Source organism: Prosopis cineraria, unplaced genomic scaffold, assembly GCF_029017545.1.
Source record: "Prosopis cineraria cultivar Desert tree isolate PC_DT_omini unplaced genomic scaffold, ASM2901754v1 PC9, whole genome shotgun sequence".
Lineage (NCBI taxonomy): Eukaryota > Viridiplantae > Streptophyta > Magnoliopsida > Fabales > Fabaceae > Prosopis > Prosopis cineraria.
The window spans coordinates 16,009,431-16,081,519 of NW_026555340.1; the positions used below are offsets into that span (position 1 = coordinate 16,009,431).

The window sequence follows — 72,089 nt, forward strand, 5'->3', positions numbered from 1 at the left end:
TTCGTGAGAACAGTTACCTAAAGTTTGTTGTGCTAAATTAATATGATTTTAAATTTATTTTAATTATCCTTTTCTTATTCATGTATTTGATATAAAAATGATAATATTTAAGTAAAAATATTTATTTATTTACGAGGAAGGATTTGACTCAGAATTCGACTCTAAAGCCTATATATCCTATGATGGAGATCAAAGTCTATATAGATCAGGCTTTGAAAGTTGTTGGTAAAAATATTTTTTAAAGAGAAATTAATTAAAAATAATTCATCATTTTACAAGTAAAACAATTTATGAAATTTTGATGTATGTGTTTTAAATTGCAATTTTAATTTTAACTATTTTCTCAATTTTTTAAATTTTTGCAATAAAGAAAATAAAAGGGTTTAAAAATTATTTCCATTTCTATTTTTTATATTTTATGATGGAAATTTAATCGCAATACCTGCAGAGCCTTATTGGCTTATACGGTAATACAATTATTTTATATATTTGCGGAGATTTCAAAATGTCACACAATAAAAGAATTTAGCAACTTAATTTATTTATTTATTTATATTCTTATGGATATTTTTAAGTATTAATAATAATTTTTTAAGCATGTATGTACATATATACTTTTTTTAAAAAACTCTTAACCATCATATCTGTAAAGTCTTATTGAGTTTTACGGTAATACGATTATCTTAAATATATGTGGCGATTCAAAATCCTCACACAATAAAAGATTGAATAATGTATATATTTTAAATATATTTTAAATGCGTAATTATATAATTTATATTTTTAAACATAGAAATTTTAATCGCTATACCTGCGAAGTCTTATTGACTTTCACAGTAAGATGATTATTCTAGAGGTCTATAAATATTCAAAAATCTCATATAATCAAAATATTTAATACATTAATTTAATTAATTAATTTTATTAAAAAACATTTATAATTTTATTTACAAAAATTATTTATTTATTTATTGTATACAAAGTGATAATCACATCATCTACAAAGATTTATTATCTCACATGATGATGTACTTAATTAAATCTCAATGAAAATTCTTGAAATCTCTCATTAGACTTAAATACTTTATTGATTTAAATTATATATAAACAAGAGTTAATTTTAATGATGGGCCTTTGAAACCTATATTATTATATATAAAATTAATCCTCATACCTGCAAAATCTTATTGATTTTCACGATATATGATCATTTTAAATGCCCATGGAGATTCTTAAAATCTTACACAATAAATAGATAATCAAAATATTTACATTTACAATCAGTAAATAATATTATGGTTGGCTAAATAATTCATACAATAAAGACAATGGAAAGAAGAGAGAAATAAACTATTTGACATTTCACTCCCTCTTTAACTTAAGAATGTATTCTTTAAGTTTTTTTTTTCAAATAGGATTAATGCTTAGATAACACTTTTGAAAGAAAATAATGAGAGTTGTGGTAATAGCATCCAACAATTAAAATTAACAAGATCCACATATCATCATTACCATCAATCACCCAATTTATCTCCCATAGAAATCAAAATCAAGCTAATATCTCGACTTTAAGAAATAAAGAGATAAAAAATCAGATTCAATTCATATGCTCTTTTATGCTATAAAAAATATATTTAACCTTAGTTTGATAAGCATATGAATTCTTTCAATTCTTCTTTTATAATATTTTAACAAACATCCTACAGGAACAATATTCACTCAATAATATAAAGTTATTTCTTCTTTAAATATTTTTTTAAATATCCATTATCAATATTTAAACTTTCGAAGCTTTCAAATCTCTTGGTTTCAACATGAGTGAATTCCTCTAAAGAATCAGTCCCTTAATAGCATAATCAACGCAAAAACTCATGCACATATCTAGTGCAAGAAAAGAAGGGAGGAGGGGTTCAGCTCACCAGAAAAAAAAAAAAAAACCCAAATAGGCAAATGAAGGATAAGGACTGAAGCCTCTTCACGCACTCCATAGATGATCCGACAGAAGGAAGAAAAATCCTCTCCACCCAGGTTTGAGGTAGTTCGTCCATCTTTTTAAGCAGGATTTGGCATCCCTATTAAGGGGTGTGTTCATGCGCTGAGACACAAGATTCTATTCCCTTAGACCATACTGTTTGACATAAGCACGTAATAATACATCCTCCTCAGCTCTCCAACGTTGCCTCTCCCTCACTTCCAATCTCTAACATCTTGGCAACAACTCGGTCCGTCTCTGATGCATCTCCTGCTCTGTTTTCTCTCTGTTTTCTCGTCCCTAATTCTCCCTCACGGTCTCTCTCTTCTCTTCCTCATTTTTCTTCTCCTTTTCCATTGTTCTCTTGTCCATTTTTTTCGCGCTCGTTCCTTCAGTGCTCTGTTTTCTGCTGCGTTTTCTCATCCCTGTTTCTCCCTCTCGGTCTCTCTCTTTCTTTCTCCTTCCTCCTCTTCTCGATGCTCTGTTTCTCGTGCTCTTTATCTCTGTTCAAGCTTCTCGTGCTCTTTCCTCGTTCTCAGTCTCTCTTCTAATCTCGGCCTCTTCTGCTACTTCTTCACCGTTTTCATCTGGTCTTTTTTTGTCCTTCTCAGTTCTCTACTATCTCTTTGTGCACGTCTCTCTCTTTCTTGTTATGTTCTGTGCATATAGATGGGAGAGAGAGTCTCACGCCTGAAAGTCCTCCCTTTTGTTCTTCGTGCATGCATTTTTAGAGGGAAGGCCTCATGCCTACGTACTCATGCTTCCCTTCCCTTTTGGTCTCTCTTTTCTTCCTTTTATCTCCGTCTCACTCTCATTCCTTTTGTGCTCTGTTTTGCTCCTCCTTTTTCGTACGTCACTGTGCTCTTATTTTTTCTCTTTTCTGCTACTTGCATCGTAGCTGCAGCTTCTCTGCATGTGTTTTGTGTCTGCATGCTGTTGCATCTGGCTATGTGTTTTTTCTGCTCTCTAGCTTTTCTGCTCGTGTGAGTGTGTCTGCTCTGCTTTCTGCTCTCCTTATGTGTTTCGTGTGTGCTGTTTCTGTTTCTTTTTTTTTATTTTGTTTGAGCTATAACGTGTGCACGAACAAAGGACTAAACTTACTTTCTATATTTTAATTTTTAATAACTTTTTTTTAATCATGTTTATTAATTTTAAAAATTAGATTAAGGAACTTAAAAATCTGATTTTGAATTAAATAAATATATTTTTTAAAAAATATAATCTAAAAAGATTAAATTTTGTTTTTTGTATTTTTATATTTTTTTGATTATTTTAATAAATTAAAAAAATAAAATTTTAATCAATAAAAAATTATATAGGATAAAATAAAATTAAACTCTATTAATTATTTTTTTTTAAAATATATTCTTAAAAATGATTAAATTTTGTTTTTATATTTTTATATTTTTAGTTATTTATTATTATCTTTATTAAATTTAAAAAAAATCCAAATAAAATACGGTATCGAATAAAATGAAATAAAATGAAAGGTTAAGCTTTCTTGCTATCACTCCTCTCTGCGTTGAAGGGAACCTTACCCGAAAGATCCTCCTAAGCTTGCAATTAACACAGTAGATTTTCTCCCACCATAGGTTGAAGATGATTCTACAAGAACCACCTTCAATCCTCAAGATATACACAATAGACAACAGGTATAAGGCAGAACCTATCCCTTGTCTACTCCTTCCTAACAGAGAGATGTTAAATGAAAGTGAAGAGCGATATCTGGAAAAGCTGAGCACCGTTAACTTCCACTTTTTGAATTGTATCTTTTACTCAAAGTACCAAAAATTAACTCAAATCAGTGGCCCATACAAGTCTAGGGCCAATGCTTTTGTCCAGTGGACATAAAAGAGAATTTATGAATAGCCTAATTTTAACCAAGAAACATAAGGATAACCTATGAAGCGCCTAATTTTAAGCGATGGGCATAAAAAAAATCCATGGATCGCCTAATTCAAGCTTTTAACCAGAGTACAAAAAATTAACCCTATCAGTGGCCCACACAACTCAAGGGCCCAATACTTTGGTCCAGTTGTTATAAAAGACAATATATGAATAGCCCAATTTTAACCGGTGGGCATAAAAGATCATATATGGAGAGCCTACTTTTAACCAGTGGGCATAAAAAATAGTGTATGGAGAGCCTAATTTTAACCATTGGGCAAAAGATTAATAAGACATATAAGTGGCCGATTCTACAGTGTTCTCAAGTGTGGATGCCCAAAGGAAGCCAAGGTAGAAAGCTAAGCTGCAACTGTAGACTATAACAGTGAAATGAGTCAAGAGTTGGTAATGTTATGACTTGGCTTGAACAGAATTAGAGGAGATATTGATTTGTCCTTCTAGGACTTCTAGGAGATTTGTTTATGCATGAATGTATGTCTAAGTAAGCGAAGACACTGTGCTGCTCGAAAATATGTCTTTTGATTCCCATTTTTTCCCTTGGCAAATTATCTTGGTTAACATGTCTTGCATTGAATTGAATATGTTGATCTATAATCTGTGAGCACTGTTCAGGGAGATGTTGTATCCCCAAAATTAAGAGACATGTTAAATGGGAAATTGGCAAAAAGGATTGACTAAATTGGCTGGAAAATAGACAGGAGTATATAATGATTGTGAATGAGGAACTTGTAGAGGCCAGAGAATTTATAGAAGAAGATTGGTTAGGCTAGTAAAAATAAATGGGAGCGAGGCCAGACTAATACTTCTCAAGGGTGTCAATTTGAATTCTTTTGTTAATATAAACATCTTATTGGTGGGTTACTATATGTACTGTAAGTGCTATTTGAGCCATTAAGCCTATTTTGGTTAGTAGGCTTTAAATTAAATTTTAACTTACCTTAACTTTTGTTAAAATATTGGAGTGAGGGCAAAGGGAGATTGGTGGTATTTAGGAATATGTTAGGGACATTATAGGCTCTCAACTTTTCTGTGTCCCATTTTCTCATAGTGAATTCTTCTGTATTTGTAGTACATAATTGTCCATAACAAATTGATATCTTCTCAATTCTTTCCAAAACAATAAATTTTCATTGTATAAAGCAAATGGGGAATTAGTTGGAAATGATGAAGATATGTGAGATAGTTGATGTCACCTACTGAAATAAGTGGCCAAAAAAAAAATTTATTGAAATAAGACTTCTTGTTTTAATGAAGATACGAGAGAAGGAGAATAAGACTGAGAAATAAAGCATGAATAAATATATTTTCTGATAGGAAAATTATATTTTTATTCAATGAAAGTGTTCTAATGTATAGCCTCTTTCACATTCATGAAATAGGAAAAGAAAGTTACAAATCACATTAACCTCTTATAAGCTAGCCCTGGCAAAATTTGATAGAGCTAGCTGGTTTTATAGGAAAGTTGTTAAACTTATTTATTTATGTATTCTAAAAATACAAATCAAGTCGTTGGCTCATTTCTGTCACTTTTTTTTTTCAATTAACTTTATTTTTTTCTTCCATCGTTGCACAAGAAAAAAAATAATTACATTAATTTGGTAGAACCATAAAACTGGAAAATTAAAAAAGGAAGAAAGGAAGAAAGGGAGAGATCAAAACCCAATAATTTTATCCAAAACAAAACGAAGTGTCATCTTATGAGGGGTGTGCAATCTTGAAATTTCATCCCTCTCAACTCAGCCATTGATCTGAGTGTTCTCCTGTAACTTGATTCATTGGCAATATCATCTGTTTCTTGTGTAAAAATTAAGAATGATAAACTTTTTAGAAAAAAAAAATATAATTTATGATCCTTGAATTTGTTCTTAATTATTGATTTAGTCTTAGAATTTTAACTATCAAAATGAGCCCATCCTTGTGTATTATCTCAACTTTTAAAAGTAACCTACTAATTTTTCTATCTTATAAAGAATTTACTTGGAAAAAGATTGAAGGATCTAAATTTCTTTTTCACGAGTACTTCCATTTCTATCTTCTCGCTCCAAAGTCAACTGTCTCAACTAATTTCTTAAATTGAGATTTAGATTGGTATATATAATTTTGAATAATGTAAGTTATTAGAAATTTTATACTCCCTCCATCTCAAATTATATGACACTTTTTAAGGAGCTTTTTTATTCTAAAATATAAGATATTTTGGATAGATTAAAGTTTCATTAAATGTGCCAGTTTTAATATTGTTTCTCTATAATTAATTTTGTTCATTTTCTTTTCAATATATTAAATGATCGGTATTTTTAAAAGTTTATATTCTTATTTTAAAAAATAAAGTTGTTAGGTGTATTAAATAAGGTTTATTAGTATATAAAATTTTATATAAAACGTGTCCTATAATTTAGAATTAAAGAAATATCATATTTAGATTTATGTTTTCCACTCTTAACCTCTATTGATTGCATTGCAAAATTTTGTACCATGAATCAATAAATGTTGGTTTAGTTACTAAAAATTTAGCTTGTAATCTATAAGATAATAGATCAAATCTCGCTATCAATGTAAGGACTTTGTTATTAAGTAATCTGTAAATTCTTTTATAAGCATTTTTTAAATATGGAGAAATATCGTCACCTTGGTAAGTTTTTGGAAACCAACTCTCTAAATTTGCTAGGGTAAAAAAAAATTGTGCGATGAGATATTCTATATATGTCTCTCATTGTAAACACCATTTGAGAAGAATCTATTCAAAATTTGATCTTCGATTACTATTAACTAGCGATGGACCCAAAAAACAAATGAATTAGTAGGACATAATTTATACTTAAAATAAATAGTTATATTTTTTATAAAATTAAATTTAAATATTTATGAAATTATATTACGAGTATAATTTAATAAAATTAAATACTAAGAAATTGAAAAAAATAAAATTATAATAAAATAAAAAATTGTCATAAATTTTACAGTGAGATAAATGAAACTTTTAAAGGGACAAGTGAATGATTTTCTCTTAAATCACCAGATAAATGATTTTTTTTTTGAGGTGGTGGGAGCAATTGAAATTTTTTTGAGAGGCAACTTAATTCAAAAAGAAAAAAACATCACCTTGCATGATTTTGTCTTGACTTATGAGAGCAATTGTAAATGTGAGTGCATCTGGGATTGGTTTCTACACTCATCACAGTGATAAGCATTATGGTGCTTTTCATTGTGATAAAATTTAGACTATCCAATTTAGACGGTCCAAATTTAAAGTAATATTATACATTTTTATTTTATATTTATTACAATAAAAATTATAAAATAATTTTAATATTCTTTTATTTTTAATATGATCTAAATTAATTTGGAGGATTCAATTTAATATTAAGAGTTTTATAATTTATCTATATTAACTATCTAGATGTATTTTGTACAGTTCATATAAACACCAAATTAGATTTAGATAGTGCAGAGTACATCTTATAGTCAATATAGATAATTAATGTACATCAAGTATAAAAATTTTAATATCAAATTGAGCTCTCCAAATTAAATCTAGATTATATTAAAAATAAAAAATTTATTAAAATTATTTTATAATTTTTATAAAATTTTATTTTAATAAATATAAAATATAATAGTATTTTAAATCTGAACAATTCAGATCAATATTTGAATGGCTCAAATCTCAATGCAGTGTTCATCACTGCACTGAGCACTAAAACCAATCCCAAGTGCATCCTCCTTTTGGTCTTGTAATAGAACTACCCCCCTCAACTGGAGCCTTCACTTTGAATTTGACAAGATGTTAAACTCTTCTTAATTTTTTGTTTTTTAGGTATTATGTTGTTTTATTAATTTTTATTTGATACATTAAAAAAAAAAAGTGAGTATCAACTATTCCTTGTTGCTAGCCAGCTTCTATGACCATCAAGCACCATTTTCCATGGCCAAACACCAGCCATTATTGTCAAATGAGAGAATGATCAATAAGAATTTTATAAAAAATATTAATGTTAAATTAAAATTATTTAACACTGAAGTTCTCAAATTTTAATACTCATATTGTATTTCAATATTAAAATTTTTAATTTGACATTGACATTTTATAAAGTCATTACTCATCATTCTCCCTTATCAAATATTGACATCATCCAATTGTACTAATCCCACCGTCCTTTATTACTAGCCACCATACTCCGCATGAGCGACCATGAATTGTTCTTTAGTGCCGATCACCATCCTTCAGCACCGGCCACTTTCATCTACTATCAGTCACCATCTCGCTTTGTTGATCATCATACTCCAGTACCATCAATTATCAACCCCTGCTGTACCACTAACCACAATCAACCATCCTCCTCCACCAATCTCTTTTGCCACTTGGCCGTTGATCTCATTTGCCACCTTTTGTAAAGAGTGTTTACTCTCAATCTTTTAATCTTATTTTTGTTTACTATAAAAATGAAAATAAATTATATTTTAAGACATGCCCATTTATTTAATATTAAAAAATAAGTGATTTTTTTAAATAGTTTATAGATTTTATAAAATAATATTTATTTTGTAGAGATTTTATAAAAGGAAATAAGCATTATTTTATGCTTGGTTACAGAAATAAAAAGGTAATTATTAATTAGTTATTTTTAAATTTTACAATATTTTTTTTATTTTTGTTTTATGAAAATGATATATTATTATATTATTTTTAAAATTTTATTATATTTTTTTGTATTTCATCTTGTTAAAATACATTTTTTCATTTATTATATTAGATTATTAAAAAACTGACAGTAAAATCTTTTCAAATCAATATATCCCATAAAGTAATTTCACCAAGCCATTGAAGTGGGGCCAGCTACTCTCACAAAGTTACTGTTCATTGAGCCATTTAGTTTCAAATGGCTCTGTGAACAGTACCAGCTCTTTGTGCGATTGCTTTTAGTTCATTTTCTAACATTGGGCAGCATGTAGAAGAAGATAATGGTTATAAAATAATATAAGTTTTTGAGTTATGCATGTGAGATAAAATCGGGCATGGGGTGTCTCCACTTTCCAAATGTGCTTTTCTCCTCCACTTCTTTAAAACGACTGCGTTTGGTTTATTTAAAAAACAAAAAAACAAAAAGAAAACAACTGGGAAGAGGGACCCTCTCCTCGTCCGCCTTCATTCGATCATTCCCCTTCTCAGCAGCTGGCACCGCCGCTGTTCTTGGGTTCTTCTTCCATCACCATGCATGGACTCATTTAATTAATCTAAGAAGGATGTTTGCCTCAGCAAAAAAAAAAAACTAAAAAATTGAGGATATGTTTGAAAATCTGTTTTAAAAATGGTTTTCTATTTTTTAAAATAAAAGAATAAAAAATTTTATTTGATAACGTGTTTTTAAAAAATATCTTGGAGAATAAAAAAATAAAATATTATTTTGGAGAACAGAAAAATAAAAATAATTTTTAAGTATTTTGTGATTATTATTCTGAAAAATAAAAGAAAATAAAAAAATATCTATTTTTATTATTATTTTTTAAATATGTTCTACAAAACATCAATTTTTAAAATAATAAAATAAAAATAATTTTAAACAGTTCCTAAATCTTTCCCACCTCAGAAGACTAGTATGCTCCTCTCTTCACCTTTTTTTTTCTTCCCAACCTTGTCAGCTCCGTTGGCAGTAATAACAATGAACAACGAGAGCCAGGGCTCAGGTGCCCGGAAAAGCACCTTGGTGGCGGCGATGCAGGTAAAGAGGGGTGGTACTAACAAGGAGAGGGTCCCTCCTCCCAATTGCTTTCTTTTTTTTTTCCCTGTATTTTTTTTTTAATGAGTCAAACGCTGTCGTTTTGAAGGAATGGAGGAGAAAAAAAGAATTAGAAAATGGAGACATCCATGCCCAGACTCTATCCTTACTTTTTACATGTTAACTTGTGTGAGTCGCTACTTCTATCTCCATGCACCGTGAGTTTTGGATAAAGTAAGCAAGGTGTCAAACTACTTGGGATCGTACACAATGCCATGAAAGAGTCAAAAGGGCGTCAACTTATTTGAGTTGATAATAAAATGATATAGGCAACTCTGTTTTAAATGTCCCATTTTGAAAGGAAAAGTAAAGGAAGTGAGAGGAAATTAATTCATTGAATAACATGATTCATGAATCATGATGAGGCTAAGAATTAATAATTAATTTAATTATCATATATTGTTTTTATTATGGCCAAAACAAAAAAAAAACCATATGACTTAACATCAGACGAATTATTCATTTTAATCTTGAAAAAAAATATAAAAAAATTTCATAATGTAGCAATTGAAACATTGAAGTTAAAGTAAAAATAGAAGGTTATAAATTATTTGAATTTTTCATTTTAGTAATGGCCGGCAATAATCATGCATACTGAGGTGCCAAAATAATGAGGTAAGTTTATGATGAAGCAAAAAAAAAAAAAAGGTTAAAAAATAAAAGAAATAAAGATAAAAAAAGAGAAACTTTTGATGATTTTTAAGTTGAATTTAAAAAATAAAAAAAATAAAGATAAAAAGAAAAATTTTTGATGATTACTGAGTTGAATGAGTGAAGGAATAAAATTATATCATATAAATAAAAGAAATAGAATAATAAACGGCAGGTGAGCAAAAAAATAGTATCATACATTGAGTTGAAATATCAAGTACCTTACACTATTCAAGTCCACGTTAGGTGACAAGGACAAGTGAAAATGAGCGGGTAAATTTTACTTTTTTTTTTACATTGAACTTTTTGAAGGAAGACAAATGAAATTTTTTTATGTAATGTGAACCGTATAATTTATTTAGGGTAGTTCTATTCTTATTAGCTTACCAAAAATAATGTCCTGGAAGATGTACATGTAGCAAATCCCTCTCTGTTTTTTTCCATGGGAGGATGATGAGCAAACATGATTTCAAAATTTAGTGGTACAAAAGTATAATATTATTACATCTCAAATATTCATCTAATTTATGACAGCAAAATTATTTTCTCATATCATTTGTATCAAGTATAGAGATAATTCATATGCAATAATAGCATATGTTAATTCATTTTGAGAATATTACCTCTTTTATGGTTATAGTTATTGTTATTCATTATGTATTTTTAATTGATCATGATATAAATCATGATGTTTAATGACTATTTAAATATATTTTTCCTGAGTAAAAGATGCTAAACAACCATCTTCATGTATAGATTCATGAAACTTAAGTTGCACTTAAATATTTTCAAATATGAAAGTAATATAATGTTTTATTGTTAAAATCATAATGTAAAGGCTCCCATGCCACATGCAAGGAAGTAAATGAATGATTAATTAACATTATCAACAGTGGTAGAGGGAGGGAGACTAGCAAGGCCCGCAGCCCCTCTAATTTTTTTAAATTTTTTTATATTATATAAATATTATACTTTTGACCTCCTAAAAATTTATGAATATATGTTTTTTAATCTTGATTTTTTTATTTTTAAATCTTAGCTTCCCCTTTTATTATCAAGCCCAAATGGCAATCATGAATGTGTAATTCTAAAGGCGTTTCATTGATAGTTAGCATTTAACGCAATAAACTATTGTTAGCCCACATGAGTTATTCAAATAATTCATAATGATTTTATTTTGTATATTCTGAATGCTCATCTAATTTATTGATAGTACTATTATTTTCATATTTCACTTGTATCAAACGCAAAAGTCAATCAAATGCAATGTTCTCATATTATTGTTTAAAAGAATTACATGTAAGGAAATGCTTAAATTACAAGAAATAAGTCCAAAAAATTATTTTAACTCTAAGTAATTTAAAATAATATCTTAAAAGTATTAGATATAAGGAAATGCTCCTGTGCAACGCATGGGAAGTAATTGCCAGTTATATAAATAACAATATAATTCTTCAAAATGTTATAATTTTTATAAAATTTTTAAAGACTTCTTTATTGATAAATTTTAAAATGAAAATATCATTTTACTTTTACTAAAAATAACAAATCTCAATCATAATTTTTACTTCAGGAATAATAATTTTTATTTTATGAATCACAAGATTTGAATAAAAAATTACAACTTATAAAGTGTAATTTCTATTGTTGAAAATCAAGTTCTCAAAATAACAAATCTCAATTACAATTTTTGTTTAAGGAATAACAATTTTTATTCAAAAAAGGTAAAAATTGAATAAAAGGTCACAATTTATTAATAAAGGTAAAATGATCTTTTTATTTTAAAATTTGTTAACACAAAATTTTTTAAAAAATTCAATGAAATTATAGCATTTCAAATAATTAGATTGTTATTTATATAATTTAAAAATATTTTATTATCATTTTTTATAGATTATTTTCATAAGTTACTTTACGTAACTTTTAAAAATAACCCAAAAAATATGCTTTTTTTTATCTCAGTTGTTTTTAAAATTTTAAACAAACATAATAAAAATTTACAAAATAAATTTTTGTCTGAAAAATAAGTTATTTTTTTTATAAAATAGGCTAAAACAAACGGACCTCATATCACGTAAGCATATTTTATACGAGTAACCAAAGGGGCCCGCTCTCAATTTTTTGGGGCCACCCTAAATGTTGAGCTTTAAGCATATCCACAACATCAGGAGCAGTCCGCACATTGTCATTGACCTTGGAATTTGCGGGCCGGAGAGTGTTACTCTCACCAGTCAAGTCCCGAGATCGAATCTGTGACACTACTCTGATCTTCTCCGTACATCGTGGTTATTGATTTTGTTCTCTCCCATAAGAAAAAGCAAAGTTTTTCTTTCTTTCTTGTAAATCTCAATAACAACCAAGTTTACCTTACTAAGCAAGATCCGCTGCAGAGATTACATAATATCATTATAATCTATCATTAACTAATCTCAAAAATTTTTTATAAATGCAGGATTGATGTTATCCTAATAAAAACGTTTTATTTTTTATGTATAAAATTCATTTATTAATTAGCTTTTTACCTTCGATTATATACATATAAAAATAAATGGAAGAACAACAAAAGTTGAGTTTAACAGGATCATCCAGTGCTTTCCCTCAAAAGAAAGCATGGAATCATAGTTCTTATATCTTACAAGTATCACGCAAATAGAACACAGATATGCCGAGTAGCACCTCTTCTATAATTTCTTGGCGTCTTAAAGCTACATATACAATTTCGACTTCCAGGAGACTTCAAGGTTTTGGATTTTAATGTACATAAATACTTTTACTAAGGAAAAAATTATACTCACAGAGCACATCCCCATTTCCAAGATTTTCTTCAGTGAATATTCAAGCTAATGTAATCAACAATTAGAAACCCAAAACATAACATGGAGCTCAACTCATAAATAAATAGTGCCGTGGGGAAATAGAAATTATCTTAATTGCTTCCAGAATAGAACATGATTCATGAAACCACAATATATCTTTCTAAGGAAGGTTTTGATAAAAGACAAGAATCAATGCATGATATAGCAGGCGAATTGAACAGAAGATTCACTTTGTATAAATAAGCAAAGTTGCATCAGACAAAAAAATAATAATAATAATAATGATAATAAGTGCAAAGTTGCAGGCATACCAATAGCAACTTATATGCAATTCTTTAGCTGATCTCCTACTCCTTGGAAGAAGAAACAAGAAAGAGCAAAATCAGCAATAAATATGCCCACAAGAGAGAGAACCACAGCTGATGTTGTTGATTCTCCAACACCTTTAGCACCACCTAGAGTGGTGACTCCCCATGCACAACTCACTATCGATATGATGGCACCAAAAACTTGCGACTTGATCATTGCACTAATGATATCCCATGATCTGAGAGCTTTCCGAGCAGAATCCATGATAATGTTAATGCTCACACCATAAACACCTTCAGCAAGGACGCAACTAGAGGCCAATCCTAGTGTAAAACATAGTAGAGTCAAAAGAGGTAGGGCAATACATGTGGCAACCACTCTTGGAGTTATCAGGTAATCAACAGGGTCAGAACCAAGAACTCTCAATGTGTCAGTTTGTTCAGAAACCTGCATAGTGCCTAATTCTGCTGCAAAAGCACTTCCGATTCGACCAGCAACCACGATTGATGTAATTACTGGACTTAGCTCCCTTGAGAAAGCCAGAGCTAAAACACCACCAACTGATCTGTTTAATCCTAACCTAGTGAATTCTCTGACAAATTGCACTGCAAATGCCATGCCAACAAATGCAGAAGTTAAGAGACAGACCCCAACTGATTTCGGACCAACTCTCTCCAATTGTTGAAGAGTATTCACCCAATGAATCTTTCCCTTCAAAATCTTCATGATTACCTGTCCTGCAATGATAGGAACTGATAATCCCCTCCACAAGTACCTTGGAGGAGACCAATTGCTGAGAATTGTGTCTGATCTTCCATTAGGAGCATGGTTTGAGTTTATTTCATCATCTGTTGCAGAAGCAGATGGGTAGCCATCGCTTGTGTTTGGAAGAACCAACAGCCTGGTCTGTTTCAAGGGAGTGGGAAATGTATGATTCTGTGTTCTCCTATTGAATGCAAATTCGGGAAAAAGTTGAGAGTGATTTGATGCATGAAAGCTTAATGAACTAGTCTTCACATTTGAGAAGTTTCTGCAATATGTTTCATATGTAAGCCAATTACTATAAATTGAACAAAACAAACATCATTGGAAATGACAAAGAACTACGGAATGAGACTGAACACCTGCAAGTGATATAGAATAAAGGATGGCTATATGATGCTGTTTGCATGGTTGGATTCTTGATTTACAGAATCTAATTGAATTTGGAGGATAGTCCAATGTCCTACATTGAAGAAATGAATAAAAACCCACTGACAAGATCAAAGGTCTATAATCTGTAGAGCACACTTTAGTGACATTAATAAACAGGTAAAATCAGAAAAAGGGACGTGTAATAAGAGAAATAGCAATTAAGGCTGGTTCCAATTATTTTTCATAAACTATTTTTATCCAATCAAAGCAGGCAAAATGTGCATGCATGGACATACTGTTTGCAGAATACAATCTGACCTAGGAAAGTTATGAATCGTGAGTGTCTTGACACATTAGAATGCTCTGCATCCTACATCCCACCTGAAAAGATAAATCATGAGACAGGTTTTGATGTTGTCTTTACATGGATATAAACTAAGGCGATGTCAGTCTTTCATGGGAAATGGAATCATTTAATAGATTTTTTTCATAAAAATTTTCATGAAGAATTTATTTTGACAAGCTTTCTGTTCCATTCTTTTGATTAAAAAGGGAAAAAAGAAGTAGAAAAAGGAGGGCGACAACACTACTAACACAGAAATATAAGAAAGAAAATACACAGAAAAACATAAAGGAAAACATAATGTCTACCAATAGCAATATACATTGATAGAATAGATTAAAAAAAAAAAACCGAGAGGGAAAAGCTGAACTGAAGGAGAAGCCAAACAAAGCAAATGGATTCTCTTATTTTACATCCAATAATGGGCAATGCTGTGGTTCTGAAATCCAGCAGTTGTTGCTATTATTAACCATCTTCAAAAAAAAATTTTATCAGCCTGGTTTCTCCAGCCCCATCCCTTTAAAAAATCCATCACCAAAAGTCCTTTTGAGTGTCCAAACAAATACACGATACATGTAACCTCTAATAAAAAATAATCTGCCCTATATATTCAAACCACTAAAATGCAATAAAAAATGACAATTAGTTTGAAAACTATAAACAGATTATCAGTAATGATTCTATAGAAATGAATAAAACATGTCAAACAAAAGCTTTGACCAGTAACAGACCCAGGGCACAACCATTTGCGAAACAGATTTATTCAGTGAAATTATTTCTTAAAGTTCCTTTATATTGTTTGTTTGATTGAATTCAGAGACAATTTCAATGATACTTGCGACCTGTTGTTTAATGACTCCATTATAGCCATGGCATGAAATACAAGAAATTGATGACTTGAACCTGAACCATTGGATTCAAGATCCCACAGTAGCAACTCGTCAGAGATGCTGCCAAAACCAAAGAAAAAAACAAAAAAGAACAAAAGAACAAAAAATGCATCATAGATAAGAATTTTACTACTTCTATCGAATAAATGTCCATATTGCACCAGTAATTCCTCAATAGTATTATTTTCTAACCATCTTTTCTCTCAGCCTTTAAGTTTATACAGAACGAGCAGTAGACTAGCCTAGATATTGAAGGTAGGAAAAATGATAATCAATTTTGAAAGTCAATGACTTCAATTAATGATGCTCATGAAATTATGATCATGATGGTATCATTGTAAGTCCTTCAAAACTAACTGGACCAGCAATTACTCTAATCAAACATTTAAAAAAAAAACATAAAATCATGTAAAACTAAAAAAAAAAAAATTATTTCAATGATCAAATTTGTCTGAATCCTATATACTATATCCCATTGAATGAATTAAAGAGCTCACTATTTCCCAATATTCCAAGAAATATGGAAACATGTAATGAAAATCATCAAGTCTCAAATTTCAGCATCTCAGGTATAATCATCTTATGGGCCAACACATTGAACACTGCAGTTTCTACAACTGTTACCATTTTAAAGAGAAGATCACTACATCACTCTAAAAGGTTATCTTCATTGACCTGCCTGTTCTGTCAGGTCAATACTGAAAACTAAGTATAGCAAAGAAGCCTCTTATATGAGGTTATCATCCAGTTATTAGCTCCATAACTTCAAATCTACGCATCTCTTGCCTTTTATGACCTTTCAATCACAGCTCTCAAGTATTATATAAATAACATGGAAAAAATTCAATAAAATACAGAAGAAAAAATTTGTATGGAAACGTGACAAATCAGAATTTTTATGGTACAGACTTTTAAAGAATTCACCCTATCATTCACTTCATAATGCTTACATAAGTATTAAAGCCCATTTATAGAGCCCCAATGGGCAGTATAGAAGCTTTAACAGCTACTAACCTAACTAGCAACCTCACAAACTACTAAACCCACCCCCCCAATCCTTGCATGCAAATCATCTGTACATCTAAATACTACTATATTATGTTCAGAAGATTATCTGGGAGCAATTAGGACATTCAAATTTAAAGCAATAGTTGAGGTACCATATTAGTTAGATGAATAAAAAATGAAAATAAATGAAGAAATTCACTCTGTCAAAAAAAGTACAAAACCATAAACCTAGAAACCTTTTCAGTTTCCTTAATTTATCCATTACGGATGAATTACTGTCAAAATTCCAAATCTTCATCAAATGATAAAAAAATTATGACTGGTAACTCCAACAACATCTGAAACGTAGTATAATTAACAGGCGAAGAAGAAAGAAAGAAAGAAAAAGTAGAAGCCTATGAAACCGCCCCAAACCCATAAAACGTAGAGTTTGGGAACCCCGAATAAACTTTTCCAGAACTGAACAATAATCTAACTGCAAATTGCAAACAAACATATTAATTAGCTAGTTTAATCAAACAAAAACATCAACGAAAATAAGAAAAGAGCAAAAGACAAAGGCCAGAAGGGAAATTAAATCATGGGTATTTCTAATAATTCTAATTCGCAAGTCCCTAAACTGCACCCTTCCATTAAACCCGTCCTACAAGTGAAAATTAATATATATATATATATATATAAATAACAAAAGAACTTTACCAATTTGCTCCAACAAGAACCAACCAAATTGCAAACTCAAAAGCAACACTTCAGTGAATTGCATAAAACAGTGAGGGATTCGTCTTGGAATAGACTGCATTACCTGAAAAGGCATATCACGGAGATTAATAAGAGTTTACAAGTTATCTTCGACCTCCACAGTATCGACCATGAATTGATGAAAGGAAGAGTGTGGAAGCACAAAAGGAAAACAGTGAAAAGAAGAATAAAGAGATGCTTTGGTTTCTTCTCGCCTGACAAAGACGATTGAAAACAGCGAAGGGCTTTTTTGCAGCTTGCACCTCAGGATGTAAGCAGCACGAAGATGCGCACCGCGTGATTATTTAAAAAACATCACAGCCGTCAATTAACAATGAATCTGCACCGTCCATTGAAAAACAACAAAAGAAAAATCACACACTTAGCAGCCTCGAACTTTCTCCAATTCTATTGTGCGGGCACTGGCGGACCTACCTAGATAAGCAATTGATGGCTTCATGGATGAAAATTTGAGTCTTCATTTTGGAGAGAGGGATAGTTATTTATCTGAGAATGAAAACTTGAAAGCCATATTTAGAGAAAACAAAAGGAGAAGTAGAAGAAAGAAAGACACGATAAATTGGAAGCCTATCAGGTTGCATAAGACTGGACCGCCTATCTCTCATTTATTCTTTACAGATGATATTATACTCTTTGAAGAAGCTTCATCGGAGCAAGTAGGGATCATAAATAATGGCCCGAAGATCTTCTGCGAGGCATCAGGTATGAAGATCAACTCTTCTAAGACAAGGGTATTTTCCTCTAGTAATATTAATCATAACAGGCGCAGCGAGCTTAACACTTCCTTGGCATTCGTTCAAACCGCAGACTTGGGTAAGTACCTCCTAGGCGTGCCTGTACTACATGCTCCTTCCGTCCCTGTATGGACCTCTTTGTCCGAAAATATAAAACATTTTATAAAAAATAAATGTTTAAAAATATAAGATATTTTAAATATTTTAAGATATAATTTTTTTTTTCAAGACTGCTGCTATTAATAATAACTTTATATTTATTATAAAATATTTAATAAGAGTAAATATGAAAAAATAAGGTTAATTTAAAAGTAAGTAACTACTTTATTGGGGTAAGATTTGATTAAAAATGCTTTACATTTTTTAATAGAGGGAGTAAGATATTTTTAAGCGAATCACACAATAAATCAATAAAAGTTAGTTATTTAATTGAAAGCATAACAATATTCTAATTTTGTCCCTAATTATTATAAATAAAAAATGAATCTCTTTTTTTAAAGTAAATTAACGAGAGTATTTATTTTTTTTCAATTTAATAAGGGTATAAAAAATGCTAACAATCTTTTATATTTATGAACAAAAAATGGTTCTAGAAGTTATACATGAAGACAGAGAGAAGGATTTGAATTCAATAACTGTACTTAATACAGGTATTGAATGTTTGTATCATCTGAATCATTAAAATTCAGATCAACAATTAAAATAAATTTACTCATTTATTAATATTAAGTGAAGTATCAATTCATGACTATTGATCTGAATTTTAATGGTTCAGATGATACAAACATTCAATACATGTATTAAATACAGTGATTGAATCCAAATCTACAAATAGAGTAAATAAGTGACCAAGGAAACATTTCTAAATACGCTTAACAAGGTGAAGTCTAGATTGAATAAATGGAACCCGAGTAGCTTGTCCTTGGCTGGTTCTCAGTTACCTCTGCCATACTTGAACGCATCATGCAGACTTCTCTACTTCCCGTGAACATATACAATGCTCCCAGAATCGTAATTTTATTTGGGCTAGTGCTAGTGAACGGAAGAAAATACATTTGGTGACTTGGGATGAAATCTGTAAAGCAAAGGAGAGGAGGTCTGGGGCTTAGACATGCACAAAATCAAAATCATGCTCTGCTAATGAAAGTTGGGTGGGGTCTTGTGAAACGACGAGATGAATCTTGGGCAAAGGTTGTTCGATCTAAATATCATTGTGGGGATGACGTCATTCCTAAAATTAATTATGACCGTGCAGGCTCTAATTTCTGGAGTGGGATTAAAACAACCTGGGAAAATGTCCAAAATGGGGTTTTAATTTAAATGTGATGGAGTTTTCAGCGTTAAATCTGCCTACGAGAAGATTAATCAGAATGAGTCACAGAGAGATGGATGTTGAGAGAAGATTTGGAAGATACAGGCTACTCAATGTTGTAAGACTTTATTATGGGTGGCCTATAAAAATTACTCCTTTATAAATTATTTCTATCAATTTTATCAATATTAATACAATATAAATACAAAAAATAATTATAATTAAAATTTTAAAAGTAACTCTCAATAAAAAGGACAAAAAGTACAATCAATATAATATCACTTTTTAATATTTCTCTCTCCCTTACTTTACATATATTTTAACCAAAAAAATTGCTAAATTTTTTGGTGAGAGTTAAAAACACTAGCAGGTGAATTTTGCATAAGTTAGCTCCCTTTAAGAGGGAGTCAAACCATAAAATTAAAAAGAAAAAAAGAAAAGCACAAAATGTTCAGTCTCCACTATGGAAAAGTGATTTCTCTCTCTTTTAATTTAAATGCCCCAGCCAATGAAAAAGATAGTAGAAATAGCAGCATCATTTACTTGGACTTAAATGCTCTCCCTATGTGTGAGAATGTCAAGCTAGACAACAATAAAAATGAAGCTCAACATATTATAGTCAATGAAGAAAGAAATGGTAAGAATATCTCTTTTTATGAAACTTATAAGTATCTCCAAAAACTTATAAAAAAAAATGAATAATAAAAATATGAAACTTAATACCTTTAAAATCACCAACAAAGAAAATCTTCAACTCAAGCAACATAAAGTCAGAAACCATTCTACTCCTAAAATTAGCACTTTGACCTCCAACTTTAAACTAACCTATATGAGATGTTCACAATTCATATAGAGCTGGATTTGAGTCTATTAGGAGTCTTTTAGCCACATGCAAATAGGTAAGCTGTTTGACATACAAAACTCATTATCACACTGAAATGAGGTGTAACAAAATTTTTTTTTTTTGAAAGATGTACTCAAACATTTGAATTATAGTAGTAAAGATATATTGATGCAGATGTGGAAAATATATTTTTTTAATGTGATTAATTTTTTATCAAAAAAGTTTAGCCTCTTTAATCATTATGGATATGTTTGATTGTCTAAAATAAATTATATAAAACCACATAAGTGAATACTCATCTTGCTAACTCATAATATAGTTAAAAATAGGAAAGTGAACATGTATGTATTCTTCTTGTCCCTTATAGTCAATTGTTACAAGTTGTTATTGTACAGAGTCATAGATATATAACTAAATGGATTATTGAATTTCACTCTAACTTATTTCTTTTGTACAATGGATTTCATTAGAAGAAATAAATATGAAACTAGAGATGGAAGTTTCAAAATGATTTCTTTCTTTGTAGTGAAAGATCATTGGTGGAAAAAATTGACCTTGGAATGCAAATTTTATTGAGACAGGTTAGTTGTATTAACCCTACCATCTTTAGATCATTGAGATAGATTGGTTGCATTAACCCTACCATCTCTTGTTAAGAATGGATAATCAATTGCTCACTTGTTATAATCATTGGTAACATTTAATTGTATGACCACACTCAAAATCTCAAGAATTCAACGCCTAAACTAGTTCTATGTAGGCTTGTGCTTTCCACTAAAAACATTGATTTTCCAAATTTCAATGAAGACATTGCCCCATCCCACATCCTGCCAAGCATCTCAATTGTAATTCAAAAAGTTTTGCAAAAAATATGGTGAATCTTAACTTAGGTTAGAACAGTCACTTTGGTTGGATGTCAAATATGCATGGTACTTAAAGTTATAAAAATATGTTTTTGGGTAAAATATGAGGAGAAAATACTATTAGAAAGTAAATAGTAATGGTAGAAAATAAATTATTCTAAACATGCAAAAGTAACCAAATAGAACCAAGCAAAGAGAAAATAATACATCCATGCATAAAATCAACTTAACCCTTTAAAACAGAGCAATTGGAAGTTTTCCAAAAGAGCCATGAGCCTTGACCACAATCCCATATAGATTAGATACATAGAACAAAAGTCTATTATTGAGAAAACCACACAGCTGAAAGCATTGATAAAAATCCTTGCCTTGTGCTCCAATTACAAATCCCTTATTCCTTAACACGGTATTTAAGAATCCCAATAAGTTTTCACAATTTATTTAAATCAAGTAAGACCCCAATATACATCCATAGCACTATGCCAATAACAACTCTCAATCTGAATGTGTAATTAAATTTAATAACTTAACAAGTAGAATACCTTGTTGTAGTTTGCATCTTTTTCATCTCCTATAAGCTTGCTTAATTTGAAATATAGTCTAGCCTTCATTGAGCATTTTTTCTGTAGAAAAAAGTTCACTAGATTATATGGTTTGCCAAAAAATCTAACATCTATAAACTTTTAAAATAGAGACAAATATAGGGGGTAATACACTTGAATCACTAAGGCAACTATCGTGTAAAAGAAGAAGGTTCTTATGAAATGAAAAGTGAGTATCCATTTATAAGATTTTGTTAAACTCAAGCTATCAAGGTAAATTGAACGATATTACAATAAGAGAGATAGCTTTAGCATATTCAGTTTCAATGAGAGTCATTCAATGCATTTGGACGTCAAGTTAAGGAAACAGGGCATGCAAATATAAAAAAACAAACAGATATAGAAGAAAGGAACCTGATGTGAACATGCAACAACTTATAAAAATTCCTGTACATCAACGAACTACTTATAGATCTCTTGCAAGTGCATTGGGGTTAACAAGACATCATTGACCAGACTTAAAAAAAAAGAGTTATATGGCACCACACAAGTACAATCAAACCACATTTGAATGAGCAAAACATGCTTGCTCAATTGAGGTAGTGCTTGTTTATGCTAGAACAAGAAAGTATATCAGATGGCCCAAATTTTCAATCTATGCACAACATAATTCATATTGATAAAAAATGATTTTACATGTCAGAGAAATCCCAAACTTACTACTTGGCAATAGGGGAGGAGCCACCATATCGAACATGTAAAAACAATAATTATATTGCTAAGATAATGTTCTTAGTTGCTGTGACTAGACCTAGATTTGATGCACAAGGAAATGAAATTTTCTCTAGAAAGATTGGGTTGTTTTCATTTGTTATAAAAGAGGTGATAAGGAGAAGCAGTGTGAATAGGAACAGAGCATAATGGAAACAAAACCAATCACTTCTATTGCAAAAGAAGTGATGAAATCTTTTATAATTGACAAAGTATTACCAACAATCAAAGCCAAATGGCCGCCAAGTCATGTAAGTAAAACTATTTTTGTTCAACAAGATAATGCTCTTTGTCACATTAATGACAATGATGTGGATTTTCGTATGGCACAAGTGATGGTGGATTTAACATTCGCTTGATTTCTCAACCCTCAAATTCCCTTGATTTAAGCATTTTGAATCTTGGTTATTTTAGAGCAATTCAAGAACTACAATACCAAGAAGTACCTAAAATTATAAATAACCTTGTCAATGCTGTGGGGAAGTCATTTGAAGTTTACACATCCAAGGAATTGAATAGAATCTTCCTAACATTACAAGCTACTATGATCGACATTATGAAGAACAAAGGTCCAAACAAGTATAAGCAAAGCCATTTGAAGAAGGATGTTATAGAAAGAATGGGAGAGTTGCCTAATCAACTTAAGTGTGATCCCTACCTAGTTAAAGAAGTGTTAGAGCACTTAGCACAAGTGGATAGATAATTGAGATTAAGGGGTGGATATTTTTATGGATCCCCTATATTTTGGTCATTAATATTTTGTGTTACAATTTATCATGTAAATTGCAACACATAATATTAACAGTCAATATTTTGTAATAGATGCTATTGAAAATGAAGTATTTATTTTGTAATAGATATTAAACAAAGAAGATAAAGGAAGAAACTAATTAAAGTGACACAAATTTGAACCAAGTGATGCAAGAAAAATTAATTCATGCATGGAATGAAGTTGATTTAAAAATAGGAGAAAATCTGAATAAATTGTATTAATTAGCTATAAGTTTAAAAAAGAATTGAGATTCAAGAGCTAAAGGAAGCATTTTATATATTATTCTTCAGTGCTTATATTATTGCAGAAGCTAGAAGCAATACTTCAAACTTGTCTAAAGTAAGCAATGCAGTAAATTAACTATTATTGCTCTTACTGAAAGGTTTTACAAACCAGTAAATAGAATGGTATGCATAGACTGGACATCAAATCCTATAACTTGAGAAAGTTAAGGTTACATATTGCCCTTGTAAGTTAGGAGCCAACCTTTTTTGCTAGGACCATTCGAGAAAACATTGCCTATAGGAAAGAGAATGCAAGTAAAGCTGAGATAAGCAAGGATGTAGCTTTGGCTAATGCTTATGAATTTACAAGGTACAAGAACCATACTAGGAAAAATTTATCACTTGGTATTTCTAAATTTTAATCAATATTTGAAGACACCAAATGTTATTTCCTAGTTCAAGTTGTCTTCTAATAGGGAAACCAAAAGTAGTAATGAAGCTCACTTAGAAGGGCCACATCTTAACCTAATCTCTCTCTTATAAGATCCCAAAACAAGATCCATTTCCCATTAAAACAGAACATACGCATTGTAACATAACAGAATAGACATGCATACAGAATATAAGTGGATTAACATAATAGAATATCATCATCTGTCAGACTAACAAACCATAAGCTTAACATTCATCATTGATCAGAATAAGCTTAAATTCTAGACTAACCAAAGTTACACAAAAGGCATAGGATTTTGAGACTAATCAAAGCATATAATGCAAAGTCATACACAAACCGCTTACAGTCCTTCTTTTTCTTAATCAGATGTGCATAGTCTTTCCCTAAAAATAGAAATTTGTTCAGGTCAAATAGGTAGACAATCTTCTCCTTTTCACCTGCTTTCTAGAACCTTAGAACTGAGTTGTTGTTACTGTTGCCGCCACTGCCACTTACTTTTTCACCATCCTCGATTGCCTCTTTATTCAAATCAAATGAGTGGACCTTCTTCTCATGCATGACCTTGACCATGTAAGAAGACACAAGGGAAGAATCATTTAAATGAGGTGCCCTCAAAATCTTTCAATCCAGAGAGGTTACCTTTTTAGAGAAGTTGAGCAGCCATAAATCTTCTTTCCTATCAAGAGAATCTTTAATTACGCACCCCATTAGTTGATCCCTTGACAGACCCTCAAAACACTCTTCCATCAAACTTGAACGGTGAGAATCTAGTGATATCTCAAACCACAAATTGATTGCCAAGACTTGCACGAGCTACAACAAAAGAGGAACTGCAATAAAGGAATGATGAGCTTGATGATAGATAGGCAATTGACAAAGAGAGACTAAAGACGATGAGAGAACAAGCAAAAGAGAGAGTGAGAGAGATCAAGCAAACACATCAAGAAAGAGAAAGTGAGAAAGAGAAAGAGATGGGTGTTTTGGAAATTTCGTTTTAAAATATAGAGCCTTGACCTCAATGACTAATATGTGGACCAAGTTTTCCTTCTAGAAGGCTACTTATAATCTAGATCGAAGGGAGTATTTGCTAACAAATGTGGCTAGAAAATGAAGGGGATTATGTATAAAAGAATAGTGTGTGCTGTGTACGAGTAGTAAGGAGGATATACGTATGAATTGTGTGATTGTCATCATATAAAGAGCCTCTAGAAGTAGTTTGTTCAACCTATAAATTGGACTAAATTTTTTCAACTCAATCTTAAAGATTAGATCAAATGGAATATTTCTAAAAAGATAAATGAGGGTAATAAGTCACAGGAAATAATCTTTACTGTGAACACCGTATTTTGTGACCGTATTTTGTCCGGGCATTTTTTAAAAAATAATAATAATAAATAACCCAAAAAAATATAAAAATACAAAAATGAAATTTAATCTTTTTTTTAGGATTATATTTAAAAATAATAATTTTAATAAAATAAAAAAAATTTTGTTTGAATCTTTTAAAATCTCTCCTAAATTATCCCGACCATTCAAAATATTAGGAATTAATTTTTTTTAGACTCAACTATTTTTAAATTTTCTTTCCTTAAATCGTTTTATTTTCCATTTAAATATATATATATATATATATTAAAATTAGACTTTTCTTTCTCTCCCTTAATCTAATTGATAAAAAAAAAGAAAAAAACATTAAAAAAAAGAATGGCTAAAAAAAAAAAGGACATGCACGTACGAAAGCTTGAGCATAGAGCAAGCAAACACAGTAGCAGACTAGGGAGAAGCAAACGTGCACAGCAAACACACGAAACCAGAGTCACAGACAGCTAAAAGAAAGAAACCTTTCTCGGTCAGGCGCTGCATGAGGGAAAGGAAGAAGAAAGCCAAAAATACACAGAGAAAAGAAACAGAAACATGCAACAACAACACACACACGAAAGCAGAAGCACACGAAGACCAGACACTATAGAAAGAAAAAGAAAGGAAGCAGACGCATGCAGGAAAAGACAGAACAGAAAAAAAAGAAAGGAAGCATACACATACAGCCAAAAGACTCAAACCTTTTCAGTAAGATCAGAGGAGACGTGAAAAAAAAGGTAAGCACACACACACAGCCACAGCCGGACAAGAGAAGTGCTGGAAAAGGCAGAGCCTGCCAGACACATAAAAGAACGAAGAGCAGAGCATGTTTTCAGCCACATAAAAGGTAAGTCATTTTGTTTTTCCTTCTTTTGGTTTTGAATATAAGAGAGAGCACGAGAGACAGGGGAGTGGGAGCTGATTCTGGGCAAAGAGATTTTTTTCTTCAAAAGAGAGGGAGAGACAAAAAAAATGAGACGGAGAGTAGAAAGAGAGAAGATAGAAACTGATTGAGAAACAGAGAGAAAAGAAAAGAGAGACTATAAGAAGAGGGAAGTATGCATACGCATGCATGAAGTCTTAGAGCAGAAGAGGTCGAGATCAGAGCAGGAGACTGAGAACGAGGGGGACCGAGTGAGATATACATGAGAAAACAGAGATGGAGAAAAAGAAGAGAGAGACTGAGAGGGAGAAACTAAAAACAAAAACAGAGCATAGAGGGAGAAACCGATAGCAATAAAGAGCACTGAAACAAGACGAAAAAAAGAGAAAAACTGGAGGAAGGGAAGAAGAAGAAAACTGGAGGAAGAAGAGAAGAGGAAGACTGAGGAAGGGAAGGAAAAAACAGAGCAGACGCATAAAACTGAGGAAGGAAAAGGAAGGAGAAAAAACAGGAAGGAAAGGGGGACGAGAAAAGACGGAGGAGAATAGAGAATGCCAGACGCATACACGGAGAGTACCGAGAATGAGAGAGAGCAAGAGTAGCAAAAAAAAACAAAAGAAAAGAAAACAGGGCATGAGGATGGATGGAAAAGAAGAACACGCATGAACAGTAGCATGCATGCACATGTGGGTTTTTGGACTGAATGAGATCATCATTTTCCTCTTCCCCCAGTCACACGAGATCTGGATGGTTTACAAGAAATCAAGAACCAGAAACATGTTCAAAACTTAAGGTTGAGGTGATGAAATCGTTATCTTGAGAGGAAGAAGAAGGCAAACCTTCTGCTATGGCTTCATCCTCAAGTGAGATTCTACTATTTGTGAAGGTTTAGGCTAACTTGTTATTGTTTCACTTTTATTTTAGTAATTGAATATGAAAATTAAAAGTGGCTTCGTGTTAATTTCATGGTTTAATAAACTGTGATTGATTATTCATGATGGTTCAGATTAATGGTTTCTCAGTGCCATTTTGTTTTGAAGTTCTCAAATAATACACTTTATGATTATGGGTCACAAATTATTATTTTTAACTTTGCTGTCTCTGCAATTGTAAATTTGTTTTATGTCCTATTGATTGTGATGAAATGATTATAATTGCAGTGATAATTTTTACTACCTGTGGCCTTGGAGTTTTATTTTGTTATAGTCATAATTTCCATTGTGACTATTTACATTTATCATATTGCAGTGTTCTGATTTCTTGTTTTACATGCCTTGCATAATTTCTTCTTGGTTGTTATAGTAGATGTCATGATTATTAATTTATATATATTGCCCATTATTGAAATCAATTTTCTTTTTATACTAAATATTTAAGTTTCGTGAGAGATTTCAAAATCTTCGTAGAGACTTAAATTAATCACATTATTGTGTAGGATAATAAATCCATGCAGATATCGTGATTCACAATTTATATGGTAAATAAATAAATAAATTTTGTAAATAAAATAAAAAAATATTTTTATAATTTTAATTAATTAAATTAATGAATTTAGATTATAATTATATTTACAATTATATCTTTTAGTCATATAAGATTTTTGAATGTCTATAGACCTTTAGAATAATTATCTTACCGTGAAAGTCAATAAGACTTTGTAGGTATAGCAATTAAGATTTCTATATTTAAATATGAATTATACAATTACGTATTAAAATACATTTAAAATATATAATATTTAATCCTTTATGGTGTGAGGATTTTGAATCTTCACAGATATTTAGGATAATTATATTACCGTAAAAGTCAATAAGACTTTACAGGTATTATGATTAAAATTCTCTAAAAACATATATATGCATGCTTGAATAAATTATTACTAACATATAAATAAATTTAATTTTTTTATTGTGAGAGATTTTGAAATCTCCGTAGATATTTAGAATGATTGCATCATCGTATGAGCCAATAAGGCCCTACAGAAACTGCGATTAAATTCCCAATCATAAAATATAAAAAAATAATTCTTAAACTCTTTTCTTTTCTTTATTCCAAAAAATTTAAAAATTGAGAAAATAATTGAAATTAAATCACTTTTTGCAATTTAAAACACACATATCAAAATTTCAAAAATTGTTTTATTTGCAAAATGGTGAATTATTTCTAATTAATTTCTCTTCAAAAAAATATTTTCACCAACAATTACCAAGCTCGAACTACGTGGACTTTGACTCCCATCATAGGGTGCGTAGGCCTCAGAGTCAAATTCTAAGTCAAGTCCTCCCTGTAAATAAATAAATATTTCTCACTTAATTCTTATCATTTTATATCAAACACATGAATATAAAAGGGATAATTAGAATAATTTTAAAACCATATTAATATAGCACAACAAACTTCAGGTAATCGTTCTCACGAACGGATGTTGTGGGGTGCCTAACACCTTCCCCACACTCAACCGACTCCTAAACCTATTCTCTGATTTCGCAGACTACCCTTATCCTCCTTTAAATAGTTTTTTAAGATTTTCCTCAAAATCTTGGTGGTGACTCCTATTTCTCCTGTCTTCTTTCCAAAGGCTGGAACCTCCGCTCTTGCGCTGTCCGCGTCACATTTCCGGGTGCGACATTTACTATCACTTGTTGGTGGCTTCAGAAATGTAGGAATCTCTTTATTTTTAAAGGTAAAGAGATGAAACCTAAGATGATCTCCATGCATGTGATGGCAATGTGTAACAGTATGCAGGAAGCACATAATAAGCTTGAGAAAAGTAGATCAAAAGGCATGATGCATGATCATGGCTGACAAGGGTGGAAATCTCCACCAAAGCATTGGGTGAAGGTGGACATCACATGTGAATGGAATGGAGTGATGGCATGTGATGGACTGATATTCAAAATCATCAAGGTAGTTTTGTGTTAGGTTTTATAGCCAGAATGCATGAAGGAGAGCCTTTTTACTAGAGATTTGGGGATGTGTGCATGGTCTAAAATTGGTACGGGAAACAAGAGCAAGGAATTAAGATAATTTTGGAATCGAATTCTTTATAAGTAATTGATTTTATTAATAGTGAAGTGAAACCTATACACCAAGACTATGAGATTATTTCCATGGTAAAGGAGCTGCTCTAAAGAGAGTGGGAAGTTAACTTACATTATATACCTCGAAGCAGGAATAGAACTGCAGACTTTCTTGCTAAAAGAGGTTTTAACGTGATGCTGGGTTTCCATAGGATGCTGCATGCTTCGCCTGAACTTGAGCCTTTGCTCCAACAAGACAGACCGTGAACTGATACTATTATGATTAGGTAGCTGGGGTCTTTCCTACATGTATCAAAAAAAGAAAGACATGATGTAAGAGAGAGTGGAAGCTGATAATTGAACAGGAAGAACTGGGTAGAGGGAGGAGAGAGTTATTATTGAGACCTAGATTTGGCATTAATGAGAGGAAAAAAGCTAAGCTAATTGAGAGCCAAGACCCACATGAAATTTGGGAAAAAAATTCTATATATTTATTTGCTTCATATTTTTTATAGAAAAAATTAGCCATTCAATCCTTATAATTTTACTTTAATTACAACTTAGTTCTTGAATTTTGAATCGTTTTAATTAATTCCTACCATTTTAATTCTATTATAACTTAATTTTTAAATTTTAACTCAATTCAACTTAGTTCTTATAATTTTGATTATTTAAAATAATAGTCTCTATTAGGGTTGTTCACAATGCCGATTGCCTAACATGCCTAGCCCAACTAGGTGAATTTTTGCCATGCCCAGCCTAAAAAAAAGCAGCCTAACATGATTTGAGCGAGGCAAGATTGAGCTAATATACAGGCAAGGCCAATCAACGGGCAAGATATGTTGCCTTACCCATTTGCCCTTACTCAGGATTTATATGTTATATAATATAGTTTATATTTTTAGTTTTAAGTCTTAAAGTGTGTGTCTTGTGTTGTATTTTTCCTAATAATGTATATTCCCAATTCACATTTTAAATTAGAGATTGGTGTATTTATTATGTAAAATTAGGATGTTGATATATCCTTGGTAATAGCATTCCATCTCATTCAAGTTTATTTTCTAACAATATAGGAGAAACATCGAAATAACAATATTCATTAAAATTTTAAATCACATAACTTAGTAAGCTTAAAACTAAAGCAACATGAATACATAAATAAAAATAATTTAAAATCAATCATTGAATTACATTAATTACAACTATAAGTATACAACTTAAAGTCAAATATAAATGAGATATAATACATTGTAATAGCAATTACAAATGATTTCTAGGTTATAAAAGTAACAATAACATATAAGCTAGGCATACTATCAAATCATTATTCTTTTTATTTAGTTGAGATATGTTAAGCTAGTGACTTTTTTGAAAATAAAGTAAGAAATATGATGTAAATAAAAATTATTAAATAGATTGATATAAAAATAAATTATATTAATGTAATTAATATATTGTAAAGAAAGAGATTACCCTCTACTGGTTATTTTATGTCATTAAAATTATCAAAAAAAATACCTTTAGTTTTAAATAAGAATTGTATGTATTGAAATTATAATTAATATAATTATAAATTATATTAATATAATTAGGTTATTCATATAATTAATATATTTAATGAATATTTGTAAAATAAAAAAATAAGACATATACATATACATATATAGACACATGTATAATAATCAAGATGGACAGGACATCCTAAGGACAATCCTATATCTCGTCCTATCCCAAACTCATTTTTCATCCTGTCCTGCAAAGTTTCATTTTGATTTTTTTTAGCTAAGAAGAATCATCCTGATATGATCGAGATGGTTACAAGATTGAATATCCCTATGTTTTTTCATCCATAAATATTTATATTTAGTGCCATGACTAAGTCCCTGACTATTTCTTATTCTGATTGTTAACTTCTTGTTACTTTTTCTTTTTTCAATCAAAGCTTGTTATATAATAATAAGTTTTTATCTTTTATGATATGAATTCATGAAATATAGATGTTATTTTGGATTAAATTATTAAATATATTTTATTTTTAAAATAATGTCTATTAGGTTTACTTTAGTGAAGTATTCTTTACAAATGTTGGATATGGTGATCTCAATTGGACAGCGCAGCCTGAAGATGCCCAACTTGAAATGTTTGGGCTTCTAGTGGATAAGGCTAGGCAATAGGTTGCATTTTATAACTTGTTCAACCTTTGGGCCAAACATCAGGTAAGGGCCTTGCCCTACCCATATGTAGCCCTACACACCCTATATCTAAAACAAAAAATTATAAAAACAAATTATTTTAAAATTTTAATCTTTATCATCTTCATAAATATTAAAGGTTTTTAGTAATTTAAAATAATAGTCCCTAATTTTGAAATAATTTTAATTTTTATAATATTAAAGATGGAATAATGAGAGATAATTTTAGAATAAATTTCATTAAAGAATGCAAAAAGTTGTCATAAATGATATATATCATCTATTTATAAAAAATGGCCATCAATACGGATACTTTACTAGTCTTATACTATGGTACATCCAATCACTCATCTTAACAAAATGGGGTGAAAGTAGAATTCATTCATTCATTCATTCCTATGATACATAATATAAGGAATATACTTCCTTTTATTTTATTTTAATCACCAAGCTAACCCTATCTCCACAGGGGAGAGGATTTTGATCACAATGGGATTTTGATCTTAGAACCTGTCGCTATAAGAGAGATGACCATAAGGATATCAAGAGTCCCACTAGACAAAATGGTGATGTGCGAGTAAGATACTTCATTAAGCAGCTACCCAAGAAGAAAGTTGGGGAGTGTCAGATTCCTTCCATGTGGCTAATCCAATGGCACTTCTATCACCTTTAACAGAATCAGCAGCAACAAAAGACTCAAGCCCAAGCAACTCTTGTGGACTGAGTTTAACAGACAAAGCTCCAATGTTTTGATTCAAGTTCTCTATTTTGGTGGTGCCAGGAATGGGGCACACATCACTTCCTTGATGATGAAGCCAGGCCAATGCTAATTGGGATGAAGTGCATCCTTTTCTTTTAGCCATTTCACTAACCCTCTCAAATATTGTATTATTCTGCTCCAGGTTTTCTGGTTGGAATCTAGGTAGACGCTGCAATGAAGTCAAATACATTCACGAGTAAAATTGGATTCCAATCCTTTAAATCCATATAAGTGACAGTTTGAGGAGATCAAGAGAGGAGAGATTATAAGCATAAAGATATAGGTTTCATACCCTATATTAGAGTTGCACATGTGTGTGTGTTTACATTGTTGTTCAAAATTACTTTGCCACACCAAATATTTCTTGTTTTTTTCTATTCTATTGGCCGGTATCTTGAAAAACTTATAGTAAAATAATTCGAACCCTCGCTGTGTGAAACTATTATTTCTAACTATAACCTCATGAGTATTTTGATGATATATATGGTATATTTATTTAACTCGATTGCATATTACAAGACTCAAATTCAAAACTCAAGATAAGTTAATTTAACTGGTTAAATCAAGTGTCGCTCCTTATATACCAAATATTTCTTTCATTGCAACAATCCTCTAGGAGAATGACTTTTCTTGAATAGTCTTGAGGAATGATGTTGGCAAACTCCTTCATTCAAAAATATAAGTCATTTTTTATAAAGTTATATGTTCAAATATATAATTGTTTAAATCATACAGTTAAAGGCTAGGCTAGTTTATTACTCCCTCCAGTTCTTATTAAATAGTGCCTTCTAAAAAGATTATTTGGTCACTAATATAAGGCACTTGATGTCATATTAATTATATTTTTTTAATATTACTCCAATTTAAATTCATTAATTATAAGAAAAAATATAATGCAAATTTTAAAAAGTTTTCATTTAGACATGAATAAAATTAAAAGTTTATTATATTTTTAGATAAAATTAATAATTTAACCACACACCTACTTAATTCTAGTAAGATAGTTAAAAGTACTTTATAAATTGGCCAAAAAAAGTGCTTTACAATAAAAATAGGAGAGAGGATGACAAATACAACTATATAGAACATAGTGTATGCTTATAGAAACAAGAATGAACACATACCTTCCGAGGGTCATTTTCTGAAAACCTTTCAGCCACTTTTGCTCCTGATGAAAAGAATCCTCGTCCAAGAGGGCAATACGCTACAATTCCTATGCCCAGTTCTCTAAAAATATCACAAATTAGAGGTCACAAAGCAAGACAATAATTGGTCATCAAAAGCTCTTAATTAATAGAGAGAATTATAAATATTAGGAAAAAAATTAATTTGCATGTCCTTATAATTTTTTAAATTTTGAATTACGTTTTTGTAATTTATTTTATTTTAATAAAGCCCTTATAGTTTGATCTATTATACATGTTAATTTTTAATATTAAAATTAATAATAAATGATTCAATTTTTCAAACAGAAGTACTTTAATTTTATAGAAAATTTAATATAATTTTTCGGCCAAAAAAAGGAAAAAGAAAATTTTAGTTAACACTATGTTTACATTTTATTAATTTTTTTATAAAAATTTTATATGTATAACAAGTATATAAAAGTATATTTTTAATCCTCTAACTTTATATAAAATTTTAATTTGGTCTCTGAATTTTATAAAATATTTTTTTACTTATCTAACCCTAACACATTTTAAATAATTATTTTTTATACTAATTATTGTTATTTTAAAAAATAAATTTAATATGTCAACATTTAATAATGTTTTATCAATATTTAAAAGTATAATGTAAAAAAAATTTGTGATGACACTAATGATGTTAGGATTAAAGGATTGAAAAAATATTTTATAAAATTAAAAGATTAAAATAAAATATTGTGTAAAATTAAAGAACTAAAAATATTCTTTAGCCTAAAAAATTTTTGAGTTATAAAATTTATGCAATTAATTCTAAAATTATATAATCTTTTGATAAAAATATAAAATTTCTTAATTTTATTTTTTTAAAGGAAAAATTCAAAAAATCTTAATCTTCACTAATTAAAAAAATATAAAATTAAACTGCATATAAGGACTGAATTTAAAATTAAAGGAAACTATAAATACTTGTAAATATATTTATTCTACATATTATAAATGGAATGTTTGCACTGTTTAAATTTCACCTGCAAGTTGGAACTATTTCTTCCTCCACATCTCTTGACCATAAGGACCACTCCACCTGGACTGCTGTTATAGGATGAATTGCATGTGCTCTTCTAATTGTTGAAGGTGACGCCTCAGACAAACCAATATATTTAATTTTTCCCTCCTCAACAAGTTTCTTAAGTTCTCCAATCTTACAATAGACATAAACAACACAGAAATAATTCAACAATTAGAGATCATACACTCAGATTATTTTTATGTGTGTGAACAAATTGAGAAAGGAAAACATAGTTATTAGTCATTTCATCGTGTTTTACCTTTTTTTTTTTTGTCTGATCTGCAAATTCAAATTATAAGTAAATTGATTTAGACAAGATACAACCATACAAACCACATAGGCAAACTGCGATGTACCTAAAACGGGCAATTTGGATAGGCTGAATTTATTCATTTTTTTATAGAAAGAATTTATTCAAATTAGCATAAAATACTTGAACATATAAAAAATTATATATAATCAAGCTCGGCCCTAATGCCTCAAACTTCTGGGCTGGTCCAAATGCCTAAATTTTTAAATATTTATTTTAATTAATTTTAATTTTTATATTAAAGAATTTAATATTTTCAATTTTTATCTAATTTAAATTTTATTTTATTAATATTTTAATAATAAAATTTGGGTAGTCTAACTAAACTCATTTTAGCAAGATTTTTTTGAGTTTATTCGGGCAAACGAAATAAGTATAGAGTAAAAAAAATTTTTTAAATTATCTAGACTAATTTTAAGATTTTTCAGGCTTAATTGAACTCTTCTGTCAAGCTTAACCCAAATAACCTACCTTGATGTACCCAAAAGAATAGGGAGAATGACAGTCGAGTTCCAAAAAATTAATTAATAATAATTAGGTTTTTAATAAAAATTTTTAAAAAATAATTATAAATATCACTTCCAACAATTGCAAACAAAAGTTTCTGCTGCAGTTTAAAAGTTATGTTTAATATTTAAATACTAAAATTCCTAAATTCATAAGTATTTTTAAAAAAAAATTCTTGGGGGGAGTCATTAATTCAACTGATTGAATCTTCGGGACCTAATTGTCATTTTCCAAAAGAATATCCAAATTTAGCTGAGAGAGGACGGACCGTGACTTCAATAGGCACACGAGTATCGACACGATGCTGGTAATAGACATCAATGCAATCAACGTCCAGTCTCTTCAAGCTCGCCTCACAAGCCGCTCTCACGTATTCTGGATCGCCACGGATATCAACCTTATTACCACCATCGGCAAAGCTGACTCCGAATTTGGACGCTAATTCAACTTTCTCCCTCACCTCATCTTCCTTCAAAGCCTGTACCAAGAAATTAATCAAATCCGCACACAGTTTGTCCTCATCGTCGTCAAAGAACGAACCAGAACAGCGAAAAAGCATCATGGAGATAAAGCTGTCGATCATATTTACCTTTCCGAGAAAAACTTCATTTGCGTTGTGGCCGTAAAAGTCGGAGGTGTCGAGAAATGTGACCCCGATGTCGATCGCGTGGCGGACTAGGGCGATCATATCGGGCTCGGGTTTGCCCGGACCAGACAGGTCCCGGCACCCGAGCCCCTGCGCCGACACCTCCAAGCCTTGTGACCCGAGCTTGATCCGACCCACTTTTGCCATAGATCAGAGAGAACAGGGATGATTAACTTCGATTGTTGGTTTAGTTTTGCGGAGACCCTCGTGCTTTTTTATATTAGGATGCCTGCTAAAGTCAAAATCAAAATTAGTTGAATGTTTTATTTTTTTTAAGTTTCCTCGATAAATTTAAAATAAAAAAAAATAGAGGGAGGGCATATCGGATGAGGTAGTAGTTGGTAAATGCTTCGTCAGGTTATAAATTATTATAGGGTACAGGCCGAAAATTTCTTAACATTTTTTTTTTAACCAACAATTTCTTAGCATTCTTAGGTTATAAATTATTGAAAAAAATGATAGAAAGATCTTAAAATGATCAATTAATTTAAGTTAAATTTTAAGTATTAAATTTTAAAAAATTTTAACTCAATCTTTCATTTTTATAATTTTATTATGATAAATTTATAATTTATATTTTAAATTTTAATAAAAAAATAAATTTTATATTATTTAATCATGTTAAAATTTAAAAAATAAGTTATAAATTTATCACAATGTAGTTACAAATTTAAAAGATTAAATTGTAAAGTTTTAAAGTTTAACACTTAAAATTTAATTTAAATTAATTAATTTTTTTAATGTCTCTTTATCATTCCTCCCAAATTATTATGCACCAGTGAGGAATCAAGGTGGATCACAAGAACACAAGAGCATAAAATGACCCATAAAATTAAATAAAAAATAATATAAAGTATAGTATTTGAATTAAAATTGGCGCACTAGGCCTAACAAGGAAAATTCACGAAGACCAAGACTTGTGAGAAGGTTGATGCGGCCCATTAGTAATCCACCGTCATACATATAACTGGAGCTAGGGGTGTTCACAGGACGGGGTGGGACCGGGACACCCCTATCCTGTGTCCCGTTCCGGAAAAAAGATCGGGACTAAATTTTGGTCTCATTTCCGTCCCGTCCCGAAAGTCGTCCCGTCCGTTAAGAGTCGGGATGAGATCGGGACAAGATCGGGACGTCCTGCCGTCCCGATAAATGGAATAATATCAAAAAAAGATCTGAACAATAACGTTCATTAAAATTTTAAATCATATAATTTATTAGGTTTAAAATTAAAACAACACAAGCACATAAATAACAATAATTTAAAATCAGTTATTGAATTATATTAATCACAACTACATATTATAATAACAAATACAAGTGATCTTTATGCTATAAGATTAGCAACAACAGACAAGTCAAACACAACATCAAATCATTGTTCTTCTACTTTAGTGAAGATGTACTAAGTCAATTACTCTTTTAAAAATAAGCAAGAAATATATTATAAATAAAATTTATTAAATAGATAGATATAAGAATAAATTATATTAATATAATTAATATATTATAAAGAAAGATATCATCATGTTTACTCCATGCCATTAAAATTATTAATATAAAAAACTTTAGTTTTAAATAAAAATTGCAAGTATTAAAATTATAATTGATATAAGTATAAATTATATTAATATAATTAATATATTTAAAATCAAAAGTAATATATATAATATTCGGGACGGGACGGGACGTCCCGATAGTCATCCCGTGTCCCGTCCCGTCTCGAATCCCTTTCCTGTCCCGTCCCGATTATTTTCAGGCCTGGACAAGACCCGTCTCGATATGATCGGGACGGGTCCAGACTGAACACTCCTAACTGGAGCAGCATGTTTAAGAGAGTCACACTCACTCTTCCTGCCTCTTGAAATTCGCATCGCCCTCACATGCAACACTTCACATGATGAAGCACGCCCATAGGACTTTGAAGGTGCAAATAATTACTTATTCCCAAAGACGCCAACCTTGAATCCAAAAGGAATGCATCATTACCATTTTTCTATATGTAAATAAGCAACGAGTACATAACTAAATGTTTCTTGACACTATCAAACTCACACAACACTTGCCCAGCGTAAAAATATTAATCCCGAGTTTGCATCACCCAATCTTACCTAACACGACTTACCTTTCTTGTGTAAACTCGGCCCCCTAGACTAGTTTCATAGTTGTATTTACTTCTTCATCTACATTGAACATTCGATTGTACTCATTTTATTAATAATACCATCAAGTTTCATGCTCAATGCAACACATTACTTTACTATTCTCACATATTACTTGACTTTTTAAAGAAATTGTAATAAAGAATCTTGAAAACTTAGTCAATTGTTTGATCGCAACTCATACTCTTAAATACTTACTCTTAAAGACATGTTTCTTTGACATGCTTAACACATCCCTAAGGGTTGCGAAGCCTTGACCCTTTCCCCAAAAAATGAGCCAACATATAGTTGTCAAAGACTAAAATTGTTAATAACAGATAATATTGTTAATATAAAAGCATATAGTTGTTATTGCATAATTAAATTAAAGTTATGGTTAGCTGTGTTAATATTTCCTAGACTAAACTTGTTCATCACTAAGTTGAAGTTGTTAAGATTGGAAGCATATTTGTTATTGCATAATTAAACTAATAATTACGATTTCTATGTTAACAATTTTACCATAATTATTAACAACTTTAGTTTAAGTTTTAACAACCATATTTTCTATCCTTTAGAGACTTCGAAATAATTATTCCATTTTGTCTCACAACTTTATTATTTTTTTATGAGATTTATTTATTATTCTTTTTTTTTAGTATAAGCCATAAATATTTCATCACTTTTCTTAAAAGTATTATATCATGAGGATGTGATTGCCCTGTGAATAAGACAGAAATACTTGATTTGAATACATATCAAATGACCTTTAAAGTTTGAAGGCTTCAATTTTTCCTCTTATCCAAGTTATCTTATTCTAATTCAAAAACCTCCAACCAAGCCAAGTCCAAGGCATGAGAGATGCCAAATCCACTCAAGCGGCAAAAGAAGTGGGGAAACAAATAAAGTCAAGCAACTATTTAATTAATAAAGGAGATAAAAAATGGAGGAATTGGTTGCCTGACTAGTTATTAAAAAAAAGGGGAATGACATATGAGAATTATTCATATAAACATTTGATAAATAAGTCCCACAATATAGACTAATTACACTAAAGTCCAGTGGGACTTTTCCAACATTAATTTTTTAAAAGAATGACAGATAAATTTTAAGGAGGTCAGTTAATTCAAATTAGATCTTAACCAATTTCTAAATACTAAACTCTAGGGATTTGCAAATTCTGCTCTCAATTTTGCAATTTCATTGTGATGAATTTGTAATTTATTTTTTAATTTTAATATAATTAAAAAATAAACAAATTTATTTATTTTTTACTAAAATTGAGAATACAAATTACAAATTTATTATAATGAAGTTGCAAAATTGAGGGTCAAACTTGTAAATTTTTAAAATTTAGCACTTTAAAATTGGCTGGGACTTCATTCAAATTAATTAGTCTTCTTGAAACCCATCTATCATCCTCTCTAATTTTTTTATCAAATTACCAGATTGACCTTAATTTAAAATAAAACAAAAAACAATATCCATTTTCACTCAATTTCTTCTCCTTTCTCAAGCTCTCAATGTCATTCAAAACTAGATTCTCTCATTGTCTCATTTCTCAGCGTCTCTTAGCGAGAAACTAAAAACCGAAAAGAAAAAGTCTTCCTACATGAAAACAAAGTGGATATGCTTGAAGGTGGTGGTGAGTAAAGAAGAAATATCCATGTAAACAATATTGAAATGACTGCTAGAAAGTAATCCTTCTAAGACGAAATTCTTTCTGATACAATTAACTTCTAAAATGAGTGATGGAGAGAGATCATGATTGAGTCTGAAATTGTGAAGCCACCAAAAGAGCTGATAAAAAACAAAGGAGATAGAAAAAAAGAGTCTCTTGTGCATTGTGCTTGCTTTCTCATAAGAAAACTAGTGAGAAATTGAGACTTCCATCATATAGCAATCAAACAAAAAATTAGTTTGCTCTTCTTAATTTTCTTTATGAACCGGATAGTCCAATCATCTTTACCATTTGATAGTGTTGAAAAAAGCTGAGATAAAAACTGATTATTTTCATGTGCACCTTTATTCTAATCACATATGTGATCTAAAAGGAAACATTGGCTTCTAAATTTCCTTATAATTTGGGAAGAATTGGGTACCAAACCGTGATGAATAGATGAATTTCTCAAAAACCACAACTGATTAAGTAGAACAATGATATGCCTAACAAAATCAGTTCTTGAATCTTCAAATGATTTCTTGAAAGAAACCAGCTGTGGAGCCAATCCACCAAGCTAACATTATTGATTAAAGATGTTTGAATGGAGAGATCGCCAAACCTGATGGATCTAACAAGAGGGCAGTCAGCAAAAATGTATTCTATTGTTTCATCACTTGGACAACTAAAAGGAGCATGGATTTGTATTTGAAAGATGATGTTTACGCAGAATATCACTAATGAGGAGACAACTATTACTGCCTCCCTAATTATTAATAGCACAAAATCTTGCTCGACAAAAAGGAGGTCAAGAATTTGACTCACTCACAATTTGTAGTTTGTACCATTGTTTATAAAATCAGACTAGACTAGTTAGTCAAATTATGAACTGGTGACCCAGTCGTGTGTTTGGTGTAACATTCTAAATTTTTACTCTAAATTAATTATAGACAATTTGAGATATATAAAGGAATTTTGAGGCACAGGAAATTATTAAACATTTATTGAAGATTTAATGTTAAAAAATAATAAAATAATTTAAGAAAGAAAATTAATTGATTATGAGATCTACAAATGGTATTATTTCATAGTAGTTGAAATCTACAATTTAATTATTTGAGGAAAGAAAATTGAGCTAAAATAGGATAACTTATAAGTGTTTAATTTTAAATGACAAATAATCGGAATAAAAATGATCTATATGTGTATATATATAAAAAAAGAGATTAGATGGTTGATTAAATAAATAAATATATATATTAATTAAAATATGATACAATATATATCGAAGAAACAAAATGAATGAGGAGAAAGCAGCCCACACCCAAACCCACTATAATTCTACACACACACACACACACACGCATCACCTAACGTAGACTCACACTAGACGCATTGAAAATTATTTCTCACCCAGCGGCCGCAAATGAGAGTATAAGAGACAGAGGACGCGAGTGCCAGCGCGAGGGAGGGTAAAGTTATCCCATCAAATAATTTAAGGATCATTTGAAAGTTTCTGAGATCATACTTTCAATTGTTATGTGACTACTTCTAAGCCTAACGAAAATGGGGATCTCGAGAAATTTCTGTATGCATACAAACTATAATTGATGTGATGATTTATACAAGTATGCTTATGCATAGTTTATCTAATTAAGTATGATATAAGCATATAAATTATATAATAAACTGTTGACAAATTGTAAAAAATGTGATTGTGGATGATTCAATGATGTACTATTTTTTTTAAAACATGTTTGCAAACTGTGATTGTTGCATACGCATTACGTGCATTGGTAATGGGTTGGGAAGATAATGATGATGTTGATGTCGATATGTATGATTTGTGATCACGTGATTTGCCTTCATTTATTTAGTTAGCCTTTTTATTTAGCTTCATATCTTAATACTTACCTAGCTAGATTTGTAAAGGGCAAACGTCGAATACTAACACCTTATGACCCCATTCCTTAATACTCACGGGCTATATTTGTAAAGGGAGAATGTGCAATATAACACCTCTTGGTCAGGTTCTTTAAGGAGGGGAGCCATAGTATAGGGCTTGGGCTTTGTACCTTTGGTCGGGTATATATCAAGTTTTGGAGATGCTTTGTTTAGTCTAGCATGTGGGCTACACTGTGGATAAGTTTATGGTTCCGATCAACAGTATAAGGTTAGATGAAGCAATAAGAGGGGGTTACATGTCTTTCATATTATCATGTGTTGCATATAACTATCATGAATGATGACCCATAAATTGTTATGTTTGTAATGGAATAATGTCAATGAGATTATATGTATACCTATAGTATTATTCATGCATGACTGTTTGTTCACATGTGGTAGAATTCTGGGTTATTGAGATGTTATTGCTCACCGTTTACTATAACATTTTCATATGAGTCTAATGGAGTAAAGGGAAAGTCTCTAGAAGTTTGAGACTTAGCTTGAGTGAGCCTTGAGACCATTTATTTAGTTTGGAGAGTAATGTTATCTGCTAGTTTAGGATTCATAATTGTTGAGATTTATTTTATATATTTAATTGTTTTGTTATGAGATTGTGTTAAGTTGTTGATTTGAAAATAATAATTTAGTAGCTAATTAGAGTCATAACATGTATGTCTATGAGTTTGGTTGAGCTTAAATTTTGTGTAATTGAATAATTATTTTCTAGTTCTTTTCTATCTACTATGGTAGGGCATATTTATTATTTTAAATATTAAGCTCAAACATTTATAACCTTGGTAGGCTTTAAATTAGTTCATTCTTTTTCTACCAATGTTAGTTTTCAATTACCTAATTTATTAAGAGAAAATAGTTATAACCACTGTGGCTCTAAAATTTATTTTTTACTCTTTTTACCATGGTTATACCATTTTAAATAAAATTGAGAAAATTAGTTTTAAACATTTTTATACCATGGTAATTTTTAATTGGTTTAAAATATTTTTATTATCATGATATTTGGTTAAATTTCTAGTTAATAAGATTAGGGTGTTACATTTGGTCCAATTTCTTATTTTGATGTGGAATTAGCTAACCTAAGTTAAACTAGGTAATCTAGGATTAACTTGAATGAACTTGTCCAACTTCACAACTTAGGTAGGTTAAATTTTTTTAGGTAAAAAAAAAACAAAAAACTCAAAACTCTATTGCCCGCTTGTCCCCAACCACTGCTATTGTCCTATTGTCTGTCATCCTTGAGCAATGAGCTCTCTTCGAGCTTCGAGCTTCTCGTTGTTCTTGTGTGTGACCTTCATGAATTTATAGGTCTTGCTTGTCTTTGACCTTTAGCAGCTCTTCTTTCTCCCTCCACACTCGATTCATGTAACATCCTAAAACTTCAAATCTGAAAAAAATGGATTAATTAAGGGATAAATTAGTTAAAAATATGATTAATTTATTTAAGTATGTTTTTGGGTGGCTAATTGGATTTTTGGGTCATATATGGCTCTAAATTGAGATAGGATGAAAGTCGGATCAAGTCGGGAAGCATTGGGGGGAGCAAAATCAAGTTGTTGCTCGCTGTACCGTGAGCCACGGCTTACGCAGCGTGCGCTATGGCGCACGGCACAGCAGGCAACTTATATTTTTGGAAATCAGCAAAAAAACTCAGATTTTGGAGTGGAAAACCTAGAGCATGAAGGAGGCAACTTTGGGCACTGTTAGGGCATCAATTTGGAAGGATTTTGAAGATCATTTGAGCCTTCAAACTCTTGGGTAAGATTCCTACCTTCTCTTCTACCTTTTCATCTCATTTTCCATGGGATTTGGAAGAAGTGAGAATTTGGTCTGATGGGATTAAGCCATGAGTTAATATTTTAAAGGTTTCTATTAACTCTAAAGGTTTAATTTAGATTTATTGATCTTGGATATGTGGTAATATGAAGCTACTTTATTGTTTAGTGGGAGTTGGATCAAATTTTATCTTGATCATAGGGTGTTGAAGTGTGATAAGTTGAGATATTGAGTTTTATATGGTGATAGAGTTAGAAAGAAACTTGAAGGATGAAGTGAACAAATTTTAATCTTGACAAGTCTATTTGTTGAGAATTTGAGTGAGAAGTGGGAGAATTGGGAGGTTATTATTAGTTAATAGTGCTTGTGTTAATTGAAAATTAACATATAGTACTTATTGATGTAGATTGTGGTGTGGGAAGACTTATATTGACACAAGAAGAGAATTAGTACCGTGGGTAACCCTTTTAGTAACAAAAGGGTTGAGGTAACTCGATAATTTGCATTGTTTATTACCTTATATAAGTTATTCTCAAGTGCTTTTCTATGATTTGTTGAGTATATATGCATAAATTCTTTAAAGGTTATCTATTTTAGAAAAAGTGGATTATTGGTTTTGTAAAATTCTATATTTTTGAAGTTAATGGAAAAATTTTGTTATACTTTCTTGAAAAGTTGTTCATGCATGGTGAAGTGGAGATATGTAGTGAAATGTGGCATATTAGAGGGTGGGAGGTCACCGTAGTGGAGATAGTAAAGATTTAAATCCATATGGCATTGCTAGCACCTCGAGATGCCAAGTGTAGCATTTACTCTCCTTAGTGCCCGAAAATAGGTGCAGTGTTGGAGACTTATTCTCCTTAGTACCCAAAAAGGTACGGAGTTGGAAACTATGCTCCTTAGCATCTGTAGGATGCGGTGTTGGAGTAACGACACCCCAATTACTTGTAATAGGGGGAAACAATAGACCGGAAGTGGTTTAGGACACCTTGGCCGGGTAGTCCTACCATGGATGGTGAGCTTGGGGACCATACATGTGGTTTGGTTATGTGAACTAGCCTACTGGTTCGGTCAGGAGTATTAGAGGACCGGATGGTTAGGGATTATGCATGCAAATTTGTGGTGATATTATATAATGTGATTAAGTTACTCATTTTGATACTTGTTTATAACTTTGCTTGTTAATCAATAATGTAGATTATCTTAGTTACTGAGATTTTTATCTCACCCCGTGAATTATCATTTTATAGGTGCTACCAGTAAGACTGAGCCAGGGAGAGAATCGAGCAGGGGCTAGCATATTGCTACACTCTTTGTAAAGCTCGATTTTGATTTGAGTAGTGTATATAAACTTGTTATATGATACTATATGTTGCCAACTAGGAATGCATATCATTTTGATTGGTTGCACTTGTTTCATATTATGTTGTTGTGTATTTTAGCCCAATATTGTATATGAGGTGAATATGTGGTAATTTTTGTGGTGATGGGCTAAAATGCTAATACAAGTACAAGACATGTTTTATCTTTGTGGTGACAATGTATTTGTAGTGTATTATGTGGCAATAGAGGCCAAATAGCATATATGATGTTGATTTGGTATTTTGGCCATTTTGGGCAAAATGGCCCTTGAGTGGCCAAATTTTGTGTTTGATATGTTTTTATGTATTTAATTGGTCACTCAAGTGTATTTTGGTCTATTGGACTTGGTTCAAGCCTCACAATGGGTTAATGGTATAAGTTATGAGTTTTGGGTACTTGGATGGTTGAAAATTTCTTTGAAAAATTGATTTTTACATTCGAGTGTCTAAATTATCATATGGTGTCGGATCGTAATAAAACTTATACCATTAGTTAGCTTATTAAATAAGCTTCGCGTGGGCGCTTAAATCACTCCAATCGGACATCGTATGTGAAAATGGCTCGCGTTTGAAATTCGTTAAAAAAGCTGTCATGACAGCATTGCTGTCATGGACAGGTGCGCCGCGGTGCACGGTATAGTGAGAAAACTTGACATTTTGTGCCACAAGTCGTGGCGCACAGACCACGAGTCGCGGCGCACGGACCAAAACACTTAAAAATGACATTTTTGGCCCTGTTTTGAAGTGGTTTGATTCCCAAAACCTTTCCATGCTTCCAATACCTATTTAAATCATTAAGTTTGAGCTCAAACTATCAATTTAAAGGGTTTTTATGGAATTTCAATTATTCCACAATTATTTTAAAAGATTATTAGTTTTAACCCTTTTATATATAATGTGAGATTAGAAGCAAATCCTTGCTCCTAATTATGATTGGTTGTTGTGATTGTGTGGTGAATTTTGGTAATGTCAAGGTGGAAATTACAATTCAGGTATAGCTTTTCTCTCCCCTTCCTTTGGTTATTTTTGCTCTCGCTGTGTCCATCTTTCATCAAAGTTTATATAGAGATGAAATGGCTGAAGCTATTGAAAGTTTCTAACCACGAGGGGTGGCAAATAGTTTTATTAAATTTTTTATCGCAACAAGACACATCACTCCATAAGTTCATCCCATCTCCCCATACACATTTTTTGGCTATCACTAAGCCTCACATATAATGTTTTAAAAACTGCATTGGACAATGAACTGGAACTATTAGTAGGTTATGGGTTTCATGGTTCAATCAGTTAGACTGGTGGTTAAACCGGTGATATAATAATTAAATAAAAAAACTATTTATATACATATATATTGAAAAATGGTCAAAACAGTTCGACCACTTTGGGTTTCAGGTTTTTGCTCCGGGTCTTCAAGAACCACTCGGGTCAAAGCAGGCCAATCTCGGTCAACTGCTAGAACGGCCCAAATGGTTGAACTAGACCGTTTTGTCCTTTGGGTGATGGTTCAACGGTCCGACCATCTGGGTCGGTTCGGGTCTTAAAACATTGCTCACATACCTCACATATTTCAATTTTTTATCAATTAAAATTATATATTTAGTTATTTACATGTACTTTTATTAAAGCTTGTAAATTTTTTATTTTTATTTTTTAATTTTTTGTTTATATCTTATTATTATTTTGTTACTTTAATTTTATTATCATGCAAAATTTTTTATTATTAAAATTATTGTTGCATGTTACTCCTTTTGTTAAAAAATATAGTAGATTTTGAGTTTTTTAATGTGTAATTATTATATTCTTTTTAAAAATGCCCTCATTGAATATGTTACTTTATTTTTTTAAGGTGAAACACCCTATTAAATAGAGGTAGATATAATAAAATAGAGTTAGTTTAAAGACACATAACTATTTCATTGGAATGTGAGATTCAGTTAAAATGTCTTATATTTTTTAACGAAAAGAGCATATGAGATATTAAATTTTGGATATAGATGAATATATTGAAAATTAATGAGTTTTCCTTAAAATTATATTATTTTATTATGACTAGTTTGACTCTAGTTTAACCTCTGGTTGAACCTTTAATCTTAATCTTAACCGATTCAATGATCGATCTAGTTTTTAAAACTTGTATACTAGTGAATAAGAACCTTCATATAATATTAGTTGTTGTGTAATTAAAAAAGAGAAAATAAAAGAAAAAAGTGAGTAATAATAGTAAATAAATATTCTCTTTATTTCAAATTATAAAATATTTTTAAATAAAATTTTGTATATTAACAAAGCTCATTAAATATATTTTATAATTTTATTTTTTTAAAATAAAAATAAATTTTTAAAAATATCTTTTATTTAATACTTTATTAATAAAAAAATATATATATATATATATATATATTTATATGAAAGATAATATTAAAAAAATATTATTAATAAAATTTTATTTTTACTAAAATGTTTAATATTTTAAGATGTTGAATGCTGCGTGAAATTGCTTTATAATGGAGAACGGAGGAATGGTCATTCCATCCCCTATACGGTGCTGTTTCGTCAGTGTCACCACTTACCACAATCAAAGCTTATCTCTGTTCTGAGGCATGGTGGAAGTGGGTCGGATCAAGCTCGGGTCACAAGGCTTGGAGGTCTCGGTCCAGGGACTTGGGTGCAGGGACTTGTCTGCTCTCGGCAAGCCCGAACCCGACATGATCGCTCTCGTCCGCCACGCCATCGAAAGCGGGGTCACATTTCTCGACACCTCCGATTTTTACGGCCGAAACGCAAATGAAATTTTTCTCGGAAAGGTATGACCGATACGAACTTCACACTTCACAGTTCATTTTATTGCTTCTTCGCATTTGTTTGCTCTGGTTCTATAACGAACTGTGTGTGGATTCCTTTGGGCAGGCTTTGAAGGGAGATGTGAGGGAGAAAGTTGAATTGGCTTCCAAATTTGGACTTCTCTTTGCCGATGGCAAGCTTGATATCCGTGGCGATCCTGCATATGTGAGAGCGGCTTGTGAGGCCAGCTTGAAGAGACTGGACGTTGATTGCCTTGACCTCTATTATCAGCATCGTGTTGATACTCGTGTGCCTATTGAAGTCACGGTCCGTCCGTGTTCTTTTTTATTTATTTATTTTTCTCCTTTGACATTCTTTTCTCTGGGTAAATTACTGTTGGCCCATGTGATTTGTGTTTCATCTAAGTCAGTTTACTTATAATTTGAACTTGTTGCCTTTTTCCTAGGGAACTGTTGGGATTAAAGTAGACATTAGTATTAAATGGTGTGTATTAAAATTAAAAATTTTCGTCATTGCAGCTTTCATACAATGATGATTTGGACCAAATCGTTAAGCATTGTTTGAGATTTCGGATACTTTAGAACAATGATTCTTGGTTCTGCCTCTTGATAACTTATTATTTATATAGAATTCTGGAGAATGTGATATCATCTTTTCCTATAACGCTTCCACTTTCTTGAACTGAAAAACTAGGGATCATTATTTTAGTTCTATGAGATAATTCTCCCATGAAAAATTGGTTGGGATTGTGAACACTCCCCCCCCCCCCGCCAAACATGTCGCCTCACGTCTTGTTTGGGATATTTTAAATCTTCAACAGTTATTTTGGCTGAAAGACGTGATGCAGTAAGGCATTGATTTTGATTTTTCTAGGTGTTTATATTTTGGGTGACTTAAGATAGAAAACCAATTTAATGCCGTAAGACTGAGAAAACAGAGTCTAAATGGTTTCCTTGTAATGCCACTTTGATACTTAGCTATGTGCTTATAACTGCTAATCTTTCTTCACCATATGTCCTTACCTGAGTTCTGAATATGTAGGTATGATATTTGGTTCTAGAAGTTTGTTTTCTTCGTTATCATCATACTAGAAATTTGTTATTTGCGAGAATTTAAGACGTATTTCTCAAGGGGAAAAAATCCCCACAAATTGTAAGACATATGCTGCATGATCTTATGGTGGTGTCTTTATCTTGACAGCAATGGAATATTATATTTGGTTTTCTTTAACTTATCATCAATTTTGACCGTACTAGTTGGAATAAAGGCTAAGAAACACTATTCTTTTCCCTATGACTTGTGAAATCAAGGAGTCCTTTCTTCTTCACTCTCTCCATCTGCATTGTTTGCTGTCGGGACAGTTAACCAGTTCACTCTATATTATCGTCTTACATTTTTTTTTTCTTTTTTTAGTGTTATATAAGAGGCCGATGACCTGGGGGGTGAGGAATGGCAATTGGGTATGGGAAGGGATGCTTATCAAACCCAAGTATATCAGCTCACCTAATCTAAAAAATTTAGTTTTGTGCAAGATTTTCTAAGGTTGATCACTATCTTTGTATGCTTTTTTTTCTTTTTTGGGTTTATAGTATCTTTGCATACTTTTTGATATGTGAATTTCTGTTTTCTCTTTGAGGGTATATCTTTGCTTTTCTGTAACTTATATTACTTTTGTGTCAATCTCCGATATATCTTCTATAGTGCATCTTTGATGCATGGAATAGACAATTGCTAGTAATTGACATGCATCCATTTCAACGTGTGCATGGTATAATTACTTGTACACAATGAAAATTAAGACATTCTATACTTTTCAATTTGTACACATACAAAATTCTGCATGCTATGATCGATAAGTATTGACTTATTTCTGTATTGTTTATGGTAAGATTGGGGAACTCAAGAAACTTGTTGAGGAGGGAAAAATTAAATATGTTGGTTTGTCTGAGGCCTCAGCTTCAACAATTAGAAGAGCTCATGCTGTTCATCCTATAACAGCTGTGCAGTTGGAGTGGTCCTTATGGGCAAGAGATGTAGAGGAAGAGATAGTTCCAACTTGCAGGTGAAATTTGAGCTATACAAAAATTCTACATTATAATATTTATCTTTTCCTCTCTATTGAAGCTTTTGATGATCAATTATTGTTTAGCTTTGTGACATCTACTTTTGCATTTGTGATGTTATTAGGGAACTGGGCATTGGAATTGTAGCATATAGTCCTCTTGGGAGAGGATTCTTTTCATCAGGAGCAAAGGTGGTTGAAAGCTTTTCAGAAAATGATTTTCGGAAGGTTTGTGTTTATTCTTATGCAATTTAGTGTCATCCGTCATCACAAACTAGCCTAGCTTCTACCAGTATGATTTCAAGGCCTCTGACTGAGAGAATCAATCGTAGTTAGCTATTTCTGACCCTATTTGTCCTCAAAAACATCAGTTATAGTTACGCTACTAAAGATTGAATATAGTTAAATGTCATTTGTGAAATTAGTTGACTATCTCAATTAAATTAATTCTGGTAATCCCTAATTTATTTTGAGTTAGTTATGTTAATTTTCGCAGGCCCCTAATCATTATATATAATCAATTCAAGCAACTATATATGTAGTGGTTTTTTTTTCCTTCTCCTCTTGACTACCCTTGGATCTTTATCCTCTTTGATATGCCAAAATCTTTGTCCTTCTCTCCTCTCTTTAGGGTTGATACAACAAAATCATTATCCTCGATGATTCCAAAATTTAAAAAAAAAACAGAGAAAAAAAAATCATTCTCCTATAGAACTGTCACAATTTAAAAAAAAAAAAAAATCTTTGGTGGGGCAAAATAATCTTTAAGGACAATGTAAGCATATGCAACTCTAACTAGTTAGGTATCACATTTTGCCCACAGTTAGAGATGTCCATTATTGATAGATTAATATCTAGATGTAACTTACTGAATTTTGTATCCATTCATTTATTTTCTTTACTTTTTTTTTTTGGGGGGTGACCAAAAAGAAAAAAATGCTGGGTATGAAGACAATTTCTTCTCTTCTATCCCTTTTTAAATGCTCTCTCTCTATATGCATGCATGCATGCATGTATGCATGTATGTTCATTTTCATGGATTCAAAGGATTGGAATCCAATTTCATGTGGATGTATTTGACTTCATTGCAGCGTCTGCCTAGATTCCAACCTGGAAACCTGGAGCACAATAATAGTATATTTGAGAGGGTTAGTGAACTGGCTAAAAGAAAAGGATGCACTACGTCCCAATTAGCATTGGCCTGGCTTCATCATCAAGGAAGCGATGTGTGTCCTATTCCTGGAACTACCAAAATAGAGAACTTGAATCAAAATATTGGGGCTTTGTCTGTTAAACTTACTCCACAAGAATTGTTTGAGCTTGAGTCTTTTGTTCCAGGTGATGCCATTAAAGGTGATAGAACTGCTATTGGAACAGCTCCATGGCAGGAATCTGACACCCCGCCACTTTCTTCTTGGATAGCTTCATAATGAAGTACATTCCTTGTACTATCTCTTATGTATCATAGGAATATAATAAATATTTGGGAACAGAAATTGATGTGTTTAATGACAATTTGGTTCATGTCCAATGAGAGTGTAGCTTAATGCAATAATATTGGTAGGTAAAAACGTGTTTTTTAGGGAGGACATGGTAAGTGCAGTTAATTTATCGTTTTTTTTTTTTTTTTGTTGCTAGATAGATTCTCAATTTCCTTTGTAGAGAATATGCTTTCGTGGATCAAACCTGTACTAATGGGTAATTTTAAGTGTCCCTGTATGTATTTTTTTAGTGAGACCTAACCTACTTTTGATGAACCATTACAATTTTACTTACCTAAAGTCCTAAGCTTCATATTGTATTTGAATTTGGTTGGATAAAGACATTATATAGGAATGAAGAGAAAAGAAATAGAATGAAATGAAGTAATTATTCTTAACAAGGGCGGAGCAAGAAAATTTTGTTTGTTGGGATCAAAGTAACAAAGCATATATAATAATGGAAAGAAAATTAATTTCATATGTATCATTAGCATAGTAAATATTTCAACTTATCTTATATTTAATTTTTCTCACACACATATATAGCAAAAATAAATAGTATATGTCTTCACTTTAAGTTTTACTCATTAATTTTTCATATTATAAAAACAATTAATTATCATATTTAATATAAAATTTTAAATTTTTTTTTTCAATATAAATTATCATTAAATTGTATCTTTCTCATAAGAATTGAATAATTTAAATACATCATTGGGGTTTAAAATTTTATTCAATATAAAAAACTCTATTTCTTGCTTGTTGAATTTATTGTTTAATTTTTTTAATTGGTATGTTCTTTATTCAATATATCTTGAGATTTTTGTTGCAATACTTTATAAAGTTTGCTAGTAAAAATTCTCATAAGTGCTTTTATCAAATATAAAATGAAAACAAAATCAAATTATATCAATGCTTTAAAAGCAACTATAACATTATTTTGTTAAAAATAAGTAAATCCTATAACAATTATATTTTTAAGCTACCGAAATAGTTGGACTATATATATGTAAAAGACTACTATAAAATTAAAATGAGAATTTCATCTAGTATCTCAAAACTTTATAATGTATCAATTTAAGAGGTCAAAAATATATAATCCTTACATTTTATTAAAAAAAATAAAAAATTAGGAGGGGTTGTGGCCCATGTTGGTCCTCCCCATGTCTCTCCCCTTGATTCTTAAGTTCCTTGGAGCTTACATAACTTTTTTTTTTTTTTGTGTCAAATTATGCTTTTGACTATAAGCAAAATACTAAAAATTATAATTATTAAAAACCTAAACTTAAGTTGTTAATAATGGAGAATTAGTTTTTTTTCCTTTACAGTTTTGACTCATTTTAAGCTCAATGTCTTAAGAATGATTTGGTATAACTCAGTCTCTTTGTTTTTAACTCATTTAAAATGTAGTCCCTAATATTTTCATCATTTATAAATTTATTATTGTAATTCATAACTCATGTTGAGTCATTACTGAGTTATCTTGCAGGGCTATATATATGTGTGTGTATATTAACATCATTAACATTTGATTATGTGGCTTCACACAAGCAAGACACCTTACTTTTTTTTTTCTTATTATTTAAAAATTGAAATGAAACTGAGCCGAAGCTAAGAACCAACTTTTAATGATGTTTATAATTTTTTTTGCCATGTAGGATAACTCAATGATGACTCAACATAAGTTATGGATGACAAGGATAAATTTATAAATAATAGAAAGATTAAAGACTGAGTTTTAATTGAATCAAAAGTGCTGGGATTGAGTTGTATTAAATTATATTTAAAAAATTAAGTTTTAAGTAAATCAAAACTACTGAGACCATAAGATTAATTTTTTCAATAATAAAAGTAAATTTATTAATATATGGAGCGTAGTTGTTATTTTAGTTATAAAATAACAAGTATGCAATAACAATTATTCATATTAGCAACATTAACTTTGATATTCATAACTTCAATTTAGATTTTAACAACTAAAATTTATATTATTTTGTAGGTCAGAAATGTAATTTCGTAAAAAAAATTTGTTGGATAAATTCCTAAGAATTTCAAAGTAATTAACTTATTTTGTGATATTATTTTGTCATTTATCTATTTCAATGAAATTTATTTGTCATTCTCTCCATGAAAGATACGGGAGTAATGATCTTCTCATGTTATCATCTCCTCTAAATAATGATTGCATCACTTGTGCACCAGGATTTTTTTTAATTACCTTTTAAATATGATTCACTCTTAGTTTTAATGATTCATGATGAACTTAATTTAGGACTCTTTTTTTTTTATATAAAAAGGGTCAAATGATCAATTAAATCCAATAAAAATTATAACTCATAAGTTAGTAAAGGTGAAGAAAAGAAAGAAGAAAACAAAGAAATATGACGTTGACTAAGTTGTTCCGCCAACACTAAGCTAAAAGAGCAGAGTATATAATGAATGTTCTGTTAAATAACACTTTCTTCTTGGCAAGATTGTGAAAGCAAAAAATCTTCATTATGTAAGATAATTTTTAAACCTTCCACCTGTAAACCTCTTGTAATAGATTAATTGTCAGTAACTATCATCTATTGCAAAATGTGAAGGCAAGCTTGCAAAAAGCGGCAAGAGGAAGAGCAAGAGGATTTTGTGATATGAAATCATTGCACCTCTTCTTCTCCATGTGCTGTTGCACAAAAATTGAGGTTCCTTCTCTTGAATTTTGAAATTTTGATAGTCTCAAGAGAAGAATCATCTGCATTATCTATACCAACTAATGAGTAGCAACCATTGATGACTTTCCTTCAAGAAGAAGCATTCAAATTATTGTTCTCCCTTTGCTTAGATGAATCTCTAGAAGAATTCCATGTACAAGCAGATATGAGAAATTTCATCCATTCCTAAAAATCTCCAATAACTTGATGTGGGATTAAAAGTTTCCCCTTGCGTAAGGCTTGGTTTCTTGTCATCCATATGAAGTGCAGGAGAGCAAAAAATTTCTTCAATCGTAGAAAGACCATTGTCCTTGTATGATTTATTTGAAACATTAAGAAGCCAGAAGATCAAACCTTGAAGAGAAATTTCTTCTCAAAAAATTCCAATAGAGCCAAACCAAATGGCTTTAACAAAAGGACATTCATAAAAAAATATGAAACAAGGAATCTTGAGAATCACAAGAGGAAGGAATAAGATGGGCTCAAAGGATATCACCTGTAGGGATTGCCTTGTGTACTTACTTCTAGACGAAAAGAAGATTTTTATATAGAAGATGTAATCTCCAAAGAAACTTCCAAATGCTTTCCTTTGTAAGATACAAATCCTCTGCATGCTTGTTAAGAAATCTAAAACCCTATTGGACAGTGTAAGTGCTAGAATTCCATATTAATCTATTTTTTGAACCACATAAAGATAATTGAATTTTAATAATTTTTTGAACTGCAGTTGAGTCATATAAATTCCTTAAGAAAGGAATATTTCAACTGAATTGAGACCATGAGTTGAGTTTTTGAATCATCAGACCAATTATGGTGGAGACATTAAAAGCCCCGGGCAATAAAAGAGTTAGAGGAAGACCTCCAAAGTTCATGAGTGATCTGAATGGAGGCTCCATTTCCAACTTGCTATTAAAGATGATCAATGATAAGGTTAGACAAGTCAAAGATATCGTTCCAAAACCATGAAGCATTGTAAGGTTTCTTCAAGGGAAAATCATTTTGAGAATCCACGTACTTCAACTTCAAGGTATTGCCCAGTAATGAATGAGTTCTGCTTGCAAAACTTACCAAATTTGTTTAGAAATTAAAACCACATTCATCCGCGTAGTATTCCTTAAGCCTAGACACCTAGACTTGACATGTCCAAATAACACTTCTTTCTTAAGTGGATATTTCTTTTGCCTTCTTCAATACCCAAAAATAAAGTTTACCAATTTGGCATCAATAAAATCACAAATTTTCTTTAGAACCTTAAGACAAGAAAAAAAAATGTAAATATTAGAAGCAAAAAATATAGGTCAGATGAGAGGCAGTGTAGAAACTTGAGACAACAATTTGGTTTTCCATGAAGCTACCCTTTTGTCAATGGACTCCGATACTTGATTGTAAATAACTGATTTATCCCTACCAGCATCAGTCTAGGTACCTAGGTAGTTCGCAAAAGTTTGGCTCAATTGAATGCCTAAAGAATTTGAAATTTTCTGTTGCAAGTTTGTAAGAAACTAAGAATGTTTGGACTGAGAATCAAGGTAGATTTATGCAAATTGACTTCCTGCCCTGACCACCGACAATTTTTATTAATGATGTCTTGAATGGTTGCTAGACCACTTCTTGTGTACTGAAAGAAAATACATGAATCATCAGCGTATAAGAGATGAGCAATTGGAAAGGAGGAATGACAGAAATCTTATTCCTTGAAAAGATCCCTTCCACCCATGATGTGTAATATCGCCTAATTATACCACTAACATAACCATATTAACCAAGAATTATCATGGTAATTAAACATTAACCATTTAAGACCATCATGAAAAATATAAGTTCTTTTATTTAAAATGGGATCTCAAGTTTTACAATTTAAAAATCTAAAATATTTAAATCAACATGAATCTAAATTAGAGTCAAAAAATGTACGGAAAATGGGATACCAATTAAACTTGAAAACATTTGCATAAAAGGGGTTAAAAATGTCATTTTCCTGTAGCACGACCCATCTGTTGCAGCGGAGATGCATTGTGTTTCAACTAGATGCTCTTTGTACCATGTGCCGCAGTATATTACACAGAATTTGATAACATTGAGCTATCATATGATAAATCTGAAGGTCAACTTTTAGCTTGCCTCAAATCTCTATCGAACATCCATTTGAGATAACATAAATGTTTATAGAAAGCTTACTCAATGAACTAGTTATTGGCACTAATTTCATTTCTAAATTATTTTATACCAAGGAGTTTATACCCAAATACAAACTAGTTACATTTTCACACTTTTTTACAACTAGGGTGTCCAAACCAAAGTGCCAAAAGCTCATACAATCACCTGGACCCACCTCAAAGGATATAAGAAAACTTGTGTAACATATCACAACACATAAATATAATTCAAAACTCATTTTTACTTCTCAACCGCAATTTCACCAAAAAGCAAGGAGGAGATAGATCATCATTCAATCACCAAAATAATCATTTATAATCATTCCAATAACCAAAAAGATACTTGCACTAGCATTTTAGCTTTAATTAAACATTAATAACTCATACAACTTGACTTAGTGTATAAAATACTAACAATCAATCGTAACGCAGGCAATGGTATAGGTAACAAAAATAATCATCCTAGTTGGTATTATCAATATTATTACACATAATACAAAATAAAATGAGGCATTATAGTAGGAAATTAGTTCTTAATCTTTTTCCTTGTCCTAACCAAAACTGGCACTTGTAAAATATTAAATGAGGTGTAAGTAAAACTATTTAGTAATCAAAGTAATCTAAAACATGTTTGTGTAAGTCAAATAACCATAGGCTTTCAAAATGGCAATTATAAACCAATGTAATATGTTCATCAATCACACTATAAAGCAATGAATGATAAACCATATCTCTAAACCTCGATTGCTATTGACTAAATTCGTGGGCTACATAATAATTAGGAGCAAAACCTATATAACTGGGTCTGTCCAAGCTTTTCAATTATGAGGGGTGACTCTGCCAAGGCTCCACACTCATTCTCAGACCATAGATTCCCCCATCTCGAACACAAGAATGTCATAAAATCTTCTCACCAACTTCACTAGTTAGGGTTCAAGGGTAAGCCCTATTACCACCTCTGTTAGATGGGGTTTAAGGGTAATATATGGAACCAAACATAAAGGCCTCACAGTGTTGGTAAGATCCATATGGATTCAATTCAATACTCCCTACTAGACGAGCACCCACCATCAATATGATCATGTCACATTACATACCAATTCACACATAGCATATTCAACATCATTATCATGTTCATATTCCTCAAGATTTACAAAAGTCTAGCAAGTTTCATATATCACAAACTAACCAATCATCTTCCTAAATTTCATTTTCACATTTATGTGTAAAGCCATGCTTGCATATTTTTAAAAGTAAAACAACATACATACTTATATATATATGTATATATATAGGACACATAGTTTCAAGTTCACACACATTTATGATCAATCAAACAAGCAATAACAACAATATATTTCTTTTGATTATTTCAAACCTCTAAGGACTCAACAGTTACCCCCAAATACAATTTGCTTTTGAGCTAAACTCAAGTTCTTTGGTGCTTCACGAGATTAGTCTACAAATAATATAAACCATCATGGCATCATCACTATTAATGATCAAAATCAATACTTGCATCTTCTTATACTTTAACAACCAAATTTCCTAACCACAACTTCAATCTCATAGCCAACGAGTTTATTAACTCCCATTAATTCAAAACTCACTAACGTAGCACTAACAATCCAAAATCATCCTTTAAAGGCTTAGGGTCCACCCAAAAATGGATGACTTAAGTTCACAACCTTGTAAAAACTTTTAAACTAGGTTTATAATAATTAAACAACTTATATTAGTCCTATTTAGACTAATAGGTTTGGACTTATAGCCCTAAATTCAAAAATCATCATCATACAACCCCAAGATTTACTCCAAAATCATGTAGAGAGAAGGGAGAAGAGTAGTAAAGGCATACCTAAGTGGAATCAAGCTCAAATCACCTCCTAAATGCTCTAAAGTATATGCCCTAATAGAGCAATAACTCCCTCTATCACCCTTTCTCTATTTCTCTCCTTTTTCCTTATGTTCTACAACTCATGCATGACCTATAGATTTAAAAGCGCAAGGCACATTGCATCTGCTATGGTGGATGACATGTAATGGCAAGCCTAAATTTAGTGCCTCAATATGGGCTTAGATAGCCTAAAACACCTTTGGATTCATTCCAATGGTTGAAAATAAGTTCCATAAGCCCATTAGCCATTTCAAACCATCCTCAAACTAATTAACACTTAATTTTAATTATTTAATCTTGATTAATTTCACTTAATCCAAGGATTAAAACTTTAGAATGTTACATGATGCACAATAAACAAGACATAATATTAGTAGCTAAGATGAAAAGATAACGAGATAGAGGATCTCCTTGTCTAATGCTATTTTTTTTGGATAAATAGGTTAGGTAAAACAACCATTGAAATGATGTGATATTCAATAGTGGAAACACATTTCATAAGATTAACCCACTTAGCTGGAAATTTCATTGTATGCAAAATGGCTTCCAACAATTTCCAAGATAAATGATAAAAAACCTTGGAAAAATCCAATTTAAGAGCATCTAATATTCATCTTTTCCCTATTGTAACATGAATCTGGTATACCTAGTTAGCAGCCACTAAAACATTATCATAAATCTGTCTCCCTTTCAGATAAGCACTTTGAAAAGGAGAGACAAGTCTTGGAAGCACCTCTTTTAGCCTATTACAAAGGACCTTGGAGATAATCTTGTAGGCCATATTGCATAAACTTATTGGTCTCAAATCCTTAAAAGAAACTGGATTTTGTCCTATAGGAATAAATGTTATCAAAGATTTGTTTAAAGCAGTAAGAATATTTTCAGAATGCAAAAAGAATTAACCATTTTAAAAGCATCATCCTCAACTAAATGCCACTATATTTGGAAAAAATTAGCATGTAAACAATCAAGACTAGGGAAACTATCCTTTAGGAGAGTAAAGGTATCAGTTTTCACCTCATCTCTAGTGATTGCTATAATTCCTCTAATAGCTCTCGCTGATTATCAGTAGAGAGAATGAGTTGAAAATACCATTGAAGTGCCTCCACATGGCATGTAACAATTTATTTTGATCTTCAACCTATTGATTCGAATCAAATGTAAGGCTCTGGATTAAGTTCCTGCTCCTTCTTCTGTTAACTATCATGTGGAAGAACTTCGTATTCCATTTGCCTTCAATTTTTCACTTCACCTTGGCTCATTGAGCCAAAAGCTATTTTGACAGTCATAATAAAATTTCAGAAGATGTTTGGTTTCGTTCATCTATTAAAGGAGAATAGGGTCAACATTTGAGATATTGTCAAAAAGTAGAGTAAGTGACTGCAATTTTGCTCTAACTAGTTGATTGAAAATTGATATTGCCCACCTTAGTTTAGGATTGTTTTGTTCTTTGTTGTTATTTTTCATTAACTATGTAATTATTATTATTATTATTAGAAGAGCTGATAATTGAAGCTACCTTAACCTACATATCTATCGACACAGATGAGCAAGTCTAAAGGCATTCCAGCAAATCAAATTCAAACACGACCTAAGTTAGCCTATATGTTTGTTAAAGCTAATAATTTAGGTGGGTCGGTTTCAATTCACACTAGCCCAAATAAATATGAATTTATAGAAATGTTTAAATAGTCAAACCCAACTCTAATCTCTTCAAGTTGCAAGCTTACTTGGGCCAACTTGAATATCCAAATTGTCAATTTTTTTATTTGTAAACAAATTTGATTTTTTTACTTTAAAATTAATTATTTTTATTTTATCAAAAAATATAACTTTAGGCTTTAATAGAATAGCAAGAACATAAAGTTGAAATAGTAGAGATGAAAATGTTGAGATGGATTTATGAGTGTACACGTAAAGATAAAATCTAAAATAAAAACATAGGAAGAACATAGGCCTATTGAGGAGAAAATGATAGAAAATCATTTGAAATAGCTTGTACATGTACAAAGAAGAGACACTAGTGAGGAGAGTGTAATGGATAATTTAGAGCCCTATTATGAGAGGTAGAAGAAGAGTAAAGAGACCACTTCTAAAAGTTGTTGACCAAGACCTTACTATAAAAAAATAATTGATTAGCAAGGGAACATTCCATCACTAATAAGTGAAAATTCCATTCCTAAGTGGGTTAGAGATGAAATTAGAGACAGAATATTTTTCATCGGTAGAAACACCAACAAAAGAATTTGCAATTATTAGCGACAGAATTGCATTTTGTGGCTAATTTGTGATAGAATAATAACAAAAAATCTCCATCACTAAATAAGGATAAATCATTTTGACTAGCATTCCATCATAAATTTTTCAACATACTTATTCTGTTGCTAATTTTTACGCCAACCAAAACATTACTATCACGTCACTCTGGTGGACCAATGCCACCTTGCCATGGCCTTGTCATCTAGCAGACCAGTGCCAGGTCACTACCACATTATTTGTCACTGTAATATTAAATATTATTACCTTCAATTGTGCATTGGCTAAGCTCAAACTTGCAACCTATCACTCCCTAGTTTGTATCTACCTTATTGTCAGTTGAGTTGAAAAGAATCTTCAATCTTAATTAATAAATTAAATATATAATACTTAACCCCACACGCATATTAATAAATATATATTTAAATTTACTTATTTTTTAACATTATATTTATTTATTAATATGGCAAAATAATTAATATATAACAATTATTTTATAATATTTATTTTAAAAATTTATTTTTGACAATAATTAAATATTAAATGAAAAATATTTTATTATCATTATATATATATTATAATTTTAATATAATATATAATTTTTTAAATATTTATTTATTAATATATTTAATTTTTATTTTTAAATAAGAATAATGAAGTATACAATTTCAATTAATATTATTGATGATACGCAAAATAATTTAAAATAATAAAATTTTTATTTATAGCATAATATAAATTATTAAATAAATTATAATAAATACATATCATAAATAATAAAATTAAATTAAAAATAATTTGTGACAGAATTAGCAATGAGATTATGATGTAAAGCTTTGTGATGAAATTTTTCATTGTAAATTCTATCACTAAATTAGAATAAAATTTTTCATTGCTAAATTCTATCACTAAATTATTTCTCATAGATTAGTAACGGAATAATAACAAAATTTTAGCAACAAAACATTTCTCACTAAAGTGATGAAAATAGTGATGGATTAGTGATAGTCACTAAATTCCGTAACTAATTTGCTATTTTTTTTATAGTGCCTCTTCGTTAACAATATTCTTAAAATTTTAATAAATGATAAAGTATAATGGCATCGTATAATTTATGTAGTCAACCCCACCTTATGGGATAAGACTTATTGTTGCTGTTTATCAAAAACTATAAAATATACTTTATATGATACTTAAAAATAAACTAAAACTTAAATGGATAATTAAGCCTGAATTTTTTTGAGCCTTAAACAATAAAAAAAAATTTCCTCAGCTCGGCTCTAGATTTTTTTAAAGTTTATTTGGGTTGATATGAATTACTAGCTCTTATATTTGTATATAATATTAAAGGAAAAAATGATAATTAAGAGCCTTATAAATACATTAATGACAATTAAAAATTTAAATTATTGAAATGTCATGAAACGATCATTATCTTTATTTATAATTAAAAATAAATAATTATTAAAACAATTGTAAATAAATATTGGAATGTGACTCATATATAAATTTAAATATAAAATTACTTGTAAACTTGAGTAATGTTATTTGTGAATAAATGAAAAATTAATTGTGAATAAATATATAATTTTATAAATTTATATATTGTCACTTATAAATTTAAAAATAATTTGTTATAAATTTTACGAATATTAATGATAAATTTATGAAATTTTAGTTGTCAAGGATTGCTTGAGCTTGAAGAGGGTATTGGTGTTAGAAGGGAAGAGGGAGGGAGGGGAGAAAAGGAAGGAAAAGTAGAGTCGAAGAGACACCATTTCGCAATATGGTTTGCTTTGCAAATGAGGGGTAAATGAGTCATTTTTGCCTGGAAATAATTGTCAATAAGGTTTTTGGGCCTGTGACAAAACATTAAAGTTTTTTTGACCTTATCTGCGAAAATCTTCTTTTGAGGGCTTAGAACGCGATTCTCCCATTACAAATATTTCTGTTTTGGTCTCCTCTCCATGGTTGAGTGGCCTTTTTTTTTTTTTGCCCTTTCCTTGAGCACATGGGTGGGTGCAATGCAACCGGGCGAGTATTAGCTATTAAGCAACGCGAATCCAGACTGTTCTAGGCCGCTGGCTTAAAGGTCGAACACATATATTTTACTTTAGGACAGGTGTAGCCCTATTAGAAAAGCAATCAGTCCGTTCTCGCTTAAAAGTCGATCACTTCTTTCTGACGCGGCTCATGTGTTATATTATATATATATATATATTGAGCCGTTTACTTCCACCGCTCACAGAACCACATTCCATTCCGTGTAGACTCTCCTTCCAATTTTCTTCTCTTTCTTGCATTCCCATCAAGTCCGTCTAATCCTCACTTCTGAGTTCTCACCTCGAAGTGCTCAGTTTAATTGAGCTTCATTGGTGGTGTAACTTTCGATGAATCAAACCATGAAGATACCAAGAAGTGTGACTCTCTTGGTTCTTCTTCTTCTTGCTCTGCTATTGGTGGTTTCGCATGCGGACGAGTCTAATACGAAGCCCTTGGTGAAGTATCACAAGGGGAAGAAACTCTGTGACAAAGGGTGGGAATGTAAGGGATGGTCCATTTATTGTTGTAATCTGACGATTACCGATTACTACCAGACCTACCAGTTTGAGAATCTCTTTTCTAAACGCAATTCGCCTGTGGCTCACGCTGTTGGCTTCTGGGACTATCATTCTTTCATTACTGCTGCTGCTCTTTTTGAGCCTTTGGGATTTGGTACCACTGGAAACAAGACCACGCAGATGATGGAGATTGCCGCGTTCCTGGGTCATGTCGGTAGCAAAACCTCCTGTGAGTGTTGATCTTTGGTTTATTTTTCTCTTCTTATTCTTGGTTTTCTTTTTCTCATTTGGATGTTTTCGTACTGCGATATTGCTTGTGTTGTGTTTGTTTGCGCGTTGTTGTTGCTGCTGTTTTTTTTTTTTTTTTTTGTGGCGATTTGATGTGGTTTGATTTTAGGGTGTCATTTTCTTGTTTGGTTCGTGAGAAAATATATTAGAAAGGGAAATAATTGGCGAATGTGGCTTTTGTTTGTATGCTCGATCGCATGGAGAGCATTGAAATGTCAAATGTGCTCCCAGATGAGTCTTTAGCGGGATTGACAAGAAAATGTTTGTGTGATCGAGCTTTTGCTGTATATTTTTGGTTAAAAGATGATCACATTGGTCTGATTTATTCTGTAGGAGGTTCTAATCTTCAATGTGAAAATGAATAGCCTTATTGGGGTGTGCTAAATACAAAAATGATGCTTTTGCGGTTTATTTGAACTTATAATGGACCGTTTTCCTCCTGAATAAACTAAAAGGAGGGAATACTGAATTTCAATATATATATATATGTATCTTTTTTCTTAGCATTGCCATCCACATATCATTGCATACAGACTAAGTAGGTAAAAATTTGTTCGTTGAAATTATTTTTGTTTTAAATTTTAACTATTGTTAGTGTCTTTTATTAGTATCTTGTTTTGACCTTTTGTATTTTCAGTTCTCATATCTAAAGGAGAATGTCATAGCCCCCACTTGTTGTAATCTTTCCTTTCTTCTTCTAAATTATTTTATCAAACCCGTATACCAGGTGGTTATGGAGTGGCCACTGGAGGACCTTTTGCCTGGGGTCTTTGTTACAATCATGAAATGAGTCCAAGTCAGTCCTACTGTGATGACTACTTCAAATACACCTATCCCTGTGCTCCTGGTGCCCAATACTATGGCCGTGGTGCAATTCCCATTTACTGGTATGTCTTGGCCCTGAGAAATAGAATATTCTTTTCATCGTTCTTGATTATGCCTGATGTGTACTATTCACTGTTTGTTCAGTTGTGTTGTGGTAGATGGCCAAAATTAAGAGCTGTGTTAGGTAAAGAATGATGCTTTAATGTGTTCTGGGCAGCCGGGGCTGCATGAGGAGGCTGCTGAGAGTGGTTTTCTAGAAGGAATTAGTTAGGCTGCAGTTGATAAACAGGGGGATAATAGAGTGAGGAGGATTCTAGCCTGTGAAGAGCTAGAAGTTATCCTTATTTCTTCTATTACTGCTTTTGCTGTGATAATTTCATATGGAGATCCTAGTCTCCTGTTCTTTAATGAACTTAGGGATGCCAAAAGGGAGCCATTGACCAAATTATCTAGCTAAATCCTAAAAGTTTGGACTTATATCTCATGAAATCCAGGTTTTCACTGGATTGAAACCTTAAACCCCCTATTTTATGGATTTTATAAATGAAGAGGGAAAGAGGAATTTTCAATATCCATTCGAAATCTTCAAGAGCACTTCAGTCAACTCAATTCACCCTAACTTGCATGGTCAAACAGTTTTAAACTTATAAAAGAAAGATTTGGCTTGTAATGGAATGAATGATAAATGAGCAAAAGGAAGGTTTTTCAAATTTTTTCTGTGTGTGTCTTTTTTTTTTTTTTTTTGAAGGGGGGGTTTGGTCAAGAGCGAAAGATGGAGTTACTGATGGATTTGCTAGCTTTGTGGCGGTGATAGTAAAAGAAGCAAAGGTGACAGAAGTGTACCAGGCATTTGCAGTGATAAAATAGAGATAGAACTGAGTGATAATCTTGTGAAGCAATTATACAAAATTATCATTACAGCTAATGTCCTAATTGACTCAGGCAACTTAAACAACTAATCTGAATGCACCTCAAGTATGAGCAGGGGATTCTTCCTAAATACTGATAATTACATTTTCTAAACCTGCTACAGCCACATCATGATAAATCGCATTCATGAACCAAATCTCAAGTGGCCAGGGCTTTTCTAGAATTCTGATATAAAAATTTTGTTTGGTTTGAGATGGGCACAATATATTACCTTAGTGAAATGTCAAATTCCTGATCAGATGACATGGCATGTCAAGGTTTACTTGAAGGAGGAATTATTGTTTGGTTATAAGTGCGAGTAATTTGTTTTTTTTTTTTTAATAGTAATGAATAGGACCAAAGCGAACAGGGTGAACCATGAAACCATTTTTTAGTTCATGGATAGCTGCATTTGTTTAATAGAAGCCATTATTATTAGTATTGATTGATGTCCTTTTACTTTAAGGGGGTTTTATCTGTTGTGCTTTTAGGATTGCTTTGGATGTGTTTGTTCACTGAGTGATATCATATTGAAATATGTATATTGTTGAATATGGTGGTTGCTTCCTGTTGGTGCTATCATTACAGGAACTACAACTATGGTGCCACTGGAGAAGCATTGAAGATAGATTTACTGAGCCATCCAGAATACATAGAGCAGAATGCAACTCTTGCCTTTCAGGCTGCAATCTGGAGGTGGATGACCCCAATTAAAAAGAAGCAACCATCGGCGCACGACGTAATGGTCGGAAACTGGAAGCCGACGAAGAACGACACGTTGGAGAAGCGGATTCCTGGATTTGGCACGACAATGAACATTCTCTATGGTGATTCTGTTTGTGGACAAGGTGAAATTGACTCAATGAACAACGTCATTTCTCATTTCCTTTATTATCTTGACTTGCTGGGCGTTGGTCGAGAGGAGGCAGGGCCTCATGAAGTGCTTTCATGTGCTGAGCAAGTTGCTTTCAACCCATCTTCTTCAACTTCATCTTGAATTTCGTCGTACCAAGTCTCTTCTGGCGTGGATGGTGAGCGAGAGTTTTTGTAAGTTATCGTGCAGAAAGAATTTGTCATGTAAAAAGCCATGACATTTAACAGGGGAAAAAAAAAATCTAGATCTACTAAATATTGAAGTTATGAAATTTAATTATCATTATCAAAGTATTTATATAGTGTGTTTAATGAGGGTAAAATTAAAAAAGTATAAATCTGTTTAAGAAATTAAGTTTCAACTAACACTTTTTAAAAAACTGTGAATTAATTATTAATGTTTTATATTTTGCTTCGAAGGGAGTATATAATATTTAACAGCGAAGCTTTTCCTACTAGGTAATTGGTTTTTTATGTTCTTTTCATTTTAAATTACAAAATATTTTTAGATAAAATTGTATATATTAATAAAATTTATTAAATATATTTTACAATTTTATTTTTAAAAAAAAACATAAATGTTCAAGAAAAGAGAGAATATAATGGGAAAAATAATATTAAAAAATTATCATCACAAAGTTTTTTATATTTTGGGATTTTGAATTTCTCATAAAAGTTTTTATAATTTAAAATGACAGTCAAGAAAATATATGTGTGTGTAAGCTCTTATTGTACTTTTTAATTTTAAATTAAGTTTTTGTAATTTATTTTGTTTTAATTGAATCTTTATAGTTTGGTCGATTATGTTTTTTAAACCGTAAAAATTAAAATCCTTAATTTTTTTCCTTTAAAAAATTAAATTAAGAAATTTTATATTTTTTTAAATGATTATATTACTTTAGAATTAATTGCATAATTTTTATAACTCAAATTTTTATATTTAGGTTGTTTTTAAAATATTTTTTATACTTATAGAATAAATGATAGCACAATTCTTGCAATCCATTTAGATAATTTTTAAAAATTAATATAATGTAAACAGTGCAAAAATCAATTTTTCGTTTTTTAATTTTGGATAAAGGTATTGAATTAAATTTTTTATAAACTCTATTTGTATTTGAAAAATTAAATAATTTATTATTAATTTTAACCTTCAACGAAGGATTGATTAAAATAAAATAAATTGTAGATTTCAAATTTAAAAATAAATAAAACTATAAGAATTAACATATTAATTTTCTCATTATATTATATCAAGTAAGTAGGAATAGGTTACTCCTGATTTTTTTAATTTTGTATGTATACTTGTAAAAACAATATTCTCATTTGTCATTTCTTATGATCATGCTTGTTAAAACATTATATTTTTATTTTTTATGCTCGTACTGGCTAAGAAATTATAATTAGTTATCATTTTTCATATATCTACTTGTCAAAAACAAAAAAGCACTCATCTATTATTTTTTTACTACCATGTTTATTAGAATATTACTATCATGCCTTATATTAAGAGTCATCACTCTCACTTACATGATGGATCAAATAACATGTTATCTTCTGCTTTTTGACTTTCGAGTGGGCATGTTGAGGCAATGTAAAGTCACTTTATCCCTTCCCTTAATTAATTACTAGCATTTCAACGATCTCCCGCCATTATTCCTTCATAAATTACATTAAAAAAAAGTCAACAATTAATATTGAATTTGAGTATGTTATTGCTTATTAAAGTCCAACAAGTTAATGGTGCAAAGTTGTCGCTTCTTTGTATCTCCACCTTTGGGCTTGGGAAATATTTTTTTTGGGAAAATTATATTGAAATAAAAAAAATGTGTTACTGCAAAGTTTGTTGATAAGTAAATTAAATTATATTGAGAACACAATTTGTTGTTTAGGTAAATTATGAATAAATCTTATATTAATTAATTTTTTTATATGGAATTTGATTGTAATCTCCCTTTTTTTTTTGTTTTTTCTTCTTTCTTTTTCCTTTCCTTTTCTTTTTTTCTTTTTTTTTCCTCACAATACAAACGCTTGCCTTTGCTTGGGAAATGCTTCTATCTTGCCTTTATATCATATCTTTCCATGTGGCATAAGGGTGAAAATAGGTTAGGTCAAATTAAGCTTTGGTCAAATAAGATTGAGCCTGTGTGGTAAGTTCGAAGCTCGTGTTTGGCCTAAAGCCTGTATAAGGATTTTCTCACGGCTTAAGCCTAAAACTATCTAAAACCTAACCTGGCCTGAAAGCCTATTCAAAAGCTTACTGTTTAGGCTAAATATGAAATGTCGCTCAAATAGGTCACAAGACTAATTGGGTTGAATAGTTGAAATGTCAAGCCCAATATAAACAAAGAGGCCGGCCTCGAAGCTCATTAAAGTCCACAACACATAAACATGTCAAAATCCTGTCAGCTTCAAATATCAGACCGTTGGCACGAAGACACGATCTTAAGTGATGTTGAAATCTATGCCCAAGTAGTTCAGTGAAATGAGCTAATGGAGAGACCGTGCCATGAGTTTCACGAGATTCCTAAATCTTCGGTAGAACGTGCTAAGTCCCAAAAGAAAGGCTTCTGCTATTAGACACTATAAATAGGAAGAAGAAAAACAAAGAGAACAGTCAACACTCGATTGAGACTCGCATAATTTACATTTACTAGCCCTTTCAGTTCTTTAGTTTTTTGTCTGTAACTTTCAAACACTTCAATAGAATTACATATTTGTTCTGCCAAGGCCTACTATCTTTTTTACATTCGAGTGAATTGTGGTAAGGGAACTCAGGACCCTTTCATTATCTATTTGAGACCCAGCGTCTCTAGCATGCTTGGTATTTATTGTTCAACCACGAACAATTTATGGCACGCCCAGTGGGATTTGTGTAACAAAGATGGCAAGGATGTGGAAAGATAAAAGGATTAATAAAACAGGTGCTGGTTCTCATAGACTAGAAGGGATCTTTGCGCATGCAGGATTAGAACACTTATCGCCTGATGCTGGAGCAACTGATCATCATGAACATATAGTACCGGTGACAACAGATAGCAGCAGCACAAAACCTGGCTCCAAGTCAGGAGGTGGCCAACCCAACCCACTGATCATATCCAACGGAGCTGTAGTAGAAGTGCTGTGGGCAATTTAAGACTGAATGGATAAGCAGCTGGAAGAGAACCAGAGGTTCTTTGCAATATCCCTGGAAACATCAAAACACAGGGAGAAGGAATGACAACAAATCATGATGCAGGTTTTGCATAAAGGCATGAAAAGTATAGCCACATCATTGAAAACCACCCATTAGGAAGTAGGCTCGAACATAGGGCTGCTTGGGGGCCAACAAGCTAGAGTGAATACAAGTACTAGCCATTGGAGCTACACACTTGTAAGAGACATCCTTAACCACTAAGTATTTACGCACACTCATCCGTTGATTAAACCCTCGTATTATCTACATGATCCTGGCACTAGTGGCATGGGGGGCACGGCGGTGATCCCAGAACATGCGGTAGAGCCTCAGAACCAACTAGTGAACATGGAGGCTTTATGGGATGCCATTTTAAGATATATACAGACTAGGGCTAAGGCCAATTGACCGCCCCACCTTCTCAAAGCCTTATCTAGAGTATATAGACAGGGATAACCCATACCCTCAGGGATATAGAATCCCTGACTTCACATTGTTCTCAAGAGATAGTACGCAGTCAACCCTGGAGCACATTAGAAGATTCACAATCCAGTGTGGCAAAATTGCTAATTATGAGAATTTCACTAACTTAAAACTGAGGTTGTTTCCAAATACGCTCACGGGCCCCACGTTCACATGGTATATGTCACTACCTCGTAACTCAATCATCAGCTAGATGGAGATAGAGCAAAAGTTCCATATCTAATTTTATAAAGCAGAACTAGAAGTCAGCATAGCGGAACTCTACAAGCTCATACAATGGGCTTGAGAGACAGTAGACCAATATTTGGTGATGTTCAAATGCCTGAGGAGCAGGTGCCACCATATTAAGGCCTTTGCCGAGGAAAGTGGGATTAAGTTATTGGCATCTTCACCATATTACCCTCAAGTAAATGGGCAGGCTGAAGCTTTCAATAAGATCATCCTTAAAATTTTAAAGAAAACAATTAAAGAGAATCCTCTAGAATGGCAGAAACAATTAGCCGAGACACTATAGGCATACCGGACATTTAAAAGAGAAGCTACAAGCACGAGCCCATATGTGTTAACATATGGGCATGAGGCCATTTTGCCTATGGAAATAGCAGTTCCTTCACTACGCATTGTAAATAGTCTAGAAAGACCGTCTGACGACTATAACGAAGCCATAATAAACGAGTTAATCCAGTTAGATAAAATTCACTTACAAGCACTTGATCATATGATCGCCCACAAGAAAGAAGTTTCGAAAATGTACTATAAGAGGATAAGACGGAAACATCTTCAAGCAGGCGAGATCGTATGGAAACTTGTGTTACCACCTGGTTCTAAAGACCGGATACTTGGTAAGTTTTCACCTAATTAGGAAGGATCGTTCAAGGTAGACAAAGTACTTAGAGGGAACACATACATGTTAGCCAGCGTAGATGGAATTCCACATAAACGGGCTATAAATGGCAAATATTTAAAGAAGTATTATCCTTCATTATAATAGGAAAGTAATAAAGGACCTGAGGCCTAGAATGGCCTCCGAGCATACAAAACTCACACAATGAGAAAAAAATGTTTGTTCTTTATTATCATTAAATCATGTTACAAGGAATAAAGAATAAACAAATAAAAAAATGTGTGTGTGTTTATACATAGAGTACACTTTTACAAAGGCTGCACATAAGCTCCTACGTTAACAGAGCCTAGTCTAGATCCGCTGAAAGGGTCTATTGACGTGTAAGGACCATTTTGAACTCAAGCATAGCTTGAAGCTTAGTATCTGAGACAGTCCGAACCTCATCCAACACTTTAGTAGCTACTTCTAGCTCAAGTTCTACTGGACCATCCTCAACCTTGGCCTTCGTCAACTCTTCTTTAGCCTCTGCAAGTTGGTGCTTCAAGTCCGCCACCTTAGCCTGTAATGCCCGAGGATTATCAACACGGGGGGCAATCTCTTGGACCCAATCACTAGCAACAATCGTTCGAGTATTGGCGGCCAAATATTCATCCCTCACTACCTAATTGTTCTTTAAATATTCGAATAGGAGGGGAAGTTCTTTGCGGCATTGGCTGACAATGCCATAACATGCCGGGACTTAAGCTCGTAGAAGCGCCAACTCGAACATGGAGACCACCTTCGCCACAGCCTCGAGAGCCTGGATCATTTCCTCAAAATTTTGCTTGGGGATGAGGAAGGGATTGTGGCTAAGTTGGAATTAAATGACTCTCCAAGCATCCAATATCACGTCCGTTTCAGGGACACGAATGCGGGAGAAAAGAGAATCTATAGGTACTGCCTTCAGTACAACCAGCTAAAGAAAGTAAAATAACATTAGCAAAAGATCAAGACTAAGCTGGCAGGAATGAAAATAAATAACAAACAAGATTATACCTAGACTGGGTCTACGAGAGCCTTGTCTTTACTCATGGAAGAAGGAAGAGTGCATGCAGACCGTGCCACTGAGTGCATGGCCTTCTCCACACGGTCCATTAGAGTAGAGAAACTCGCTTAACCCTGTGCTGAGCCATCTTGAGTAGAGACCAGGGCAGTCGGTGCATCACCCATGAACTTTACCTGCGACCCCTCAAAGCTCCTTCCCTCTTGAAGATTTGTTAAGTGGGAGGGAATAATTAGACTGAGTGGGGAAATCATCTGGGGTCCTACAGTGATAGTAGGGCCCTAGACATCAAGCTCTAGCTAATCGCTTGAGGCAGCAGCAGCAGCTCCCCCTTGATCAAGAGCAGCCCCGACATTTTTTGAATCGCTTGGGGCTATGATGGACAGGACAACTCCTTGACATTCACTACCTTTTGCTACCTCTTGGGCCACCTCGTGAGCAAATTCAACTAGATCCATGGGTATAAGCTCAAGGGTGGTGGCGGCTTGGAAGGAGACCATTTAGAGATCGGAGTGCTGGGTCTCCTTCTCCCCTTGTTGGACCGGACTCACTCTACCATCATCGTAGTCTGCTGACAGGATTATTATCCGTTGATGCTTATGTGTGTGCCTCCCCTTTTGAGATGTGGGGCGATTTTGAGAGGGGTGGAGGTAGGTTGGTCAAGCAGCGGAGGCATTATCTTCTTTCTCCTCTTTAGCTTAGGAGAAGGGGACGGAGCACGCTTCCTTTTGTCTGGAATGTCTCCTCGATCGAGACGACTGGAGGAGATCTTCTTAGCCACAGACTTTTTAGAGACCGAGGGAACAGAAAGTTAGGAGGAAGCATCGTCTTGCTCCATTCCTTAGACCATGATCCTTATGGAAGGGATCGT

The 72,089-nt window shown here is 31.6% G+C and overlaps 4 protein-coding genes across 11 annotated transcripts; 2 read left to right on the forward strand and 2 right to left on the reverse strand.

Annotated features, from left to right (window-relative positions):
• Positions 1 to 12,482: 12,482 nt before the first annotated feature.
• Positions 12,483 to 18,379, reverse strand: LOC129319474 (protein TRIGALACTOSYLDIACYLGLYCEROL 1, chloroplastic-like). Of its 8 annotated transcripts, none has more exons than XM_054964549.1 (6): positions 17,982 to 18,379; positions 17,611 to 17,886; positions 14,886 to 14,948; positions 14,558 to 14,658; positions 13,436 to 14,463; positions 12,483 to 12,692 (listed from the first exon to the last, which is right to left on the reverse strand). In XM_054964549.1, the coding sequence occupies exons 4-5, from the start codon at positions 14,602 to 14,604 to the stop codon at positions 13,446 to 13,448; spliced, it is 1,065 nt and encodes a 354-aa protein (XP_054820524.1). In that variant the 5' UTR covers positions 14,605 to 14,658; positions 14,886 to 14,948; positions 17,611 to 17,886; positions 17,982 to 18,379; the 3' UTR covers positions 12,483 to 12,692; positions 13,436 to 13,445. The 8 variants fall into 8 exon arrangements, with proteins under 8 accessions (XP_054820524.1, XP_054820525.1, XP_054820527.1 ...); XM_054964550.1 differs by lacking the exon at positions 12,483 to 12,692 and adding an exon at positions 15,814 to 15,860 and having other exon boundaries at positions 13,222 to 14,463; XM_054964552.1 differs by lacking the exon at positions 12,483 to 12,692 and adding an exon at positions 15,814 to 15,860 and having other exon boundaries at positions 13,222 to 14,463; positions 14,864 to 14,948.
• Positions 18,380 to 31,898: 13,519 nt separating this feature from the next.
• On the reverse strand, positions 31,899 to 36,146 carry LOC129319476 (probable aldo-keto reductase 2). The gene is made up of 5 exons (XM_054964560.1): positions 35,918 to 36,146; positions 35,597 to 35,806; positions 34,471 to 34,643; positions 33,422 to 33,524; positions 31,899 to 32,466 (listed from the first exon to the last, which is right to left on the reverse strand). Exons 1-5 carry the CDS (start codon positions 36,119 to 36,121, stop codon positions 32,128 to 32,130), a joined length of 1,029 nt encoding a protein of 342 aa, XP_054820535.1. The 5' UTR covers positions 36,122 to 36,146; the 3' UTR covers positions 31,899 to 32,127.
• An 11,248-nt stretch (positions 36,147 to 47,394) lies between these two features.
• Positions 47,395 to 51,266, forward strand: LOC129319479 (probable aldo-keto reductase 2). The gene is made up of 5 exons (XM_054964563.1): positions 47,395 to 47,675; positions 47,779 to 47,979; positions 49,563 to 49,735; positions 49,861 to 49,963; positions 50,827 to 51,266. The coding sequence occupies exons 1-5, from the start codon at positions 47,472 to 47,474 to the stop codon at positions 51,163 to 51,165; spliced, it is 1,020 nt and encodes a 339-aa protein (XP_054820538.1). The 5' UTR covers positions 47,395 to 47,471; the 3' UTR covers positions 51,166 to 51,266.
• An 11,182-nt stretch (positions 51,267 to 62,448) lies between these two features.
• On the forward strand, positions 62,449 to 65,984 carry LOC129320501 (chitinase-like protein 1). Its single transcript, XM_054965993.1, has 3 exons — positions 62,449 to 63,008; positions 63,795 to 63,954; positions 65,390 to 65,984. Exons 1-3 carry the CDS (start codon positions 62,609 to 62,611, stop codon positions 65,796 to 65,798), a joined length of 969 nt encoding a protein of 322 aa, XP_054821968.1. The 5' UTR covers positions 62,449 to 62,608; the 3' UTR covers positions 65,799 to 65,984.
• Positions 65,985 to 72,089: the final 6,105 nt, after the last annotated feature.

Bases quoted from the DNA above. Each gene is read 5' to 3' on its own strand.
- LOC129319474 (XM_054964549.1), bottom strand. From the start codon at position 14,604: ATGCAAACAGCATCATATAGCCATCCTTTATTCTATATCACTTGCAG. The intron at 14,464-14,557 runs GTGTTCAGTCTC...AACATATTGCAG, and splicing joins TTATTCTATATCACTTGCAG to AAACTTCTCAAATGTGAAGA.
- LOC129319476 (XM_054964560.1), bottom strand. From the start codon at position 36,121: ATGGCAAAAGTGGGTCGGATCAAGCTCGGGTCACAAGGCTTGGAGGTG. The intron at 35,807-35,917 runs GTAAATATGATC...TTCTTGGTACAG, and splicing joins ATGAAGTTTTTCTCGGAAAG to GCTTTGAAGGAAGATGAGGT. The intron at 34,644-35,596 runs GTCCGTCCTCTC...GTCTATTGTAAG, and splicing joins GTGTGCCTATTGAAGTCACG to ATTGGAGAACTTAAGAAACT.
- LOC129319479 (XM_054964563.1), top strand. From the start codon at position 47,472: ATGGTGGAAGTGGGTCGGATCAAGCTCGGGTCACAAGGCTTGGAGGTC. The intron at 47,676-47,778 runs GTATGACCGATA...TCCTTTGGGCAG, and splicing joins ATGAAATTTTTCTCGGAAAG to GCTTTGAAGGGAGATGTGAG. The intron at 47,980-49,562 runs GTCCGTCCGTGT...GTTTATGGTAAG, and splicing joins GTGTGCCTATTGAAGTCACG to ATTGGGGAACTCAAGAAACT.
- LOC129320501 (XM_054965993.1), top strand. From the start codon at position 62,609: ATGAATCAAACCATGAAGATACCAAGAAGTGTGACTCTCTTGGTTCTT. The intron at 63,009-63,794 runs GTGAGTGTTGAT...CCCGTATACCAG, and splicing joins TGTCGGTAGCAAAACCTCCT to GTGGTTATGGAGTGGCCACT. The intron at 63,955-65,389 runs GTATGTCTTGGC...CTATCATTACAG, and splicing joins GGTGCAATTCCCATTTACTG to GAACTACAACTATGGTGCCA.